The sequence below is a fragment of the Triticum urartu genome, chromosome 5A (assembly GCF_056163025.1).
Source record: "Triticum urartu cultivar PI428250 chromosome 5A, HENAU_Tu73, whole genome shotgun sequence".
Classification (NCBI taxonomy): domain Eukaryota; kingdom Viridiplantae; phylum Streptophyta; class Magnoliopsida; order Poales; family Poaceae; genus Triticum; species Triticum urartu.
In genome coordinates this window covers 529330095-529401197 of record NC_141877.1, presented here as the reverse complement: position 1 = coordinate 529401197, position 71103 = coordinate 529330095, and the positions used below count along the sequence as shown (strand labels likewise).

General features: G+C 47.4%; 4 protein-coding genes and 3 pseudogenes across 11 annotated transcripts; 6 read left to right on the top strand and 1 right to left on the bottom strand.

Moving 5' to 3' along the window:
• The first annotated feature begins 13199 nt into the window (after positions 1 to 13199).
• On the top strand, positions 13200 to 14918 carry LOC147972510 (uncharacterized). Its single transcript, XM_087521497.1, has 2 exons — positions 13200 to 14441; positions 14783 to 14918. Exons 1-2 carry the CDS (start codon positions 13334 to 13336, stop codon positions 14788 to 14790), a joined length of 1116 nt encoding a protein of 371 aa, XP_087377623.1. The 5' UTR covers positions 13200 to 13333; the 3' UTR covers positions 14791 to 14918.
• Positions 14807 to 16994, top strand: LOC125510273 (uncharacterized). The gene is made up of 2 exons (XM_048675412.2): positions 14807 to 15902; positions 16603 to 16994. Exons 1-2 carry the CDS (start codon positions 14807 to 14809, stop codon positions 16665 to 16667), a joined length of 1161 nt encoding a protein of 386 aa, XP_048531369.2. The 3' UTR covers positions 16668 to 16994.
• A 3108-nt stretch (positions 16995 to 20102) lies between these two features.
• Positions 20103 to 21662, top strand: LOC125510272 (uncharacterized; annotated as a pseudogene). Its single transcript, XR_015602572.1, has 2 exons — positions 20103 to 21268; positions 21378 to 21662. The product of XR_015602572.1 is annotated as an uncharacterized LOC125510272 (transcript).
• A 114-nt stretch (positions 21663 to 21776) lies between these two features.
• LOC125510270 (Tetratricopeptide repeat (TPR)-like superfamily protein) lies at positions 21777 to 26780 on the bottom strand. Of its 7 annotated transcripts, none has more exons than XM_048675407.2 (4): positions 26531 to 26780; positions 23635 to 26458; positions 22201 to 22454; positions 21777 to 22095 (listed from the first exon to the last, which is right to left on the bottom strand). In XM_048675407.2, exon 2 carries the CDS (start codon positions 26450 to 26452, stop codon positions 23987 to 23989), a length of 2466 nt encoding a protein of 821 aa, XP_048531364.1. In that variant the 5' UTR covers positions 26453 to 26458; positions 26531 to 26780; the 3' UTR covers positions 21777 to 22095; positions 22201 to 22454; positions 23635 to 23986. The 7 variants fall into 7 exon arrangements, with proteins under 7 accessions (XP_048531364.1, XP_048531362.1, XP_048531363.1 ...); XM_048675405.2 differs by having other exon boundaries at positions 21777 to 22168; positions 22351 to 22454; XM_048675406.2 differs by having other exon boundaries at positions 22351 to 22454.
• A 4969-nt stretch (positions 26781 to 31749) lies between these two features.
• LOC125510269 (uncharacterized) lies at positions 31750 to 34728 on the top strand. The gene is made up of 3 exons (XM_048675403.2): positions 31750 to 32062; positions 32581 to 33066; positions 33162 to 34728. The coding sequence occupies exons 1-3, from the start codon at positions 31870 to 31872 to the stop codon at positions 34433 to 34435; spliced, it is 1953 nt and encodes a 650-aa protein (XP_048531360.1). The 5' UTR covers positions 31750 to 31869; the 3' UTR covers positions 34436 to 34728.
• Positions 34729 to 41725: 6997 nt separating this feature from the next.
• LOC125511800 (small nucleolar RNA Z247) lies at positions 41726 to 41864 on the top strand (annotated as a pseudogene).
• A 9417-nt stretch (positions 41865 to 51281) lies between these two features.
• LOC147972509 (uncharacterized) lies at positions 51282 to 52463 on the top strand (annotated as a pseudogene).
• Positions 52464 to 71103: the final 18640 nt, after the last annotated feature.

Below are 71103 nucleotides of genomic sequence, written 5' to 3'. Positions count from 1 at the left end.
AGGATAATCCTCAAGTTACGGACCCAGTCCGTGTAATTGCTACCATCATCTTTCAACTTTGCTTTCTCAAGGAACGCATTAAAATTCAACGGAACAACAGCACGAGCCATCTATCTACAATCAACATAAACAAGCAAGATACTATCAGGTACTAAGTTCATGATAAATTTAAGTTCAATTAATCATATTACTTAAGAACTCCCACTTAGATAGACATCCCTCTAATCTTCTAAGTGATTACGTGATCCAAATCAACTAAACCATAACCGATCATCACGTGAGATGGAGTAGCTTTCAATGGTGAACATCGTTTATGTTGATCATATCTACTATATGATTCACGCTCGACCTTTCGGTCTCCGTGTTCCGAGGCCATATCTGCATATGCTAGGCTCGTCAAGTTTAACCTGAGTATTCTGCGTGTGCAAAACTGGCTTGCACCCGTTGTAGATGGACGTAGAGCTTATCACACCCGATCATCACGTGGTGTCTGGGCACGACGAACTTTGGCAACGGTGCATACTCAGGGAGAACACTTCTTGATAATTTAGTGAGAGATCATCTTATAATGCTACCGTCAATCAAAGCAAGATAAGATGCATTAAAGGATAAACATCACATGCAATCAATATAAGTGGTATGATATGGCCATCATCATCTTGTGCTTGTGATCTCCATCTCCGAAGCACCGTCATGATCACCATCGTCACCGGCGCGACACCTTGATCTCCATCGTAGCATCGTTGTCGTCTCGCCAATCTCATGCTTCCACGACTATCACTACCGTTTAGTAATAAAGTAAAGCATTACATCGCGATTGCATTGCATACAATAAAGCGACAACCATATGGCTCCTGCCAGTTGCCGATAACTCGGTTACAAAACATGATCATCTCATACAATAAAATTCAGCATCATGCCTTGACCATATCACATCACAACATGCCCTGCAAAAACAAGTTAGACGTCCTCTACTTTGTTGTTGCAAGTTTTACGTGGCTGCTACGGGCTTAAGTAAGAACCAATCTCACCTACGCATCAAAACCACAACGATAGTTTGTCAAATAGACTCCGTTTTAACCTTCGCAAGGACCGGGCGTAGCCACACTCGGTTCAACTAAAGTTGGAGAGACAGTCGCCCGCAAGCCATCTATGTGCGAAGCACGTCGAGGGAACCGGTCTTGCGTAAGCGTACGCGTAAGGTTGGTCCGGGTCGTCTCGTCCAACAATACCGCTGAACCAAAGTATGACATGCTGGTAGGCAGTATGACTTGTATCGTCCACAACTCACTTGTGTTCTACTCGTGCATATAACATCAACATAAATAACCTAGGCTCGGATGCCACTGTTGGGTTTCGTAGTAATTTCAAAAAATTTCCTACGCACACGCAAGATCATGTGATGCATAGCAACGAGGGGGAGAGTGTTGTCTACATACCCAACGCAGACCGACTGCGGAAGCGATGACACGACGTAGAGGAAGTAGTCGTACGTCTTCACGATCCAACCGATCAAGCACCGAAACTACGACACCTCCGAGTTCGAGCACACGTTCAGCTCGATGACGATCCCCGGACTCCGATCCAGCAAAGTGTCGGGGTAGAGTTTCGTCAGCACGACGGCGTGGTGACGATCTTGATGAACTACAGCAGCAGGGCTTCGCCTAAACTCCGCTACAGTATTATCAAGGTATATGGTGGCAGGGGGCACCGCACACGGCTAAGGAATAGATCACGTGGATCAACTTGTGTGTTCTAGGGTGCCTCTACCTCAGTATATAAAGGAGCCAAGAGGGGAGGGGGGCGCCGGCCAGGGAGAGAGGCGCAGGAGGAGTCCTACTCCTTCCGGGAGTAGGACTCCCCCCCCAATCCTATTCCAACTAGGATTCCCAGGGGGGGAGAGAGAGAGGGGGCCCGACCACCTTCTCCTAGTCCTAATAGGACTAGGGGAGGGGGAAGTGGCGCAGCCACCTTGGGCCGCCCCTTTCTCCTTTCCACTAAGGCCCATGAAGGCCTATATGGCTCCCGGGGGGTTCCGGTAACCTCCCGGTAATCCGGTAAAATCCCGATTTCACCCGGAACACTTCTGGTGTCCAAACATAGGCTTCCAATATATCAATCTTCACGTCTCGACCATTTCGAGACTCCTCATCATGTCCGTGATCATATCCGGGACTCCGAACAACCTTCGGTACATCAAAATGCATAAACTCATAATGTAACTGTCATCGTAACCTTAAGCGTGCGGACCCTACGGGTTCGAGAACAATGTAGACATGACCGAGACATGTCTCCGGTCAATAACCAATAGCGGGACCTGGATGCCCATATTGGCTCCTACATATTCTACGAAGATCTTTATCGGTCAGACTGCATAACAACATACGTTGTTCCCTTTGTCATCGGTATGTTACTTGCCCGAGATTCGATCGTCGGTATCCAATACCTAGTTCAATCTCGTTACCGGCAAGTCTCTTTACTCGTTCCGTAATACATCATCTCACAACTAACATATTTAGTTGTAATGCTTGCAAGGCTTATGTGATGTGTATTACCAAGAGGGCCCAGAGATACCTCTCCGACAATTGGAGTGACAAATCCTAATCTCGAAATACGCCAACCCAACATCTACTTTTGGAGACACCTGTAATGCTCCTTTATAATCACCCAGTTACGTTGTGACGTTTGGTAGCACCCAAAGTGTTCCTCCGGTAAACGGGAGTTGCATTATCTCATAGTCATAGGAACATGTATAAGTCATGAAGAAAGCAATAGCAACATACTAAACGATCGGGTGCTAAGCTAATGGAATGGGTCATGTCAATCAGATCATTCAACTAATGATGTGACCTCGTTAATCAAATAACAACTCATTGTTCATGGTCAGGAAACATAACCATCTTTGATTAACGAGCTAGTAGAGGCATACTAGTGACACTTTGTTTGTCTATGTATTCACACATGTATTATGTTTCCGGTTAATACAATTCTAGCATGAATAATAAACATTTATCATGATTATAAGGAAATAAATAATAACTTTATTATTTCCTCTAGGGCATATTTCCTTCAGTCTCCCACTTGCACTAGAGTCAATAATCTAGATTACACTGTAATGATTCTAACACCCATGGAACCTTGGTGCTGATCATGTTTTGCTCGTGGAAGAGGCTTAGTCAACGGGTCTGCAACATTCAGATCCGTATGTATCTTGCAAATCTCTATGTCTCCCACCTGGACTAGATCCCGGATGGAGTTGAAGCGTCTCTTGATGTGTTTGGTCCTTTTGTGAAATCTGGATTCCTTTGCCAAGGCAATTGCACCAGTATTCTCACAAAAGATTTTCATTGGACCCGATGCATTAGGTATGACACCTAGATCGGATATGAACTCCTTCATCCAGACTCCTTCGTTCGCTGCTTCCGAAGCAGCTATGTACTCCGCTTCACATGTAGATCCCGCTACGACGCTTTGTTTAGAGCTGCACCAACTGACAGCTCCACCTTTTAATGTAAACACGTATCCCGTTTGCGATTTAGAATCGTCCGGATCAGTGTCAAAGCTTGCATCAACGTAACCTTTTACGGTGAGCTCTTTGTCACCTCCATATACGAGAAACATATCCTTAGTCCTTTTCAGGTATTTCAGGATGTTCTTGACCGCTGTCCAGTGATCCACTCCTGGATTACTTTGGTACCTCCCTGCTAAACTTATAGCAAGGCACACATCAGGTCTGGTACACAGCATTGCATACATGATAGATCCTATGGCTGATGCATAGGGAACATCTTTCATATTCTCTCTATCTTCTGCAGTGGTCGGGCATTGAGTCTTACTCAACTTCACACCTTGTAACACAGGCAAGAACCCTTTCTTTGCTTGATCCATTTTGAACTTCTTCAAAATTTTGTCAAGGTATGTGCTTTGTGAAAGTCCAATTAAGCGTCTTGATCTATCTCTATAGATCTTAATGCCTAATATATAAGCAGCTTCACCGAGGTCTTTCATTGAAAAACTTTTATTCAAGTATCCCTTTATGCTATCCAGAAATTCTATATTATTTCCAATCAGCAATATGTCATCCACATATAATATCAGAAATGCTACAGAGCTCCCACTCACTTTCTTGTAAATACAGGCTTCTCCGAAAGTCTGTATAAAACCAAATGCTTTGATCACACTATCAAAACGTTTATTCCAACTCCGAGAGGCTTGCACCAGTCCATAAATGGATCGCTGGAGCTTGCACACTTTGTTAGCTCCCTTTGGATCGACAAAACCTTCCGGTTGCATCATATACAACTCTTCTTCCAGAAATCCATTCAGGAATGCAGTTTTGACATCTATCTGCCAAATTTCATAATCATAAAATGCGGCAATCGCTAACATGATTCGGACGGACTTAAGCATCGCTACGGGTGAGAAGGTCTCATCGTAGTCAATCCCTTGAACTTGTCGAAAACCTTTTGCGACAAGTCGAGCTTTGTAGACAGTAACATTACCATCAGCGTCAGTCTTCTTCTTAAAGATCCATTTATTTTCAATTGCTTGCCGATCATCGGGCAAGTCAACCAAAGTCCATACTTTGTTCTCATACATGGATCCCATCTCAGATTTCATGGCTTCAAGCCACTTTGCGGAATCTGGGCTCACCATTGCTTCTTCATAGTTCGTAGGTTCATCATGATCTAGTAGCATGACTTCTAGAACAGGATTACCGTACCACTCTGGTGCGGATCTTACTCTGGTTGATCTACAAGGTTCAGTAGTATCTTGATCTGAAGTTTCATGATCATTATCATTGGCTTCCTCACTAACTGGTGTAGGTGTCACTAAAACAGTTTTCTGTGATGAACTACTTTCCAGTAAGGGAGCAGGTACAGTTACCTCATCAAGTTCTACTTTCCTCCCACTCACTTCTTTCGAGAGAAACTCCTTCTCTAGAAAGGATCCATTCTTAGCAACGAATGTCTTGCCTTCGGATCTGTGATAGAAGGTGTACCCAACAGTTTCCTTTGGGTATCCTATGAAGACACATTTCTCCGATTTGGGTTCGAGCTTATCAGGTTGAAGCTTTTTCACATAAGCATCGCAGCCCCAAACTTTAAGAAACGACAACTTTGGTTTCTTGCCAAACCACAGTTCATAAGGCGTCGTCTCAACGGATTTTGATGGTGCCCTATTTAACGTGAATGCAGCCGTCTCTAGAGCATAACCCCAAAACGATAGCGATAAATCAGTAAGAGACATCATAGATCGCACCATATCTAGTAAAGTACGATTACGACGTTCGGACACACCATTACGCTGTGGTGTTCCGGGTGGCGTGAGTTGCGAAACTATTCCACAGTTTTTCAAATGTACACCAAACTCGTAACTCAAATATTCTCCTCCACGATCAGATCGTAGAAACTTTATTTTCTTGTTACGATGATTTTCAACTTCACTCTGAAATTCTTTGAACTTTTCAAATGTTTCAGACTTATGTTTCATTAAGTAGATATATCCATATCTGCTTAAATCATCTATGAAGGTGAGAAAATAACGATATCCGCCACGAGCCTCAATATTCATCGGACCACATACATCGGTATGTATGATTTCTAACAAATCTGTTGCTCTCTCCATAGTACCGGAGAACGGTGTTTTAGTCATCTTGCCCATGAGGCACGGTTCGCAAGTACCAAGTGATTCATAATCAAGTGGTTCCAAAAGTCCATCAGTATGGAGTTTCTTCATGCGCTTTATACCGATATGACCTAAACGACAGTGCCACAAATAAGTTGCACTTTCATTATCAACTCTGCATCTTTTGGCTTCAAAATATGTGTATTACTACTATCGAGATTCAATAAGAATAGACCACTCTTCAAGGGTGCATGACCATAAAAGATATTACTCATATAAATAGAACAACCATTATTCTCTGATTTAAATGAATAACCATCTCGCATTAAACAAGATCCAGATATAATGTTCATGCTCAACGCTGGCACCAAATAACAATTATTTAGGTCTAATATTAATCCCGAAGGTAGATGTAGAGGTAGCGTGCCGACCGCGATCACATCGACTTTGGAACCGTTTCCCACGCGCATCGTCACCTCGTGCTTTGCCAGTGCCCGCTTATTCCATAGTCCCTGTTTCGAGTTGCAAATATTAGCAACAGAACCAGTATCAAATACCCAGGTGCTACTGCGAGCTCTAGTAAGGTACACATCAATAACATGTATATCACATATACCTTTGTTCACCTTGCCATCCTTCTTATCCGCCAAATACTTGGGGCAGTTCCGCTTCCAGTGACCAGTCTGCTTGCAGTAGAAGCACTCAGTTTCAGGCTTAGGTCCAGACTTGGGTTTCTTCTCCTGAGCAGCAACTTGTTTGCCGTTCTTCTTGAAGTTCCCCTTCTTCTTCCCTTTGCCCTTTTTCTTGAAACTAGTGGTTTTATTAACCATCAACACTTGATGCTCCTTTTTGATTTCTACCTCCGCAGCTTTCAGCATTGCGAAGAGCTCGGGAATAGTCTTGTTCATCCCTTGCATATTATAGTTCATCACGAAGCTCTTGTAGCTTGGTGGCAGTGATTGGAGAATTCTGTCAATGACGCAATCATCCGGAAGATTAACTCCCAATTGAATCAAGTGATTATTATACCCAGACATTTTGAGTATATGCTCACTGACAGAACTGTTCTCCTCCATCTTGCAGCTGTAGAACTTATTGGAGACTTCATATCTCTCAATCCAGGCATTTGCTTAAAATATTAACTTCAACTCCTGGAACATCTCATATGCTCCATGACGTTCAAAACGTCGTTGAAGTCCCGATTCTAAGCCGTAAAGCATGGCACACTGAACTATCGAGTAGTCATCAGCTTTGCTCTGCCAGACGTTCATAACATCTGGTGTTGCTCCAGCAGCAGGCCTAGCACCCAGTGGTGCTTCCAGGACGTAATTCTTCTGTGCAGCAATGAGGATAATCCTCAAGTTACGGACCCAGTCCGTGTAATTGCTACCATCATCTTTCAACTTTGCTTTCTCAAGGAACGCATTAAAATTCAACGGAACAACAGCACGAGCCATCTATCTACAATCAACATAAACAAGCAAGATACTATCAGGTACTAAGTTCATGATAAATTTAAGTTCAATTAATCATATTACTTAAGAACTCCCACTTAGATAGACATCCCTCTAATCTTCTAAGTGATTACGTGATCCAAATCAACTAAACCATAACCGATCATCACGTGAGATGGAGTAGCTTTCAATGGTGAACATCGTTTATGTTGATCATATCTACTATATGATTCACGCTCGACCTTTCGGTCTCCGTGTTCCGAGGCCATATCTGCATATGCTAGGCTCGTCAAGTTTAACCTGAGTATTCTGCGTGTGCAAAACTGGCTTGCACCCGTTGTAGATGGACGTAGAGCTTATCACACCCGATCATCACGTGGTGTCTGGGCACGACGAACTTTGGCAACGGTGCATACTCAGGGAGAACACTTCTTGATAATTTAGTGAGAGATCATCTTATAATGCTACCGTCAATCAAAGCAAGATAAGATGCATTAAAGGATAAACATCACATGCAATCAATATAAGTGGTATGATATGGCCATCATCATCTTGTGCTTGTGATCTCCATCTCCGAAGCACCGTCATGATCACCATCGTCACCGGCGCGACACCTTGATCTCCATCGTAGCATCGTTGTCGTCTCGCCAATCTCATGCTTCCACGACTATCACTACCGTTTAGTAATAAAGTAAAGCATTACATCGCGATTGCATTGCATACAATAAAGCGACAACCATATGGCTCCTGCCAGTTGCCGATAACTCGGTTACAAAACATGATCATCTCATACAATAAAATTCAGCATCATGCCTTGACCATATCACATCACAACATGCCCTGCAAAAACAAGTTAGACGTCCTCTACTTTGTTGTTGCAAGTTTTACGTGGCTGCTACGGGCTTAAGTAAGAACCAATCTCACCTACGCATCAAAACCACAACGATAGTTTGTCAAATAGACTCCGTTTTAACCTTCGCAAGGACCGGGCGTAGCCACACTCGGTTCAACTAAAGTTGGAGAGACAGTCGCCCGCAAGCCATCTATGTGCGAAGCACGTCGAGGGAACCGGTCTTGCGTAAGCGTACGCGTAAGGTTGGTCCGGGTCGTCTCGTCCAACAATACCGCTGAACCAAAGTATGACATGCTGGTAGGCAGTATGACTTGTATCGTCCACAACTCACTTGTGTTCTACTCGTGCATATAACATCAACATAAATAACCTAGGCTCGGATGCCACTGTTGGGTTTCGTAGTAATTTCAAAAAATTTCCTACGCACACGCAAGATCATGTGATGCATAGCAACGAGGGGGAGAGTGTTGTCTACGTACCCAACGCAGACCGACTGCGGAAGCGATGACACGACGTAGAGGAAGTAGTCGTACGTCTTCACGATCCAACCGATCAAGCACCGAAACTACGACACCTCCGAGTTCGAGCACACGTTCAGCTCGATGACGATCCCCGGACTCCGATCCAGCAAAGTGTCGGGGTAGAGTTTCGTCAGCACGACGGCGTGGTGACGATCTTGATGAACTACAGCAGCAGGGCTTTGCCTAAACTCCGCTACAGTATTATCAAGGTATATGGTGGCAGGGGGCACCGCACACGGCTAAGGAATAGATCACGTGGATCAACTTGTGTGTTCTAGGGTGCCTCTACCTCAGTATATAAAGGAGCCAAGAGGGGAGGGGGGCGCCGGCCAGGGAGAGAGGCGCAGGAGGAGTCCTACTCCTTCCGGGAGTAGGACTCCCCCCCCAATCCTATTCCAACTAGGATTCCCAGGGGGGGAGAGAGAGAGGGGGCCCGGCCACCTTCTCCTAGTCCTAATAGGACTAGGGGAGGGGGAAGTGGCGCAGCCACCTTGGGCCGCCCCTTTCTCCTTTCCACTAAGGCCCATGAAGGCCTATATGGCTCCCGGGGGGTTCCGGTAACCTCCCGGTAATCCGGTAAAATCCCGATTTCACCCGGAACACTTCTGGTGTCCAAACATAGGCTTCCAATATATCAATCTTCACGTCTCGACCATTTCGAGACTCCTCATCATGTCCGTGATCATATCCGGGACTCCGAACAACCTTCGGTACATCAAAATGCATAAACTCATAATGTAACTGTCATCGTAACCTTAAGCGTGCGGACCCTACGGGTTCGAGAACAATGTAGACATGACCGAGACATGTCTCCGGTCAATAACCAATAGCGGGACCTGGATGCCCATATTGGCTCCTACATATTCTACGAAGATCTTTATCGGTCAGACTGCATAACAACATACGTTGTTCCCTTTGTCATCGGTATGTTACTTGCCCGAGATTCGATCGTCGGTATCCAATACCTAGTTCAATCTCGTTACCGGCAAGTCTCTTTACTCGTTCCGTAATACATCATCTCACAACTAACATATTTAGTTGTAATGCTTGCAAGGCTTATGTGATGTGTATTACCAAGAGGGCCCAGAGATACCTCTCCGACAATTGGAGTGACAAATCCTAATCTCGAAATACGCCAACCCAACATCTACTTTTGGAGACACCTGTAATGCTCCTTTATAATCACCCAGTTACGTTGTGACGTTTGGTAGCACCCAAAGTGTTCCTCCGGTAAACGGGAGTTGCATAATCTCATAGTCATAGGAACATGTATAAGTCATGAAGAAAGCAATAGCAACATACTAAACGATCGGGTGCTAAGCTAATGGAATGGGTCATGTCAATCAGATCATTCAACTAATGATGTGACCTCGTTAATCAAATAACAACTCATTGTTCATGGTCAGGAAACATAACCATCTTTGATTAACGAGCTAGTAGAGGCATACTAGTGACACTTTGTTTGTCTATGTATTCACACATGTATTATGTTTCCGGTTAATACAATTCTAGCATGAATAATAAACATTTATCATGATTATAAGGAAATAAATAATAACTTTATTATTGCCTCTAGGGCATATTTCCTTCAACATCTAGGCCCTGTCCATGAGCAGTTCATCCCAAGTGACCATGTATCCCCCTCTCTCACCCCTGTGACTATAAATAGTCGTCCCCATCTTCCTCTGTAGGGTTTAGCAAAGTATACTGAAGGATATTGAGAGAGTTTTGCTCCTTGTACCTCCTCCTAGAGGAACAAGACCTCCATCTTGGAGAGGATCTCTCTAGATCTCAAGACCTCAATCTAGGAGAAGGATCTCATCATAGGTCTTGAAGAGCTCCTAAGGGAGAAGGATGCATCAGATCATCAAGCCGTCATCTCCACATGTGGATTTGGGAAGAACTACCCTAGCTACGCTGTCTCTTAGTTGATTGTGGATCTTGTTACCTAGCGTGAATTTTTGTGGAAGGAGTGCATGTGTGATCAGATTTTGTTTGAGTGTTTCTTTTCCTTGTTTTCTTCTTATTCCTCTTGATCCATCTTCAAGTGTGAAAAGATTGGCCCACCTAGGGCTTTCCCTACATCAAATGCACATGATCAGGAAAACACAATCATCATTAATGCGTGAGCTAGTCTTAGGGGCATGACTAGGGATCATATTGGTGTTTATGTTTCCGTACATGCAATTGAGCCATGCTTCGAATTCATATTCAAGAATCAATGCAATTATAGAACAGAAATATAAACTTGATTGTGAACATGAAACTAGAATAATATATTTATTATTGTCTTCATGGCATATTTCTAATAAAAAATTCAACACTCATCAGCATTGCCTTCAGACCTATCCTAGAGCTCAAAAGCAAGTGGGAAGAAATCTCTAGGTCTGAGGCACCCAGCAAGTAGTTGGCGTTCATATCACATATGAAGACCATATCAAACCTTGCAAACAATTGAGCTCCATCCTCATTTAGCCGTGCACACATTGGGCATAGTGCATCGTCGATCTACATCCATACATCGGTGTTGAATCCCGAAACTAGCAGGAAGGCTGTTGTGTGAAATACACCGTAGAAACTGCTTGGCTGTCATGGTACATGGTGTATTCCATATGTTAAATTCGTTTTTTCCGATGTACAGGAAAATTCGGTTTCCTGTGTTACTCACCAAAAAAAAATCGGTCAGTTCGGTATTTTAGCTGGTTAATCGAAGAAGCCGAATTCATCCCGCCCCACATGTTCAGTACAAGCTCTCCCGGCCCAATTAGAGACGCCTGGATGGCAAGGCCCAACCGCCTGGCGTTCTTTCAATCTTTGTTCACCAGTAATGACATGTATCGCTCATTATGAGCATTAAAACTCCGATCGCCCACTAGCATAGGAACATGAGCCGACCATTAGGAATCGTAACGAAGCATGTGTCGAACCACTAGGAGAGGTGCAGATTAGTTTTAGAAATCTTTGAAGGTTTCCGAACCATTTTTTACTCATTTTCTGGTTTACCTTTTATTTATTTATTTTAGATTATTTCATTTTTCCTATGTTCCTTTCCTTTTTTATTTTATTCTCTTTTTTGATTTCAAACTTCATAAATTAATTTTTTTAAAAAAATATCAAAAAATATATTCAAAATTACAAAGTTTGTTTGCTTTTTAAAAATGTTCATAATTTAAATTTCTCTTCATGATTTTGAATTTTTTTTCACGAATTTAAAGTTTGTCCAGCGAATGAGATTTGAAAATGTCCTGGAAAATTTCATGAATTTGAAAATTGTTTGATTATTTCAAAAAAATGTTTAGTGAAGAATGTTTGTGAATCTGGAAATTGTTCAGAGACCGAGATTTTAAAAATGTCCAGTGGAAAATGTTCATGAATTTGAAAAAAAAGAGAGTGAGTGGTTTTCAACTCATGCAAAACTTCATGAAGAATTACACATTCACAAGATTTGAAAATTGTTTAGTGAAAAGTGTTCACAGCTTTTTCAAGTTCGTGTAAAACTTCATGAACTTGAAATTTGTACGATGAACAAGATTTGAAAATTGTCCAGTAAAAAAATGTTCATGAATCCGAAAAGTGTTCGGGTTCTCATTTTCTTTCAAAATTTACTTAAAGGTCATGAATTTGAAATTTGAACAATATTCAAAAATATTTGTGAATTTGAAAGAAATGCAAAATCCCTACATTTTTTTGTTTGAGCGGTACAAACGAGTTAAAGGAAGCTCGAATAGTTGATCGCTGGTGCTAGGGCCTCCCTTTTTCCCGTTAGAGATGACAACAAAGTATCATCATGCTAAATTCAGCCAAGAATCTTGCCAATTAAAGGCTATGATATGTAGTAGTGAATCTTAGCAAGAATCTTTATCAATTAAAGGTCGAAGATCTTCTGGCTAGGCTTTTCAAAATGCAAAGGAATTACCAGATACTTTATAGGAAAATCACCTACTACACACTAGTAAAATATATCCGCAAAAGCATGTAATTCAATAGTATCCATGTTAATAGGCACCAAAGCAGTCTTGTGATAATTAATCCCCGTTCCAGAAACTTGTTCAAAAGAAGCCAAAATCCACTTAAGGCTAAGAGATATTCAATGACCATTCTCCAAAAAAGGAGGGTGTGTCTCCATATTGGAGGCACATGAACCCCTCCACTAAATTAGGAGACAACCCCACTAATCAAACTTGCTTGAGAGCCTTTGACTAACATCCCAGAGAAGGCATCTACTATCAGGTTAAGCAAGAGAGGAGACAAAGGGTTACCCTGTCCTAAAGCTTAACCAGTAAGAAAAGAAGTCATTATCCTCCTTATTTAACAAGTTTAGCCGTGCACACATTGGGCACGATGCGTCGATCTCCATCCATACCTTGGCGCTAAACCCTGAAATGCATAGAGAGGCTGTGTGTGGAAATACGTCATAAAAACTTCTTTGTTGACGGTGTACATGGTGCGTCCCATTATCATCGTCATGGCATAACATTCGGTTTTTCATTTTCTAGATGGAATAGCATTCGGTTTTCCGGTGCACAGGAAGATTCGGTTTCCCGTGTTACTCTTTTTTTAGCAAAGTTTGCTGTGTTACTGGGACTGACCAAACAAAATTCAATCGGTTCGTTATTTTAACACATACATACAGGTGTTTTTTTTAGAACAGAAATCGTCATTTTAGCAGGTTAACCGAAGAAGCCGAATTCATCCCGGCCCAGATGTTGAGAGTACAAGGCATCCCGGCCCAATTAGAGCCGCCGCCTAGGTCACGCCCCCCACCCCGACTCAGCCGCCGCAACCGCATCTTTTTCCCCATCCTCACCCCGACTCCCGACGGCCGACGGGCCATCATCCCGATCTCCGTCCCTCCCTGCTCGGCACCCGCCACCCCCATGGCGATGAGGGCGCCGGTCGACGACGCCATGGGCGCGGTCTTCATGCGCCTGCCGGCGGACGACCCCAGGAGCCTCGCCCGCGCCGCCGCCGTCTGCAGGAGCTGGTGCGCCATCCTCTCCGACCCCGGCTTCGCCCACGGCTACCGCGCGCTCCACGGGGGGCCGCCCATGCTCGGCTTCCTCCACAACGAGTACCGCAACGGCAACCGCTTCGTCCCCACTTCGACCTTCCGCCGCCGGCCGTCCCAGGACCGCCCAGACTGCCAGGTCCTCGACTCCCGGCACGGCCTCGTCCTCCTCTACGCCCCTGCGTACGACCCCCCTTTTGAGGCCCGCGACCTCGTCACCGGCAACTGGTGGGACATCGACGACGACCCCAAGTGCCGCGACATCATGCACTGGCCGGGCGACGGCCCCGACGACTTCTTCAGCGGGACTGGGATACGCTGTAATGCCACGGCGCTCTGCGCCAAAGATCGATGTGGCCATCTCGACTGCCATGGCGGCGGTCCTTTCCTCGTGGCCTTGGTGGGCTCTGTGGAGGAAGGAGGCATTGCCCTCGCCACTGTCTACTCGTCGGAGACTTGTCAGTGGAGCGACAAGATCTCTGTTCGGAGCCCGGGTTTGCACACTGACGACGGAGGGCACACTGCTGTGGTGGGAGATAAGGTCTATGTCCCCAGTTATGAGTGTGACAGTCTCGTGGAGTTCAACATTCGTGAGCAACAACTATCTGTGATCAATGTGCCAGAGAACCTGGGCCAGGGATTCCTTTACCTCATCGGTGTGGAGGACGGCATGCTGCTGTTTGCATCCGTGCTCAAGCCTAGACTCTATCTATTGTCAATGGAGGCTGGTCCTAGAGGAGCTGCGGCATGGGCACGATGCAGGGTCGTCGAGCTCGAGCCATTGCTCCCTCCCCGTGCCCTCTTGGACATGTCGGAGTCGAACATCTGGGCGGTTGGTTTTGCGGAAGGGGTTAGCGTCATCTTCCTCAGAACACCTGCTGGGTGTTACGCAATTGACCTTAATTCAGGCCGAGCCAACAAGGTGGGTGAATTTAGCATTGAAAAGGTCATGCCCTACGCGAGGTTCTGCACTGGAGGTACTTTTTCCATTTTTATATACAAGACCACAAACTCAAATTACAGGTACCAATGTAAAAGTTAATTTCTACTTTGAAAGTCAGCTTTTCTTTTCGTTTAGTGAGATCATTAATACCCCACATGCATGCAAGAAAATTGAGTGGAGGAAGTAGCTGACTGTCATTATGACTGCATGCATGCAACTATTAAAGAGGTTGCTAGTACGAGAAAATCTCATTAATTTTGCCTCAATTAATGTTGATGGCCTTGTATAGATGCAAAACATATATTTCATAGTGGTCTTGTATATAAAAATGGAGGGAGTACATACAGACTAGTCAACAAGGTGCATGATGAACAGGGCATTGAAAAGGTCATCACCCCCATGGCGATGCCGCTGAGTCCGCCGCCGCTGGTTGACGACGCCATGCGCGCGGTCTTCATGCGCCTCCCGGCGGACGACCCCAGGAGCCTCATCCGCGCCGCCGCCGTCTGCAGGGGCTGGCGCGCCATCCTCTCCGACCCCGGCTTCGCCCGCGGCTACCGCGCTCTCCACGGGGCGCCGCCCATGCTGGGCTTCCTCCACAACGAATACCGCAGGGGCAACCGCTTTGTCTCCACCTCGACCTTCCGCCGGACGGCATCCCATGACCACCGGGACTGCCACGTTCTTGATTCCCGGCACGGCCTCGCCCTCCTCTACGCCCCTGGGTACCATGCCCCCTTCGATGTTTGCGACCTCGTCACCGATAACTGGCGGGAGATCGACGACGACCCCAAGTGCCACAACATCATGCACTGGCTGGGCGACGACCCCGACGACTATTACAATGGCAGCATACACTGTAATGCCACGGTGTTCTGCGCCATAGACCGATGTGACCACCTCGACTGCCATGGTGGCCCTTTCCTCGTGGCCCTGGTGGGCTCTGCGGATGAAGGAGACTCATCGGAGACTCGTCAGTGGAGCGACATGATCTCCGTTCAGACCCCGGGTCTTCAAATCGATACCGGGGGGCGCACTGCTGTGGTGGGAAATAATAAGGTATATGTCCCCAATTATGAGGGTGACAGCGTCGTGGAGTACAACATTCGTGAGCAACAACTGTCTGTGATCAAGGCGCCAGAGATCCTGGACCAGGGATACCTTGACCTCCTGGGTGTGGAGGATGGCATGTTGCTGTTTGCGTCAGTGCGCAAGCCTAGACTCTATCTATGGTCAATGGAGGCTGGTCCTGGAGGAGCTGCGGCATGGACACGACGCAGGGTCGTCGAGCTCGAGCCGTTGCTCCCTCCTCGTGCCCTCTTGGACATGTCGAGCTCGGATGTGTGGACGGTTGGTTTTGCTGAAGGAGTTAGGGTAATCTTCCTCAGAACTCCGGCTGGGTTGTACGCAGTTGAGCTTAATTCAGGCCGAGCCAACAAGATGGGTGAATTTAGCATTGAAAAGGTCATGCCCTACACGAGGTTCTGCATTGGAGGTACATACAGACTATCTCGTACTGTTTTTTCAAACACGTGCACCAAGATATGAATGCTAAACATGCCATTGACTAGAATTTCAGTGTTTTTGCTTGTGGCTTACATTGTTGAGTAGTTTAAGTTCAAGAGTGCCCAAATACGTTGATGAATATGTTGCTTTATTCCTCTCATTTTCTGCTTAGGTAGATAGATATTTGTATTCAGGTCTGCTCGCCTTCTCTGGTTTTCTGTCTCTAGATATGTAGTACTGCTACATTATTCTGATGTTGAGTCATGCCGCAAAGTCGGCTTATTGTAGGCAACCACTAGTAGTCTGTGATTTTTCCTGTCATGCCGTCTTTGATGTTGATACAAGCCAGAGGAAAGAAAGAGTAGTTGGTGCTGATTAAGTAGGCAGCTGACCTGAAAACTCAATGGTGAATGTGTAGTAGGGGCTATATCCTGTATGTTTTGTTTGGATGCTCTAGTATGTATGTTTTTTCGCTGGTTATGCTCAAGAGTTGGTTAACCTAGTCAAAGCTTTGCTAATCAGACACTGAGCAGTTTTCGTTGTTGTGTACCTCCAACGCGGATGCATTCCATCTATATATAGTTTGGTGGATATGGACAGCTAAAGATGAAATGATTTTGAGGGGGCAAAGTGCTCCTTTCCCTGTTTTGTTCGTCATGTTATCTGATCAATTCTTTGTTACGGTGCAGCATGGGGCCGGTTGCCGGCCTCCAATGAAGCCCCACACGCAGTTGCTGGTGGTACGATGATGTAACCAAATGGCGTCAAGAAAGATGGATCTCTCTACTTTTGCCTCCCAGAAAGACTTTGAAGATGAGCTGCTGCTGCTGGCTGCGTTGGATGGTTTGGTTAGGGTTATTTACAAGAACAAGAGCTCTTTGTATCTGCTACCTCTGTCTTTGTGTCTTCGTGTCAGGGGTCATCCTCCTTTTCGGAAAAAAAAAGAACTTCTGTCTTCGTGTTTTAGGAGTATGTCATGCTATGAAATTCAAATTTCAAATACAGCCCATGTCTTGACAAAGACAAGCTTGGTTTCAACCAGTGGTATTAATGTGGCTGGATTTACAGCTTATTATGATGAGTAAGGTGCTACTCAAAACTGGATTGCCTTGTTTTCACTTGAGTTATGGATCGTGCTTAGATTTCAAAACATTGTGAATGGCGCACACATGCTATTCATTTTAAAGAAGCTCGTCTTCTTACAAGCTATGTCATGGCAAGCATCTCAATATCAGGAGCAGATGCATTCAGTGAAGTTTGTTGAATCTTTGTTTTGCATATTTACACGCATGCGTGTGTACGATAAGGATACACTGGAATTCATGTATTTGTTCTCGGTTTGTATCATTTTTATCTTAGGGTAATTTCTATCAAGTACTACTAGTCCGACATCAAATTCTGAATAAATAAATTTACAGAGCTCCATCTTTCATCGAACTTATACGATACTTTGAAGATTAACAGTAGCAAGAAACTGCTAATAGTGCAAGAAAGCAGAGTAATAACCAGTGACAGCAACAACACATCAACATCACAGCATTGCATTGCACCATATGGGGTGCTTCTTTCAGACCCCAGACTTGGTTCCAGGTGCCTCAAACTCACCAGTATAGTGTGGATCCCTTAACCTTCACCGAAGGCGCACCGGAGTCGTCGTGTTTTCCTCAACATTGTATTCCTGTTCCATGTCCATCCCATACATGACCATTAAACACCATTATTGTAAGATCTCCATAAACCGCCTGTTGCAGCTGTTCACATGGCATAAAATGCCATACCTTGTTGTCCTAAGCCTAGAAGTAATCAAATGATTGAACCCTACTCTTCTTCAGAAAATAGATCATGGCCTACACCATCTAGCTTACTGAGGAACCCAGAATCCAAACCAATTTACTAGTGACAAAAAAAAACATGAGTGGTTGTACCTGATGAAGCACCTGAATGGCGAAAATCTTCCGGTACTTTGGCAGTGGCTCTCTTTCCTCAAGGTTGGGCAATCAGCATTTTCCCAACCTCCGCAGTTACTTTTTTCTAGCAAAAACAAAAGAAGCACAATTAGTCCATCCGTAGAAAGAGCATATCAACGCTGATTTTCGTATCAGATGATAACCCAATACACCCATTTATATTGGTCAAACATCATTCTAAACATAGGTGAGGGTATTATACAAGGTAAAATTGGAAAGCAAAGAAGATGTAAAGCCAAAGAGGAAGTGCACAAATTATGTGGATATGGTATCATCGCACACTCACATTCTTAATCGCCATTCATCTTAGAAACTAAACATATTTGTTGTTGGATGGTAGAATGACATTATAAATAGTGACAAATGGAGCACATTTTGCTGCCTCTGATTATGCTACTAAAACAAGACAATAATTGAACCAATTTTTAAGTAACAACATTTATCACAAAGGCAGAAGGGTATAATTGGCAAAGGAAACTTGCATCAAACTCAGTTCTAGACTTCTACTGCCCCATTTCACTAGGCAACTGCAGCCTCATTGAACTACATTACAGAGAAGTAAATTGCTAGGACCATGACGCTTAACTACAGAAGAGGAGCTACAGCCGTATCGATATCTTTATGTGCAGAAATACAGAAGAAGTTACAAAGAATGTTGCTGAAGAAGATTCTGAAGATAATGATAGCACCCTTTAGATTCAAGACCGGGCCAAACTGTGAACTGATGACATATTTTAGAACGGCAATTTAACCTCTGATGCGTGGTAACCAGAAGGCAAAGGTGGTGACATTTCAGATGAGGAAGATCACTTAGTAAAATGCTTAACTATTGTGATTAAAAATTTGAGCAGTCTCAACAAAGAATTGGTAATTGATCAAAGAAATTGGCTTTTATCAGCATATTCTCTGTACCCAACAACTACACAGAATCAAGTTGTATTGGTTCAGGAGTGGAGGGGCTTCTTCTGCCTATTAAAACAAGTTAAAAGGAACTACAGAGATGATTTGCAACAGAAGTAGGCCATTAACAAAGTTTCTAGTAATCTGTAAACAAGTACTACCAATATTTTTTTTGTGAGGGCGACTTTGTTTACGGTCAAGAGCACACTTTACCTCTCCCTCAAACCAATTCTATCTCAACAGAGTTCCAATTTGGTTCTGTTCCACAGATTGCTTTCCTCTTTTGATCTATAGGCTGAACAGCAGATCGTTGGTCCGATCGACCATTCTCGTAAATTAATGATGCATCTTTTCAAGAAAAACATCTGGGAGTTATATGATATCTCTGAGAGTTAAGATTTTATCTGGTACAGCAAATAAAAGTTCACACCATTGGAAAGGCGCCAAAAGTGTTGCATTTCTGCAGTGATCTAGCAGGATCCATGTTGAAACAATTAGGTTCTCATTTTGAGGATGACATGTGTGCTCTTCTTACGGTAGAGCAGAGAGATCATCATGTTGGCATATCAATAAAGATTTTGAATCTGTTAAAATCAGATCTGAACTTACTTCTCTAGAAACTGCCAATGTAAAAAGAATGTATCCTTGTATGAGAAGATTTCCCCATTTTTTTCTTTCTATTCTTCACTTTTTTATTTTAGAAATCTTGACAAATTTCGAAAAAGTTCAAAGTCTTCAGAATTTGTTTGAAATTACAAAATTTATTCACCTTTTCAGAAAAAAAATTGAATTTCAAATTTGTTCACTCTTTTAAAAAAATGTTTGGGAATTAAATTATCCTGTGAACGAGTTTTGAAAAATATTCGGTGAAAAAATTCAAGAATTTAAAACCCCTACAATATTTTGTCTGAGCGATACAGACGCGCTAGATTAGTCCATGGACTGGCTAGATTAGCAAAGTTCTTTGATTCTGGTGTTTGGATGAATGAAGCTCCTGTTTCGATCACCCATCTTCTTATAAACACGCAACACTTATTATAAATGAATAAAGAGGAGGTTTTTTAGTTTAAAAACGCACAGATTTTTTTGAGGTGTAAAAAAACACAGGTTAACCTTTTTTATTTTGAGTGCTTAACACAGTTTTTTTTAGGCAAGAGTGCTTAAGACAGGTTAACCTTTTTTTAGACAAGCTTAAGACAGGTTAACCGAAGAAGCCGAATTCATCCCGGCCCAGACGTTCTGTGCAAAGCCAGCCCGGCCCAATTAGAGACGCCTTGACGACTAGAACTAAGGTCACCCCGACTCGGCCGCCGCCACGACTCCACCCCCATCCCTGACCCCGCCGGCCGACGGGCAATCCTCGCGACCTCCACGCCCCCTGCTCGGCGCCCGCCATCCGCATGTCGATGGCGCCGAGTCCGCCGGCGCTGGTCGACGAAGCCATGCGCGAGGTCTTCACGCGCCTGCCGGCGGACGACCCCAGGAGCCTCGTCCGCGCCGCCGCCGTCTGCAGGAGCTGGCGCGGCATCCTCTCCGACCCCGGCTTCGCCCGCGGCTACCGCGCGTTCCACGGGGCGGCGCCCATGCTGGGCTCCCTCCACAACAAGTACCGCAACGGCAACCGCTTCGTCCCCACTTCGACCTTCCGGCGGCGGGCGTCCGAGGACCGCCCAGACTGCCAGGTCCTCGTCCTCCTCTACGCCCCCGCGTACCAAGTCCCCTTGGACGCCTGCGACCTCGTCGCCAACAAGTGGTGGGAGATCGAGGCCGTCCCCAGGTGCGGCGACACCATGCACTGGCACGACATCTACGAGGGCGTGCTACACTGCAATGCCACGGTGCTCTGCGCCAGAGACCGGTGCGACCACCTCGACTGCCATGGCGGCGGCCCTTTCCTCGTGGCCTTGGTGGGCTCCGCGGACGAAGGAGGCATCGCCCTCGCCACCGCCTACTCGTCGGAGACTCGTGAGTGGAGCGACAAGATCTCCGTTCGGAGCCCGGGCTTGCAGATCGACGACGGAGGGCACACCGCTGTGGTGGGAAACAAGGTCTACGTCCCCAGCTACGAGTGTGACAGTGTCGTGGAGTACAACATTCGTGAGCAAACACTATCTGTGATCAACGTGCCGGAGAGCCTGGACGAGGCACACCTTGACCTCATAGCTAGGCGCGGAGGACGGCATGCTGCTGTTCGCGTCCGTGCTCAAGCCCAGACTCTATCTATGGTCCATGGAGGCTGGTCCTAGGGGAGCTGCGGGATGGGCGCGACGCAGGGTCGTCGAGCTCGAGCCGTTGCTCCCTCCCCGTGCCCTCTTGGACATGTCGGACTCGGACGTGTGGGCGGTTGGTTTCGCGGAAGGGGTTAGCGTCATCTTCCTCGAAACACCGGCTGGGTTGTACACAATTGCGCTTAATTCAGGCCGAGCAAACAAGGTGGGTGAATGGAGCATTGAGAAGGTCATGCCCTACACCAGCTTCTGCACTCGAGGTACAAACTAGCCTCATACTGTTTTTTTCAAACACATTCGTCAAGTTATGGACTCTAAACACGCCATCGGTCATATCATCTGATCAAGCCTTTGTCTGTTACGGTGCAGCATTCCGTCGGGTGCTGGCCTCTGACGAAGCCTCACGCGCGCTTGTCGGTGGCGGTACGACGGCGTGACCAAGTGGCGTCGAGATGATGGATCTGTCTACTTTTTTCCTCCCAGGAAGACTTTGAAGATGAGCTCCGGTGGGTGTCTTCTGCTGCCGGCTGTGTTGGGCAGTTTGGTTATCTCTCTGGTGTTGCCTGAACTCAAGTTAGTTTGAGTGTGTGTGTGACCCAGCAGAGCAGGACATCTATGGTTCTACCTTGCAAGTTGACACAGACTTGGTTTCAATAGCATTATTATTAATGTAATTTTGTTTTGGGATTCAGCATTTCAATAATAAGGATACAATGCAATTCATATATGTATCCTCGGTTTCTATCATTTCTAGTAGCACCAAACACATAAACTGAAGTGCTCCTCGTCGACAATCAAATTCTGAATACATAAATTTACAGAGCCCCATCTTCCATTGTAAATGTACATGCAACTTTGAAGACTGGTAGTAGCAAGAAACTGATAATAATACATGAAAGCAGCGTAACCAGTGACAACAACACATCAACACCACAACATTGCATTGCACCAGAAGCCAGAAGGATGCTCTTCCAGATTACAGACTTGGTTCCAGGCTCTGGTGCCTCAAACTCACTAGCAGTGTGGATCCCTTATTCTTCATCAAAGGTGCAGCAGAGTTGTCGTGTTTCTTTGCGACATTGTATCCCTGTTCCATGTACATACCATAAATGGCAATTAAACACCATTATTGCAAGATCTCCGTAAACCGTCTGTCGCAGCTGCGCAGATAGTAGTATCAAATATACCATACCTTTTTGTACTAAGCCAGTAAGAAAAATCAAATGATGATCGGAGCCCCACTCTTGTTCCGGAAGGAAATCACAGCCAACACCAACTAGCTGGCTGAGGTACCCATAACCCAAACTAAGTAACTTGTGAGAACAAACATTAGTAGTTGTACCTGGTGAAGCTCCCGAATGGCCAAGATCTTCCAGTACTTCGGCAGTGGTCTTCGTTCCTTAATATTAGGCAAGCAGCATTTTCACAACCCACGCAGTTACTTTTCTAGCAAAATCAAAAGAAGCCCAATCAGTCCATCTGATAGAAAGAGCATATCAACACTGACTTTCGTACAAGATGATAACCCAATGCACTCACTTATAGTATTGGCTAAAAATCATTCTAAGAAAAAAGTGAGGATATTATAAAAGGGAAAATTGGAAAGCAAAGAAGATGTAATGCCAAAGAGGAAGTACACAAATATGTGGATACGATGTATTGTCTCACACTCACATTCTTAATCACCGTTCATCTTAGAAACTATTCATCTTTGTTATCGGATGGTAGAATCGCATCATAAATAGTGAGAAATGGAGTCTTTGCTGTCTCTCATAATGCTACTAAAACAAGAGAATAATTGAACCAATTTTTAAATGATGACATTTATCACAAAGGCAGAAGGGTGTAATTAGCAAAGGAAACTTGCATCAAATTCAGTTCTAGTGCGCTGTTTCACTAGGCAACTGTAACCTCATGACATACATTACAGAGAAGGAAACTACGAGACCATGAGGAGAGTTGTTTAACTACAAAAGAGAAGAAGTTACAGGCATGCCTGACGCATTTATGTGCAGAACTGCAGACGGAGTTAGAAATTATCATGTTTAAGCGTTGACGGATGAAACTAAGGGACTGAATTTAGCAGCTAGGATACTAGTTAAATTGGCTAAAAGTTTGTAGGCTTGTAGTCTGCAAAGAATGTTGCTGAAGAAGATCGTGATGGCACCCTTTCCATTCAAGACCGGGCCAAACTGCCAACTGGTGATATTATAGTATAGCAGCAAACGTCAGACAGCAAAATTTAACCTCTGATGCGTGTAAACAGAAGAGAAAGGTGGTGATATTTCAGATGAGGAAGAATGCTTAGTAAATGCTTAACTTCTTGCGATTAAAATAAGAGCAGTTTCAACAAAGCATTAATACTTGATCAAGAAAATTGGATTTTATCAGCATATTCTCTGTACTAACAACTACAGAATCCAGTTGTGTTGGTCCAGATAGGGCATATGGTCCAACGTCAGAAGTGGAGGTGCTTATTCTGGCTATTAAAACAAGTTAAAAGGAACTACAGAGAAAATTTGCAGCAAAAGTAAGTCATTAACAAAGTTTCTATTTATCTGTGAACAAGTACTACCAACGTATTTTTGTGAGGGCAACTTAGTTTATGGCCAAGAACACACTTTACCTCTCCCTCAAACCAATTCTATCTCAACTGAGTTTCGATTTGAGTCTGTTCCAGATTGCTCTGCTTTTCCGATTCATAGACTGAAGGGCAGATCGTCGGTCCAAGTGACCATTCTCGTAAATTCATGATGCATCTTTTGAAGAACATCTGGGAGTTATAACTTTGCACCATTGGAAAGGCACCGCGAGGTGTTGTATTTCTGCAGTGATCTAGCAGGATTCATGTCAAAACAATCAGATTCTCATTTTGAGGATGACATGTGTGCTCTTCTTACAGTACAGCAGATAGATCATCATGGTGCCATATCAATAAAGATTCTGAATCAGTTGAAAGAAATTCTGGACTTGCTACTCTAGAAACTGTCAATGTAAAAAGAATGTATCCTTGTACAAGAGTGACCCATAGTATGTCGAGAGGTAGTCCCATCTGATCTTACGACCAGAGCTAGTGCCCTGTACCACTGATTCAAGCAATCTTGAGTGTTACACCTTCTGAGAGACTCTAATCTTGCTATCTCAATATTTGAAACTCCTTCTTTCACTAGAATTGGTTTTAATGCCTTGAAAGTTACATCGTTTGGTGGTGTGCTCGATGCCAACATCTTCTGAAATATTTTCACAGCCTCCTCCATTTTCCCACCAGATACGTACATCTGAATCACAGAATTATAACTTAATGCTTGAGTTAGAAGCCCTAAAGCTTGCATTTCCTTGGAGATCCTGTGAGCTTCATCGTAGCGAGCAACTTTCTTGTACAAGCACACCATCATCGCATATGAAAATTCATTTGCGCTTCCCGTAATCTTCAAATTCTCAAAAAGCTCACGTGCTTCGTTCACCATACAATGGTCACTGTAGAGGCCAATCATGCAGTTGGATGCATAAAGGTTGGTGTCAGTATCTAATGATTTCAGAAGCTTGTATGTTTTTTGAGCCTCTGCCAGATACCCTGCTTTTGTGTAGAGTTTGATCAAAGAATTATAGATCGAAGCACTCTCACATAAACCAGCCTTTGTCACTAAACCAAAATATGCTGCAGCTTGCTGGACATTTCCAACTTCAGCATATGTATCAATTAAGATAGAGTAAACATATGCATCCGCGTGGACCCCCAAAGTGACCATTTCTCTAAATAGGCATTCAACCATGTGCAAATTCCCATTCTTAGTAAAGCTGCTAATCACCACAGAATATGGAACACAGTCAATCGGCATTTTAGCTGCTTGCATCTTTCTCAAGTAGTAGAGTGCTTTCTCTGGCAGTTTAGCAGTTGACAGGAGCTGAATGAGAGAACTGTAAGTCAAGTAATCAGGTAGCACGCCGTACCTCTCCATGCCAGCAGCTATCTCACAGGCCTCATCAAGCTTCTCTGCTAACCCATATGCTTTGATCATAACATTGCACACAGAAACGCTAAGCTTCTTCCTCTCCAGGCAACACACAAAGGCCTTTTCCGCGAGGTTTATGTACCCTTTCTTCCCAAATGCATCAATATTTGCAGAAAAGCACTCGGACTCCATCTGATTACAGAACCTCTCAAACCAACACCACGACTGCTCAAGCATCCCAGCATTTACATACATCCTGGTTAGAGCTGACTGCGTGTATTCATCGATCACCAGGCCACTCTCGTCCATTTCTTTAACAAGGGCTTCTGCTTTACTGACCATTCCCCTGGTACAGTACCCATACAATAGCGTGCGGCAGCTCACAACATCCGGCACCAAATTTTCGGCTTTCATCTTACAGAAGTAGTGCTCCGCGACATCAATTTCATTGCTTTCTCTGTACAGTGAGATGAGTGTATTGTAAGTCCTGGTGTCAGGAGGGCACTGAAACTCCTCCATCATCCTCACCAAAGAAGCCACCTGCTCCATCCTATGGTGTTTACCCCAGACATGAATCAGTGTGTTGAATGTAATAATGCTCGGCGCAACACCTTCCCTCAACATTTGGTTGAACATGTCTGACACTTTCTCAAGCTGCCCAGACTTTCCATAAGTATCAATCAAGGTGTTGTAAGTGTACAAGCTATAGCAGAGATGTCCATCCGACCCTGTATCTGATTCAGAAGACCATCTTTGAAAGAAAATCTCTGCCTTGTCATACTCTCCAGCCTTCTTATGCGCATGAAGGACAGTGCTCATGGTGACCTCGTCAGGCACCAAGCCGCGCTTGCACATGTCCCCGAGCCACAGCAACGCCGCCGTCTCCCTGCCCCCTTTGCAGTACACATCGATCAGCGTACCGTACGTCGCGTTATCCGGCGCCACGCCGCAGGAATGCATCTGGCGCCACAGGCCCGCGACGAGGTCCCATCTCCTCGCGCGCCCGACCGCGCAGAGCACGACATTGTAGTGGATGACATTGACCTCGTGCCCCCTCTGCCCGCGGAACCAGTCGAAGATCTCGACCGCCCGCCGCCAGTCCTTCTGCTCCTTGAGGATGATGGTCCTCTCCCGGCTGCTCAGCGTGTCCCTCCACGGCCACAGCGCCTCCCCGACGTCCCGGACGCGCTCCAGCGCGTACAGCATCGCCGGGATGGACCCGCCGTAGCCGGCCAACCTGCCCCTACCCTTTCCCATTTGCGCGGCAGCACTCTGCCCGGTGGTGCCGGCGACGGTGGGTGGAACCACCACCGCATTGGGGCAAGCCTCGGCGGTTCTCGCCGGAGCCGCTGAGACCGCGTTGCTCTGGAGCGCGAGGCCTTTGTCCCTGCGGCTGGCGCCGGGCACCGAGGCCGCGAGGCTCGACTGCGGATTCAGCGGCGGCGGCGGCGCGGGAGCACGGTGGAGGAACCGGTCGCACGGGCTCAGCATCGCGCCCTGCAAAACAGCCGGGCGTGAGTTCCGCCGGTATTTGGGTCCAGAAATGGGAACAAAGCGGCGAGCTCATACCTCGAAAATCAATGGCCGGGGACTGCGGGCCGGGCGGGGGAGGCAGCGGGAGCGCGACGAGGGAAAGGGGGAAACGGCGGCGGCGGCGGCGGCGCGGGTGTTTCAGGCGTCGGCGGTGGGCGATGGGCGGCGCCGAGGTGCGGCACGGCAGGCGGTGGCGGGCTAGAGGAGAGATTTTGGGGCGGCTTTGGGTTGGGTCAGCAGCAGGAGGAAGGAGATGAGTTTGGGGGGATGTGGATGTGGATGTCAAAATCACTATCTCTCACTCTACCTGACCGGAAGTTTGCTCTGATATTTCACCCTAAAATTTCGAAAGTTGCTTTCAAATTTTTGAAAACTCGTCACAATTTTTGTGAGAGGTGGTCTCGTTTCAGAATGTTTATCCTAATCTTTTGACAAATTACTCTGTTTTTTAGAAAAAAATATGACAAAGACTCTAAAAAAACATGACAAACTTTATTAAAAGAGTGTCATGGGTTGGGTTGTGAAAGCGGGAGAGTGAGTGGGGCGGTCTTACATCATCACTTGTCACAGATCTTTATTTATTTAAGAATATTAGGCTACCACTTTTCTTGACCATTTTATTAAAAAAAGGTTTTATCATTTGTCACTAGTTGTGTCCCACTACTCAGTATTTTCATTAAAAGTTATAATTGATAAAAAAAATCATCGTTTCATGAGATGTTTGCTCAAAAATGCCATTAGAAACCTAAAAAATTCCATCATTTTGTTAGGTGTTTGCTCAAAAATATCATTGGACAGTGTTACTATCAGGTCCAACCCATTGACTAGACCCGGTCATGGACAACCCGGCCCGCCGGCCCGAACCCGAAGCCCGACATTCGGGCCGGGCTCAGGCTCCATTTTCTGACCCGAAGCCCGACCCGAAAGCCCGAATAAAGCCTAAAATATGTATAAAAACATATTTTATTCAAAATATAGGTATAATAAATTAATATAATATTTTGAAAATGATTAATTTAATTAAAATATGTCACTGTTCATGTACTTCGGGCCGGGCCGGGCCAGGCTTGGGCTTGGGATTTTATCTTCGGACTTTGTCAAGCCCGGCGCGAACCCGACCCGGCCCGACGTTTGCCCGGGTTTACCATTGACCATGTTACATGACCAAAATATCCCTAGACTTAAATATCATCTCTTCCTATCTCACAATGATAAGTGTGTAACCCACTTGTTAGGAGTAAACAAGTGAATAATTTTAAAGAAAAATATGAACGTTGTCGGGGATCGAGTGGGACACACATTATCATAATGAGGTAGAAGGATAGTTGACATGTTGGTCCATGGGTTTTTGGTCATATAGCATGGTAAAGGGGCTTTGAGCTGACAGTAATAGTTCAAATTTACTTATGCAGGAGCCGTCCATCGCATGGAACACCGCACCCGTCCGCGGACCACCCTGAGGGGTGGGGGGAAGGGAGTCGGCCATCCAATCGTAGCCGCATACATTTTCAACTGAATTCCAACTAACCGGACAATTTCATCAAACTCGACGGAATTCATCAAAGTTCGGATGTAAAATAGCACAAAACATCTATAAATAACATGCAAATATGTCTAGTACAACAATAGTTCAAATTTAAGGAGATTTAACCGGATGTCCAACAAGTTTTTATGAATGGATCATGTTATCTCACACATACTGCCCCTAGAGCTTCATCCAACAATGTATGTGCATGTATGGTCTGTCCTCAGACCGGTAGTACATCACGGTAGCGCGTGCAGGCTACACGTGTAGAGCAACAATGAGTGAATGAATCAGTGAACAACAATGAGTGAGTGAATGAATCAATCGCGCCACAATACTTCATGACGGAGTTTTGGATGTGTACCATTGATACGCTAAGGACTTGACACCGTGTTCATGGATGATGTGCATGTCATAGGACGCGTTGTGCTTTCGCGCATGAAACGAACCTTGCACGCGCTGACAACGAAGTTCGTAGGTACGGTCAATCACGCATCGCATAACAACTCATCCTCCTTCATCGAGTACCCCGCCATCCTTCCTACTCTAAAGAACGACACGAAGTTCGAAAATAAGCTGCCATTTTTTTTGAAAGACCCGTCTGATCACTGGCTTCATTGATTTAGCAGAAAGCAGTGGAAACATGTAGATCAAGTGGATGAAATTAGAAAAGTACAGTTAGCTCTCCTCTCTTGCGGCTATTTTTCACTAATTGTGTCCCCGAAAGGAGGCTCTATGCATTTGGCTCCGGCCAATCTCCATTACTCGATATTGGTCCTGATCGCAGCGACGACATCTTCAACCCGAGGCGTTTTTGCCCGAAAAAACGCAGTGGTTTCTTTCCCTCCATAATTCCCAGGCGATCATGATGATCAGAGCTCTGACTCCGTGCCTGTTTGCAGTAGCAGTCTTGCTGATGAGGAGTTGGCAAGTTTGTGCCGAGCTGAGCCGAGACCTCACTTCTGGTGCGAGCGTAGAGCAACCCAACCATCTGGCGCATTTCCCCTAGACCTGTTGCAGCCCCAAATTAGATGAGTAGATGTCTCCAAGTTTCTGGTGCACAGGGGGCAGAAATAGCCATTGGGCCAGCCTCTTCTCTGCAATCTGTCATTGCACCAAAGGCGATCCCTGACTAGGAGCCACATGAACATTTTGAGCTTGTTGGGAGCCCAGACCTTCCAAATGGAGCTGTTGAAGTTTGTGTTGTGGGGCTACTGACATTGCATCTGGTAAGCGGATTTGGCAGTGTATGTACCGTCGCGAGTGAGCTTCCAAGTGATTTCATCTTCTTGGTCAGGAGCCATGGCAATGCGTGCTGCGTCAATCAGCCGCCACATCTGCAGAAACTGAGGTGTTATTGCGGCAGTATCTCCATGTTGCAAATCTAGTATCCACTGATCATTGGTGAGAGCCGTCCCAACCGACCTGTTTCTGCGACTCGCGTGGCTGAACATAGCAGGGAAGGTTATGGACAGTGGCTCATTGCCGATGCAGCAATCCTTCCAGAAGTTGGTCTTATTTCCATTGCCAACTTGAATCGATGTCGCTTTGCCGAACAGAGCCCTTTCTTGATCGTCAGGAGTTGGGATCACGACAACCCATGGCTTATCCGACCGCGCCCATGCGAGCCACTGCCATCTTAATCTTAGCGCACGGTTGAATTTGTGCAGATCCAGTAGGCCAAGGCCTCCGTGATCGAGAGGGGAGCAAACCTTGTCCCAGGCGACCTTGCACTTTCCACCAGAGAGCTCATCGTCTTGTGCCCATAGGAATCGTCGTCGTGATTTGTCCATCTCCTTCAGAATTTTCTTTGGCATCTTCAGTGTTGTCATCGCAAAAGTTGGGAGGGAAGAGAGGATGCATCTAACTAGAACTCTTCTTCCAGCTATGTTGAGAAGCTTGCCCTTCCATCCGGCCAACCTTGCTTTCACCCTATCAATCAGAAATTGAAAATGCACCATTCTGAGGCGAGTTGGCGAGATTGGGAGGCCCAGGTAAGTTATTGGAAAACTGGCAACTTGTCCACCAAATCCCTGTAGCATTTCCGGCACATTCACTTCTTCACAACGAATTGCAACAACTGATGATTTTCTTTGATTCAGTTTCAGTCCAGTGGCTTGTCCGGAACTGCCCAGCAGATCAACCAGCTTGCCCACCTCCTGAGCTGATGGGTTTGCAAAGATGACCGCGTCATCGGTGTATAAGCTAACCCGCAAGCTTGGACCGCGGCCCGGCAGAGGTGCCAAAACCCCAAGATCCGACGCAGCTGCAAGCAGATGGTGGAGCGGGTCAATTGCAAGGATGAAGAGCAGTGAGGAGAGGGGGTTGCCCTGTCTTAATCCTTGCATGTGCCAGAAGTGATCGCCCGGCTCCCCGTTTAGCAGCACCGAAGAAGAGGCCGACGAAAGCATAACGCGATCCAATCTTGCCATCTCGGAGGAAAACCCAGCTTTTGCATAAGCTCCAGTAGGTAAGCCCAGGAGATTGAATCGAAAACTTTTGCAATATCCAATTTGAACAGAAGGGCCCTTTTTTCTGCCGGTGTAGCGCCCTGACATAGCCGTGCACATATTGATAACTTTCATGCAAGCATTTTCCTTTTTGAAACGTCGTTTGTGCAGGGGAAATCAGGTCTTGCAGTCGAGACGCCAGCCTCATCGACAAAACTTTTGCAATCAGCTTAGCAATGGAATATATGAGGCTGATTGGTCGGAAGTGGCCCATCTCTGTTGCTCCATCCTTCTTTGGCAGCAAGGCGATGAAGGCAGTATTCAGATCTGCAAAGTTGTCACCCGCTAGGTTGTAGAATTTTTGAAAAACCGCCATGATATCATGTTTGATAATGTGCCAACATGATCTGAAAAATTTGCGGGTGTAGCCATCCGGCCCAGGTGCTTTTTCAGTCGGAGAATAATAAGCTGCCATTTGACCAAACACCTGCCGGCGTGTGGTGTTCGTCATGGACCGCCTTGGCGAGGGGGGGGGGGGTACCTACATGCACACAAATCCTAGGTGGATGGCCGTGGGTGGGGGGCCGCGACCGTCCGACAATGCCTGGGCGGCAGCCGTAGAGTAAAGCAGCGGTGTCAGACGAGGAGGTTGCAGATGCAAACCAAGGGTTGTAGGGGCGGAGTGGAAGTGAATGGGATCGTAAGAGAGGATTTGAGTGGGTAGGGGGTGTCGGAGTCCTACGTGGAGGCGGTCCATACTCCCGCAAAGCCCCCTAGTTTGCTTCTAATTTGCTGGGAAAAGGACGTCCGGATCTCTCCACAGACAGATATGATACCATGTTGGTTAGCAGAATGAGTCCAGAAACTCAGTTCGAACGGATGCAGGCGGTTTGAGGATCAGAGTTGGAGATGCCTTTAGTAGTTAAAATGGATGGAAGTGTCACAACAGAAGCAAAATGCAGGCTTAATGTCAGATAATAAAGAAAAAGTTTTGAACAGTACTTAGTACATCAAATAGGAAAACAAAATTGATGGCAGCCTTTAAGGAATTGTCTTGACGCGCAGAGAGGAGCTGCCACTGCCAGGTCGTGTGCACACCACACCACAGTCCACAGCCGCCGTCACAAACTCGCGCTTGGCTTCCCTGGAATGCTGCAGGAACGTGCGTACAGTACAGTAGAGGCAGCAGGCCGTTGAAAAAAGGGACGAAGGCAGGTTGCTTGCTTGGGCGACGCGCCGACGACTCGCTACATATGCATCCGTGGCGTGGCGCTCTCTCAACCACGGACGGACCCGTTGCTCCATTTTGACGGCCATTCGCTATATATATTATCCGGGTCGCAGGGCACGCCATAGCCTCGCTACTTCAGGCGACGCCTCTGATCCGATCGGAGCAGTCCATGGACCTCCGGCTCCGGCAGCACACCATCCAGCTCGGTGCGACTCATGGCGCAGCGGCGACGCAGCCGGGCGACGGTGGCGCGATGAGCTCCGAGCTGTACCTCGCCGTGTGCGGGGGGGAGAAGGAGGAGGCCATGGCGCTGCTTCGCCAGCTGCACCACGGCGGCTCTGCTGCGGATGATCGGGCTGCTGGTAATGTTCACCAAACTTGTACTAGCTGCTGGGCTATCTCCGATCATTCGTGCGTTCACATATTTAGAGTATACTTTTTCTGTTCGCCGATCAAAGTCAAACCAATTCTGAATCACACCCAGGTTTGGTAGTACTAGAAATTCTGAATCGAACCAATTCTGTTCGCCGCTCAAAGTCAACCGCAGGCAAAACTCAGGCACACGCACTCGTTAGGTTCACATTTGAACACCACCGCAAATCGCAAATCTTGTTTTTTTTCCTTTCGGTTCGACCAAATTGCTACGATTTCTAGATTTTATTTTCCCCGGGTTTCTACCAGAGTTTGAGAAAAATTGACTAAAGTTCAAGTTCTGTCTAAGTTTGTCTGAATTCATGTGTGGCCGATAATTTGCAAATAAAAATAAAAAATGCGTCATCGATACATTTTGGCCGATATCCGGATATCTTGGTGCCTAGTGATTTAACTGAGATTTCAGAATTCCATGTGGAATTTCATTCAAAACGGCGAATTGTTTCAGGCATACACCTGGTGAGCGCAAAGAGTAACAATGTTCTTCACTTAGCCGCGGAGCACGGGCGCGACGAGCTGATCCATCATCTCGTCGGCTTCGGGGGGAAGAGTTTGCTCTCTGCCCAGAACTCTGCTCTCGACACGCCTCTGCACTGCGCGGCGAGGGCGGGGCATTGCAAGGCCGTGTCTGCTCTCGTCCAGCTCGCGCTGGACTACGGAGACGAGAGCGCGCTGTGGTGCAAGAATGCGGCTGGGGACACGGCCCTTCATCTGGCAGCGAGGCTCGGCCATGGCGTGGCGGTTGAGGCCATGGTCTCGGCGGCGTCTGGGCTGGCCTCTGAGGTCAACCACGCGGGCGTTTCGCCGCTGTACCTGGCGGTGATGAGCAGGTCGGTGCGCGCCGTCAGAGCGATAACGACCAGGTGCAGGGACGCGTCGGCCGCCGGCCCGAGCTCGCAGAATGCGCTGCATGCCGCCGTCTTCCAGGGCTCAGGTCAGCTAGCTAGCGAGCTCCGTCATGCATGATCCGTGGACTCCGAAATTGGATGCATTTGTTGAAACTCGGCTGACATATCTGAACTTTGTTAGAAATGGTTAGCCTGCTGCTGGAGTGGAAGCCCTGCGGCCCATCCCTGGCTAGCCAAGCGGACGACACGGGCAGCACCCCGCTCCACTTCGCCTCGTCCGACGGCGACCGCTCCGTCGTAGGTGCCATCCTGAGCGCGACGCCGCCGTGCGCGGTGCGCGTGCGGGACTCTGGCGGCCTCTCTGCTCTGCACGTCGCGGCCGGGATGGGCCACGCCCACGTCGCCATGGCGCTGATGGACGCCTGCCCGGACGCTGCCGAGCTCCAGGACGACAGCGGCGGAACCTTCCTGCACGCCGCGGCCAGGGGAGGCCACTCGGAGGTCGTGCGGCTCGCCATCAAGAAGCCGATGCTGGGCGGCGGCGGCCTCCTGAACACGCAGGACGGGGACGGCAACACGCCTCTCCACCTGGCGGTGGCCGCGCGCGAGCCGGCCATCGCGGAGGCCCTGCTGTGGACGGGCCAGGTGCGAGCCGACGTGACGAACAACGACGGCCACACGCCGCTGGACCTCGCCGCGAGATCAACCGATTTCTACTCCATGGTGAGCCTGGTGGTGACACTGACGGCATTCGGAGCGCAGTTCCGCCCGCAGAGGCGGGACCACGTGCAGCGATGGGACAGCCGCAACATAACAAAGGCAATCGAGAAGACGTCCGACAGCCTCGCGGTGGTCGCCGTCCTCGTCGCCGGCGTGGCCTTCACCGCCGCCAACAACCTCCCCGGGTCGTACGAGCAGGAGGGGAACACAAATGGGATGGCGGTCCTCCGGAGGAAGACCATCTTCAAATGCTTCCTCATCCTGGACGGCGTCGCCCTGGTGACCTCCATCCTCGCGGTGGTCCTGCTCGTCTACGGCAAGGCCTCGCGCTCCGCCCGGTCGTGGAAAAGCTTCGCGGCGGCGCTGCATTGCATATGGGCGTCCCTGATCAGCATGCTCCTGGCGTTCTACGCGGCCATAGCAGCCGTGACGAGCACCACGGGGGTCTACGACATCAGGGTCTTCGTCGTGAATCTCGTCCTCGTCGTGCTCTTCATCGTGCTCTCCGCCTTCGTCAGCCCTCCGGTGTCGCACCTCATAATGTGCAAGTTCCTGTGGCAATGTGGCTTCAGAGGACGCCAAGGTGGTGTCGTCCGCAGGCGTATCAGCCAGCAGTATCCAGTCGTGGGTGCTTTCGTCTTCAACCTGCTTCTATTCAGGGCTGCGCATTACGTTATACTGTTTGCCGGCTTCATCATTGTCTCCACCCTGCGTGGCGGCTCCGACGTTCGTTAGAGCATGCTCACTAGTGTAGCCAGCTGCTTGCTATTTGTTCTTGTCATGTTATCTATATTTGATCTTATAGGTAGCATAACATGTATAGTAGTCAGTTGTAAATAGATATCACTGTTAGAATAGGTATGTGCAGACGACTAGGACTTGGACTAGGACTTGGATTCCATGGTGTATACGGACCTGTACGGCACCGCCTCAATCTGTAAACAATCGCTGCATCTCTGTAATATAAATATACGTCAAGGTGTACCCAACAGGGCACCACGCATCAACCAATCCATCTCTGTTTTTTACATGGTTTCAGAGCCTTCTCTTCTAAATCATATCTACTCCCTCCGTTTCGAATTACTTGTCTTGGATTTGTCTACATACGAATGTATCTACACTCATTTTAATGCTAGATACCTCCGTATCTAGACAAATCTAAGACAAGTAATTTGGAACGGAGGGAGTAGATGTCTATCGTTCCCTTCGGCCGTTCCTCCGGTGCTTCTTCCTCGATCAGCCAGCCCATGGCGACGTTTGGCGACACCGCCCGTGAGAAGCTCGGCCGCGACAACTTCCTTCTATGGAAGGCGACGGTTCTTGTTAGAATTAATGGGCAAGGCCCATAGCAATTTCTGAAATCTCAAAGCCCATGTGTAAAATGGCAAGTGGTGGTGCTAAGTTTAGTCCCACCTTGGAAGTTGAAGAAGAGTTGGACCTTTTTATATAGTGGGTTCTCTCTACCACTCTAAGTGATGTGTGAGAAGAGAAAGGGAAAACCACACGCGCGCGCTCGCTCGCCTCGTTTTTTGATTTCTTGTCCGGTAAGTATACGAATTAGAAACCGAGTCGGTTTGGGATTGTGGTCGCGACACAATACCGCCTCTGGTCCTAATATATATACAGCTACCGGCTGCGGCCAGATATACACCGAAAAACACCTAGGGTTTTGCCTCATCTCACAACTTGCGCCGCCATCGTAGTCTACTCCATCCCAAACGCCGGCGTGCATCGGCGCGTGGGAGAGCAGGTCTCCGGAACCGTTCATCTTTGCGATCCTGCACTGGGAGAGGACGAATTAGGTTTTTGGGAAGCGCTGTGCGCGACTGCTCAAATTCGTCATCACGGGTCGTCTTCCGTCCAAGTCGGGCGGTGCTACTCATCGTCGTATTCATCGCCGTCAGCAGCAGATCGTCGCCAACATCGTCATCAACACTGTCGCACCCATAATAGCTAACGATCAATACGTCCAACATCCTCGGTTCATGTCTGTTTCTACAGCTACTGTTATGTGTTTGCTGCTGTTATGCATGTCTTGCTGTTTTTCTAGTTTGCTAGATTTTTGCATGCTACTATCTCTTCTAGTCATGGATTATTTACTGGAATTAATCATGAACTTGCCTAATTTTCCAACAATCCAAAAACCTAATTATAGGCAATTTCCTGAGTTAACTATGGTTGGATTCACTGATGCACTGAGGCCGGATAAGTTTACCGGTGTGCACTTTAAGAGGTGGCAGGTGAAGACCACGCTCTGGCTTACTGCTCTGAAAGTTTTCCACGCTAGTGTTGGTGCTCCAGAGGGAATGACCGACGAAGATCGGAGAAAATTCCAGGAAGCCAATACTATGTTTGTGGGATGCATTCTGAGTGTTCTTGCTGACCGTCTGTGTGATGTGTACATGCACATAAACGACGGAAAAATTCTGTGGGATGCACTGAATGCAAAATTCGGTGCAACAGATGCAGGCAGTGAACTGTACATCATGGAGAGTTTTCATGACTACAAGATGGTGAATAACCGTTCTGTGGTTGAACAAGCTCATGAGATACAGTGCATTGTGAAGGAACTTGAACTCCTTAAATGTGTTCTACCCGACAAATTCGTGGCTGGGTGCATGATTGCAAAGTTGCCTCCTTCATGGAGGAATTTCGCCACAACTCTGAAGCATAAGAGACAGAAGATATCAGTTGAAAATCTGATTGCATCTCTTGATGTTGAAGAAAAAGCTCGGGCTAAAGATACCACTGAAAAAGGAGGTGAGGTTCAGCCTACTGCTAACATGGTGCAGAGGTACCCACAGAACAAGAACAAAGGGAAGAACAAACCTATTTTCAACAAGCCTACCAAGACTACTACCTTCAAGAAGAAGAAGTTCAACAAGGCTGAGCTAGAGTGCTACGCCTGTGGGAAGCCTGGACACTTTTCCATGGAATGCCCTGAACGTGCAGACCGCAGAGGGAAAACAAGCTCCAAGACTGTCAACATGGTGACCGCTAGCAATACTGATGGGTATGGTAATTTACCTATTGTGCTTTCAGTATTTCAATCATCTTCGTGGTGGATTGATTCGGGTGCTAACGTTCATGTGTGTGCTGACATCTCCCTGTTTACTTCTTATCAGGTCGCAAGGGATTCTTCCGTCCTAATGGGGAATGGGTCACATGCTTCTGTTCGTGGCATTGGCACGGTGGATCTGAAGTTTACTTCGGGAAAGATCGTGCAACTAAGGAACGTGCAACATGTCCCTACTATGAACAAGAATCTAGTTAGCAGCTCCCTTCTATGTCGAGATGGATTTAAGGTAGTTTTAGAGTCCAAAAAAGTAATCGTGTCAAGATTTGGACAATTTATAGGAAAAGGCTATGAGTGCGGAGGCTTGTTCCGCTTTTCTCTTTCAGATTTTTGCAATAAGTCAATAAACCAAATTTGTGCTAGTGTTAATGATGATGCAAGTATTTGGCACTCTCGTTTATGTCATATTAATTTTGGTTTAATGTCTCGGCTATCCAGCATGAGTTTAATTCCGAACTTCACAGTTGCCAAAGGTTCTAAGTGCCATAGTTGTGTGCAATCTAAGCAACCTCGAAAGCCTCATAAGGCTGCCGAGGAGAGAAACTTGGCACCTCTAGAACTCATACATTCTGATCTTTGTGAGATGAATGGTGTGTTGACAAAAGGTGGAAAGAGATATTTCATGACTTTGATTGATGATGCGACTAGATTTTGCTATGTTTATTTGTTGCAAACTAAAGATGAAGCATTAGACTACTTTAAAATCTATAAAGCTGAAGTAGAAAATCAACTAGAGAGAAAGATCAAGCGTCTTAGGTCCGATCGTGGTGGAGAGTATTTTCCAAAAGTTTTTGATGAATTTTGTGAGGAACATGGTATTATTCATGAGAGGACGCCTCCCTATTCACCTCAATCAAATGGAGTGGCCGAGAGGAAAAACCGCACATTGACTGACTTGGTGAATGCCATGTTAGACACTGCTGGTTTATCTAAGGCATGGTGGGCGAGGCTCTATTGACTTCATTTCATGTCCTGAATAGAGTTCCCAACAATAATAAAGAGAAAACCCCTTATGAGGAGTGGGTTGGGAGAAAACCATCACTTTCTTATTTGCGCACTTGGGGATGTTTGGCAAAGGTCAATATTCCTATTCCTAAGAAACGTAAACTTGGACCAAAGACAGTTGATTGTGTCTTTCTAGGGTATGCTCAACGGAGCATTGCTTATAGGTTTTTAGTGGTAAAATCTGAAGTACCTGATATGCATGTTGATACTATAATGGAATCTCGTGATGCAACATTTTTTGAGAACATATTTCCTATGAAAGATATGCATAGCATTGCTAGATTTTCTTCTGAGATAATTCCTGAATCTAGTACAACTGATGAATATTTCGAACAATCACATGAGGAAGTCCTTGAGAAGGATAACAATGAAGTTCCTAGAAGGAACAAGAGACAAAGGATTGCAAAATCCTTTGGTGATGATTTCATTGTATACCTTGTGGACGACACACCCAAGACGATTGCAGAAGCATATGCATCTCCGGATGTAGATGATTGGAAAGAAGCTGTTCATAATGAGATGGACTCAATTCTTTCTAATGGAACTTGGGGACTAACTGATAGACCATATGGTTGTAAACCTGTGGGTTGTAAGTGGGTGTTCAAAAAGAAGCTAAAGCCTGATGGTACTATTGATAAATACAAGGCGCGGCTAGTGGCCAAGGGCTACACTCAGAAAGAAGGCGAAGATTACTTTGACACCTATTCACCTGTTGCTAGAATGACCACCATTCGAGTGTTACTTTCCTTGGCTGCCTCTTATGGTCTTACCATTCATCAAATGGATGTAAAGACAGCTTTTCTCAATGGAGAGTTGGAAGAGGAGATCTATATGGATCAGCCTGACGGGTTTGTGGTAAAGGGTGAAGAGAGAAAGGTGTGCAAGTTGTTAAAATCTTTGTATGGTCTGAAATAGGCACCTAAGCAATGGCATGAGAAGTTTGAAAGAACTTTGACTTCTGCAGGATTTGTCATTAACGAGGCTGATAGGTGTGTTTACTATAGCCATGGTGGGGGCAATAGTGTCATATTATGTTTGTATGTGGACGACATACTGATCTTTGGTACAAACATTAATGCAATTAATGAGGTCAAGTCTTTTCTATCAAAAAGTTTTGACATGAAAGATCTGGGAGAAGCCGATGTAATTCTAAACATCAAACTTATTAAGGATGAGAGTGGGATTACATTAACGCAATCTCACTATGTTGAGAAGGTCTTGAACCGATTCAGTTTTATGGATAGCAAGCCTTCTCCAACACCTTATGATCCCAGCGTGACACTCAGAAAGAACAAGAAAGAAACGAGAGATCAATTAAGATACTCTCAAATTGTCGGTTCACTCATGTACTTAGCTAGCGCTACAAGACCCGATATCTCTTTTGCTGTGAGCAAACTGAGTAGGTTCATGTCCAACCCGGGTGATGATCATTGGCATGCACTAGAAAGGGTCTTGCGTTATCTGAGAGGTACTATGAGTTACGGAATTACTTATTCAGGGCATCCTGCTGTGCTAGAAGGATATAGTGATTCAAATTGGATCTCCGATGTTGATGTACTTTACGCAACAAGTGGGTATGTATTTACACATGGTGGTGGCGCAGTGTCATGGAGGTCTTGCAAGCAAACCATATTGACGAGGTCAACTATGGAAGCAGAATTAACTGCTTTGGACACAGCTACTGTTGAGGCAGAATGGCTGCGTGAGCTCTTGATGGACTTGCCGGTTGTTGAAAAACCTGTACCGGCTATTCTTATGAATTGTGATAACCAAACGGTTATCGCTAAAGTGAAAAATTCTAAAGATAATGCAAAGTCATCAAGACACGTGAAAAGACGTTTGAAGTCCGTCAGGAAGTTGAGAAACTCCGGAGTAATAACTGTTACGTATATACAAACAGACAAAAACCTAGCAGATCCCTTTACAAAGGGACTATCACGAAATGTGATAGATATTGCATCGAGGGAGATGGGTATGAGACCCATAGATGTTACACCATAGTAGTAACCCAACCTTTGTGATCGGAGATCCCGTGAATTAGGATCTGGGAAGAACAAGCTATTGGTTAACTGAGGAGAGTAATAACTTATGATCGTCTCCAAGTGAAGATGCAAAACTCTCAGAGCTGTAAGGCTCAGATCTGTAAGGCAGGTCGGCAACATGCCTTAATGTGGTTCTATTGGCTATAATTAGCAAAGATGTTGTCCTACAGAGCAGTCTTGAAAGAACACACCTATATGAGTTCTGACTGTAAACGTCGCAGTCTATGAGATTTGGGTGATCTCTAGTAAACTCACGAAGAGACCAGGGAGTATGACGTATAAGCTCCAAACCGCGGGGTAGCCTACTGACGGTCAGGTACTGGTTAAGACTTTGAGTGAAACCTGTTCACACAAAACTAGCAATTCAAGGCATAGTCCATTGTCAAGTTGTGAATGGATGTAGCTTAAAGTTCTAGGCAGAAGTTCAACTTAACAGTCTCTGCTGAAACACTGGTATATTAAACAAGTGGTGAGAGAAGGCAAATCTCTAAATGGGTATTTGAGATCTGGTGGGGGATTGTTAGAATTAATGGGCTAGGCCCATAGCAATTTCTGAAATCTCAAAGCCCATGTGTAAAATGGCAAGTGGTGGTGCTAAGTTTAGTCCCACCTTGGAAGTTGAAGAAGAGTTGGACCTCTTTATATAGTGGGTTCTCTCTACCACTCTAAGTGATGTGTGAGAAGAGAAAGGGAAAACCACACGCGCGCGCTCGCTCGCCTCGCCTGGCCTGGCCTGGCCGGGCCGGGCCGGGCCGGGCCGGGCCGTGGCGTGGCGAGGCGAGGCGAGGCGAGGCGAGGCGTACATGCGACATACGCGTGAATGGTCCGCCGAAATCCGGTCCGTCTCCTTGCAGGAGCGCAGCTTCCTTTTGCCGTTTTATTTTTATGTCTTGGCAGACAAGTTTTTTAATTTCTTGTCCGGTAAGTGTACGAATTAGAAACCGAGTCGGTTTGGGATTGTGGTCGCGACACAATACCGCCTCTGGTCCTAATATATATACAGCTACCGGCTACGGCCAGATATACACCGAAAAATACCTAGGGTTTTGCCTCATCTCACAACTTGCGCCGCCATCGTAGTCTACTCCATCCCAAACGCCGGCGTGCATCGGCGCGTGGGAGAGCAGGTCTCCGGAACCGTTCGTCTTTGCGATCCTGCACCGGGAGAGGACGAATTAGGTTTTTGGGAAGCGCTATGCGCGACTGCTCAAATTCCTCATCACGGGTCGTCTTCCGTCCAAGTCGGGCGGTGCTACTCATCGTCGTATTCATCGCCGTCAGCAGCAGATCGTCGCCAACATCGTCATCAACACTGTCGCACCCATAATAGCTAACGATCAGTACGTCCAACATCCTCGGTTCATGTCTGTTTCTACAGCTACTGTTACGTGTTTGCTGCTGTTATGCATGTCTTGCTGTTCTTCTAGTTTGCTAGATTTTTGCATGCTAGTATCTCTTCTAGTCATGAATTATTTACTGGAATTAATCATGAACTTGCCTAATTTTCCAACAGTTCTACCCCCAATTCGAGGAGCACAGCTTGATGGATACCTCGACGGCACAATTGAAGTCCCGGCCAAGACCATTGATGTCCAGAAGGCTCACAAATCAGGCACGGAGACGGTGCCAAACCCCGAGTACGCTCGCTGGGTAGCCCAAGACCAGCAAGTTCTTGGATCGCTGCTGACCTCTCTCTCCCGTGAAGTACTCACTCAAGTCGTCTCTATGAGGACTTCCGCTCAGGTCTGGACAGCTCTTGAGGAGATGTACTCCTCTGTCTCTCGGTCACGGATTATCCAACTCCGGACCCAGTTCGCTGGCACTCGAAAGAACGAGATGACTGCCACAACATACTTCACAAAGATGCGAGGCATTGCCGATGAACTCACAGCAGCAGGGAAGAAGATCGAAGACGACGATCTCATCTCTCAAATTCTTGCAGGATTAGACGTAGAATACAATCCTTTTGTCTCCTCCATTGCCGCAAGAACCGACGCCTATTCCCTGAGCGAAATTTATGCTCAGTTTCTTGCCTTTGAAGCACGCCTGGAGTCTCAGAATTCTGGGTCACAACAGTACAACTCTTCCGTGAACCTAGCTGCACGAGGAGGACGCGGCAAGGGAAATCGAGGCGGCAGAAGCAATGGTGGCGGGAATCGCGGTGGCTACGGCAACAACAACCGCGGCGGCTACAACAACTACAGTAACAGCAGCCATAACTATGGCAACAATAGCTACCCCAACAATAATCGTGGCGGAGGACGATCAGGAGGTGGAGCAAATTTTCCCCATGGTGAAAATCCTACCTGCCAGATCTGTGGCAAGGTTGGGCATCCAGCTCATAAGTGTTGGCATAGGTTTGACCCAGAGTATGTCACCGAAGAGAGATATGGTGGAGCAGCCACTACTTCGTATGGAGCTGACTCAAATTGGTACTTTGACACCGGAGCAACCGATCATATTATAGGGGAGCTCGACAGGCTGACGACACGCGAGCGCTACAATGGTCCTGAACAAGTTCATGCAGCTAATGGTGCAGGTATGGCTATTAGTCACATCGGTCATGCAGTCATCAATTCTTTTGATCATACTCGAAAATTTCATCTTAACGATGTACTTCATGTTCCCCAAGCCACTAAAAGCCTAGTTTCGGCAAGTCGTTTTGCTTCTGATAATAATACCATTGTGGAAATTCACCCTCATTCTTTTTTTGTAAAGGACCCAGCAACGAAGGCAATCCTTCTAAGCGGCCGATGTGAGCAGAGTCGTCTCCCTTCTCCAATAGTCAAGTTAGTCAAGTCTTTGGTGCTTCAAGACCGTCATTGACAAGGTGGCATGATCGCCTTGGTCATCCAGCCTCTCCAATAGTCAAACAAATTCTTAGGAATTTTAATTTGCCATGTTCCAATGAGTCCAGTAGTGAGTCTGTGTGTGATTCATGCCAAAAGGCTAAAAGTCACCAACTTTCGTATCCTAGGTCTTCGAGTATATCTAGTGCTCCTTTAGAGCTTGTTTTCTCTGATGTTTGGGGTCAAGCACCCGAGTCTGTTGGTCGAAATAAATACTATGTAAGTTTTATTGGTGATTATAGTAAATGTACTTGGATATATCTCTTGCGAAATAAATCTGATGTATTCCAATGCTTTCATGATTCTCAACGATTAGTTGAGCGCATTTTTAACACCAAAATCATAGCCATGCAAACGGATTGGGGTGGTGAGTATCACAAACTCAACTACTTTTTCCAACGTATTGGCATCACTCATCATGTTTCGTGTCCACATGCACACCAACAAAACGGTTCTGCTGAGAGAAAGCATCGTCATATTGTTGAAGTTAGGCTTGCATTGCTTGCTCATGCTTCCATGCCTCTTAAATTCTGGGATGAAGCGTTTCTTTCCGCTGTCTATCTTATTAATCGTGTTCCTAGTCGTGTCATCAATATGATTTCCCCGCTTGAACGACTCTTCAATGAAAAACCTGAGTATTCATCTCTTCGTGTTTTTGGTTATGCATGTTGACCTAATCTTCGACCATATAACACTCGCAAATTAGCTTTTCGTTCTATTCAGTGTGCATTCCTAGGCTACAGTAACAAACACAAGGGATACAAATGTCTTGACATTTCCTCCGGTCGTATATATATCTCGCGTGATGTTATTTTTGACGAGTCTGTGTTCCCTTTCTCGCAACTTCATCCCAATGCCGGAGCACGTCTTAGAGCCGAAATTCTACTTTTGCCTCCAAACCTTGAGAATTCTACGAGTATTGATCAAGGGGGTGATGATTTGCATGATCATGTAACTAATCCTACTAATGAACCTGATGCTTGTGTTGACAGTACTCAGGAACATGAACATCAGAGGCAAAATTTGGTGCAAAACACCTCTGGTGGCTCTGATTTTATGTGTGCAGCCGATGGCGCAGGGCACGAGGCGGACTGCAGCGGGCCGCGCCCATCTGCAGGTTCTACGGCGTCGGGACCCGCTCCTTCCGCGGGCCAGCATGGCGAGCCGATCTCCAGTTCCCAGCCGCCATGTGGTGCACGCGGGTCCTCTTCTTCAGGCGCCGAAGCGAGCACGCCCACCCGTGGGAAGCATGTGGCTCGTGCCCAATCAGAGACGCATGTGCCTCGGTCTTCTATGCATGGAACGAGTGCATCTCCCGCACAAGGCCAACAGACGCCCTCAACTGCTTCCTTTTCGGGATCATCAGCCAACGAACCGTCCTCAGGTGACAACAACGATGGATCTTCTGTGGCTTCCCCTGTTCAACAAATAGTGCAGCAGCCTGGATCTTCTCCTGTTCAGCAAACAGTGCAGCAATCTTCTGTTCCGGATCGTGCTTTGACCCGCTCACGCAATAATATTTTCAGACCCAAGATTATCACAGATGGACGAGTTCGATGGTGCAAATTGTGTACGACAGGTGAGCCAAATAATCTGACCGAAGCTCTTCATGATAAAAACTGGAAAGAAGCTATGGACGAGGAATATTCTGCGTTGATAGAAAATAATAATACATGGCATCTTGTGCCAGCTCAGAAGGGTACAAATATCATAGACTGCAAGTGGGTCTACAAAATAAAAAGGAAATCCAACGGAGAGATTGATAGATACAAAGCACGTCTTGTTGCCAAGGGATTCAAGCAGAGATATGGGATAGATTATGAAGATCCTTTTAGTCCGGTTGTCAAAGCGGCAACAATTTGGTTAGTTCTTGCTTTGGCTGTGTCCAACAATTGGTGTCTTCGTCAGCTAGATGTGAAGAACGCGTTCCTTCATGGTGTTCTAGAAGAGAATGTGTACATGAAGCAACCTCCAGGATATGAAGATCCAACCAAGAGGCAATATGTGTGTAAATTGGATAAAGCTCTATATGGTCTGAAACAAGCTCCTCGGGCGTGGTTTGCTAGACTCAGCTCGAAACTATTGGCTTTGGGATTTTCCTCTTCACGGGCGGACACATCATTGTTCTTCTTCAAGCGAGGTGGAGTTTCAATGTATCTTCTTATCTATGTGGATGACATCATAGTTGTGAGTTCATCCGATTCTGCAGTGGAAGCCTTGCTCAAAGATCTTCTATGTGACTTTGCTCTCAAAGATTTGGAAATCTCCATTATTTTCTTGGCATTGAAGTGAAAAGGAAAAATAACGGAATATTGTTGACACAAGAGAAATATGCGAATGATATCCTCAAACGAGTTGCAATGCAACATTGCAAACCGTTGGATACACCACTCTCAGTTTCAGAAAAGTTGTCAGCCGAAGATGGTGATCAGCTAGGTGATGAGGATGGAACTAGATACAGAAGTATAGTGGGAGCATTGCAGTACTTGACCTTGACAAGACCGGATATTGCTTTTGCTGTGAACAAGGTTTGCCAGTTTCTTCATTCACCCACTAGTACACACTGGACTGCAGTTAAGCGAATTCTACGATACATCAAAGGTACGATTGGAGTAGGACTAAACATTACAAAGTCGAAGTCTACTCTTGTGAGCGCCTTCTCAGATGCAGACTGGGCTGGTAATCCTGATGATCGTCGATCCACAGGAGGTTTTGCTGTATATTTTGGTGACAATCTTGTTTCTTGGAGTGCTCGAAAGCAGGCAACAGTCTCGAGGTCAAGCACAGAAGCAGAGTACAAATCCCTAGCCAATGCGACAGCCGAAATCATTTGGATCCAAACACTTCTCAAGGAGCTCGGAGTCAATCAACCTAGGGCCGCATGTCTATGGTGTGATAATCTTGGAGCAACATATCTCTCAGCTAATCCAATATTTCATGCTCGGACTAAACACATTGAGGTTGACTATCACTTTGTTAGAGAGAGAGTTGCAGACAAGCTTCTTGAGATTAGATTCATTCCTTCCGGTGATCAGGTAGCGGATGGCTTCACGAAAGCACTTGCTACTAGACAATTAGAAGTATTCAAACGCAATCTTAACTTAGATAAGCTATGATTAAGGGGGTGTGTTAGAATAGGTATGTGCAGACGACTAGGACTTGGACTAGGACTTGGATTCCATCGTGTATACGGACCTGTACGGCACCGCCTCAATCTGTAAACAATCGCTGCATCTCTGTAATATAAATATACGTCAAGGTGTACCCAACAGGGCACCACGCATCAACCAATTGATCTCTGTTTTTTACAATCACTTTATTAATAATAGAGAAAAATAGGTTTATGGTCCCTCAAGTTCTTCAAAAGTATAGACTTGGTTCCTTCAAATTTTTTGGTAGACATTTAATTCTTCAAGTATCAAAATCAGATAAGTTTGGTCAAAAGCCAGATTTTAAGCACGTTAAGCATGTTTTGACCATGTTGACCAAGTTCATCGGTCAAACCTGGTCAACATGGTCACCGGTCAAACAAATTAAAAATATACTGATTTTTTTTAATTTACTGTTCATCGGTAAAATCCGGTTAACATGGTCAAACCCGATCAAAATCTGGTTTGGATGAAACTTATACGGTTTTAAGACTTGAAGGACCAAATATCTACCAAAAAAATCTTAAGGGACCAAATCTATATTTTTGAGAAACTTAAAGGACCAAAACATACTTTTCTCTTATTAATATCCGGCACATCTTACTCTCTCATAAAGTTCCTTAAAGCCTGTTGTTCGCTTTTAAAAAGGAGGATTACACCCACCTCGTATCGATTGATGCACAATGTATGCAGGCTTTCTCATGAGAGGTAACAGTTGTAGAATGGCCTCCAGAGATGTTGTTAAGATGCTCACGCTCGTATGCGGCTCTACTAGCAGAAAGTCGTTTCGCTGGATACGATTCAAGGAAGACGGTAAAGAAAAGTTCTTTATGGCTCAATTTTTTTTTGATTTTTTTTGTATGTGCATACATATATGTGTAGTATTTATGTATGAAGTTTAATCAATATACATATTTAATGTGATGCATACAAAAAAGATAAATACATGAACCAAGGTGGGCTTGACTTTTGTTGTTCTTGGGCTAGTTTTTGTCTTTTTGTCTATAATACATCATAGTATTAGTTGTTGTGACTCTTTGGGCGTAAGGCGATCCACGAAAATATTTTTCAGCCTCCATTTTCAACTCATTTGTTTGTTAATAGTTTCCTGGCTGATCTTGATCAACTCCCCAAAAGCAAAAGGATGTTTGTTGTTTGCTGCTCGGGGGTCAGGACATCTCCAACGCTGACGTGTAAATTCTATCCAGCATCCGTTCACGAACAGGGGGGTCAATCCGTGAACACGAATGTGGGAGACTGTCATCCAACACTACCAGTGTACATTTCAAACACGGTTCAACTAAACCGGATGAAATTCATGCAAACACTGCGGATTTTGTTAAAGTTAGGATATAATTTACATAAACGGATGATGTTTCGACAGTTTAACTAAAAACCATAAAAAAACCAATCCCTATATCGGACAACCACCTCGTACGCGTGGTCGCTCTATCTTGCCGCACTGCCGTCGCCGTTGCCGCTGGAGGGACCCGTGTCGTCGTTGTCATCGATGTTGTCCCTCCAGCAGCGGAAGGACGTGGAGGGCCGCGGCAGCCTTGTGTGGTGGATGCCTGCTGCTCGCGGAGGAGCCGCTCCGCCTTCTGTTGCGCGGTGCGGATGGCCGCCTGTGCCACTATCGCCGGCGCCGGCGGAGCCCTAGCGGTAGCTTTGCCCCATCCGACGTTGGAGGACAGTCGCTAAGAGACCAGTCCCCGCTGATCTTGGCGAGCGGCCGTCTCCGTGGTGGTGACAGAGCGATCGAGCGCCCACGAAGCGGTGAGGTTCGGGTCATTCTGGACCCATTCCGGTGCCACGCCGTTCTTGGCGAACACGGAGCGATGACCGGCATTGCGTCGGTCGTACCGTGCATGCTGCCTTGCTGTGCGCTCCTCCTTGGATAAGAAGACCCTCGAGCCCGAGGCACCGTCGTAACCTCCTCCTCCAAGGTAGTGGAGGATGCGGCCACGCGCCTTCGTGATCGCAGGTGGCAGCACCTTTTTATCGAGCCGCTGCATGCTCTGGGCTGACATGACTGTAGCGTGGCAATTGGCGCGTGCGTTTGATGGAAAGTGCGGGTGGCATTTTTGAATGGGTCAAGGTAGTCAGAAGCGGATGTGGCAGCAGTCTAGACACTCGCACCCCCCACTTTGTCTCCGATTTGCGAGAAAAGGTGCGTTCGGACCGCCGAGCAGACCGCTATAGGACCATGTTGGATGGAAAATCATGTCTGGACCGCGCCGTCCGGGTGTATGTAGGCTGTTTGAGGGTCGGCGTTGTCAAGGTGTCTTCAAAATTAATGCATATGGTGCTGTTAGTAGGGACAATCAGCACACGCGCGCGCGGAGGGGGGGGAGGGTTGATGCAGTTTGTCGGTAAAAACCATATGGGACCATCTTCCATTACTGTCAATGGTGTCATGGATGTCCCTACACTTGAAGCGATGGGTACCGGGAGGCACATGTGCTTGCTCTTGACCTAGTGCCATCTCGAGTTCTTATATCTAATTGTAAATCGGTAATTTAAGATATTGAAGAGAATATGGGAGGAGCCCTTGCCGCGGTGATCAAAGAAGCTAATAGCACTACTGTTGGGTGCCTCATACCCGCCTCAAACGCCCAGGCGGGCGGCCAGATCACTGACCAGGTAAAAAACCTGACTCACCCAGACGCCCCAAACCGGTCTCAAACGTCGGGGTTGACCGGCGCCTGTCATATCCAGCACAAATCTAGGCAGGTATGGGGCCGCCCGGATGAAATCCAACAGTCTGATGGTCGACTCCTCCGGGGGGGTGTGAACATCGTGTGGCGCCACTCCGGCTTGCCACCCGAGGGCCAAAGTCTAGCTATTTAAGCCGGATATCGACCCTCGGTCCTAGCCACATCCGCTTCCTCTTCGCGCCGTCAACCCGAGCCAAATCCACTCTTCTCCCTTTGTGCCTCCCTCTCTTCTTGCCATTCAAGCTCACCATGGCCCAATAGAGGGTGACCACGTATGTGATGCTGACGCTGGAGCGACGCCTCCAGCTCTCGAGGAGATCCGGGCTTGGCGCATCACCCGGATTGCAGTCGGTCTACCTCTAGATTCGATGGAGCCAGAGGAGGATAAAGAGGAGGAGGAGGAAGAGAAGGGGGATCCGTAGCTGGAAGGGGAGGCGCAGCAGCAACCACCCATGAAGGGGGCAGATCAGTAAGAGGAGGATGCGGCGGAGCCACAGTTGTTCGAGGTTGCCCAAGCAGCGGAGATGACAGAGTAGAGCAACATCTTGGAGTCCATCCAGGATAAGGCCTATGTGGAGACCAACCGACGCTTCATCCGACAAGAACATGCGGAGATCTAAGAGCATTTTGCCAAACTAGAAGCGGAGGAGGAGGTGGAGGGCGACGCGGAGGCAGAGCCGGAGGAGCCGGAGTTACGGCTGTCGCCGATATACCCGGAGCCCGACACGGAGATCATGGACATCTCCGACGAGAATGATAGTGTGGTGTAGGTTTTAGTTGATCTACATAGTATGTAGGTTTTCCTTTTTACATGCTTTGTATGGATTTAAGGTTTGAAATATGAGGTATTCAGATGCAGACAAGAGACAAGGAAATTTGAGGGTTGCCCGTTCGCTGCCCGTAGACGCTTCTAGGCACGTCCACGGGCGTACGAGAGGGCCGGATCTGATGTCCGCGGTTGTAGATGCTCTAATGATACAAGAAGGGATTTTCAAGATTGTTGTATTATTCATGAGTCAAGATGTAGAAAATATGAAGCCGACAGTTTAGCCAAATTATCTTTATCTCTAGATTTCAATACACGTGTGGTTCGGTGTTTCACACGATATTGTAACCATTCCTCCAAACTTTGTTGAATAAATAAGACGAGGTTTCTAGAGAAAACATCATATTAGTTAATGAATTTTTACAGGTACATAGAGACCATCCATTATGTACTATTTTTGGGGATTTTTTCCCCAATGAAGCCCGGCAAGGTGTGAAAATGCTGCACTCATTCTGCTAGCTCTCACGGACTAGAATATCTAGTGTCAGACTAGAATATCTAGCTTGACCAAAATTCAGATAGTGGGCGCTAGAAGAAAAAAAAAATCCTATGCGACCTAGTCGTACCCAACTAAACAAGAGACCCTTTCCCCTGTGTTGACAGCTGGCAATACGAATCTCAAAGCAGCGGGCATCTCGTTCCCCACTTGGTTGTTTCCGTTTCTAAATCGTGATTCCATTTCGATCTACCCATAGCTTCCAAACTCCAGCGGTCTGGTTCCACCCCAACTAATTGACCCCGCCAGCCATGCTCCTGGTGTCGAGGAGGAACCAACGGACCCCGGCAAGGTGCGAAAATGCTGCACTTTGTTCTGCTAGCTCTAACGGACTAGAATATCTAGCAGGCAAAACCACACCAAAATTCAGTTAGTGGCCGCTAGATGCCAGTCACGTATAGTAGGAGTAGTTTGAAAGTCTAGTCTAGGGACATAGACATGTCCAGTTGGCGGCTCACCCTCTTGTGCAAGTGCAGCGCTCGACACGGGGATCATGGACATCTCCCACAAGAATGATATTGTGGCATAGGTTTTAGTTGATGTACGTAGTATGTGGGTTTTTTCCTTTTTCATGCTTTGTATGGATTTAATGTTTGAAATATGAGGTATTCGGTTGCAGACAAGGAAATTTGAGGGATGCTTGATCATTGTCCGCGGACGCTTTTAGGCACGTCCACGGGCGTATGACGGGTCGGATCTGATGCCCGTGGCCGAAGATGCTCTAATGATAAAAGAAGGGATTTTCAAGATTGTGTCTTATCCATGAGTCAAGATGTAGAAATTATGAAGCTGGCAGTTTGGCTAAATTTTGTTTATCTCTTGATTTTAGTATACATGTGTGGTTCGGTATTTCAAACGATATTGTAACCATTTCTTCAAACTGTGTTGTTGAAAAAATAAGATGAGGTTTCTAAAAAAACATCATTTTAGTTAATGAAATTTCACGGATACTTAGAGACCATCCGTTATGTACTCGTAGGAAGAAGTCCTGTTTTTTGGGATTTATTAATTTTCCCCCAACCGAGTCCGGCAAGGTGCGAAAATGCTGCACAAGTTCCCTAGCTCTCACGGACTAGAATATCTAGTGTCGGATTATAATATCTAGCTTTCTCAAAATAAGAATAGTCACGTAGTACTAGTCTCAGGACGTAGGCATCATCCTGCATGTGCAGGTGCAGCGCCACACGATGGTTGTTAGGGAAAAAGAATCTTATACAGGATATTATTTTTTTCCGTCCGTTAACGTTGCCGATTGTTGCTTGGCAATTGGCATGTGAATCGCCCAGGCAGCCCTTTTTCGTCCACGTCCTCGCCAGACCAAACAAGGGCGGCGCGTCGCCTCCTTTTGCACCCGCGTACGCCGGGGATCCCTATCCTCCTCTTCAAATACGCGCCGCCCGGGGCGAGGGGAATCAAGCAAAAGCACCCGCACCCGCACCACGCTAGCTAGCTGCCTCCTCGTCGTCCACCGCGTGTCTCCTCTCCTGCCTGCTTGCAGGTGCAGGAAGAAAGAACGACGCGCAGCCGTCGCACGTACACACGCCCGCGGAGATGCTGTCCACTGGTGCGAGGCAGCCGCGCTGCACGTTGTGCGGCGCGGGGGCGGACGTGCACTGCCACGCCGACGCCGCGTTCCTCTGCGCGCCGTGCGATGCCCAGGTGCACGGCGCCAACTCCCTGGCGTCCCGCCACCGCCGGACGCGCGTACCGCCCGAGCCCAGCCACGTCCGCGCTGAGGTTTCGGCAACGACGATGGGCCTGGACCCCTGGGCTGCGTGCCTAGGTGACGCCGCAGCCCGCCGCACGCCAGTCCCGCCCGAGCCCAACCACATCCGCGCCGAGGTTTCGGCTAGGGCGATGGGCCTGGACCCCTGGGCTGCGCGCCTAGGTGCCGTCGCAGCCTATGTCCCGCCCGAGCCCAACCACACCCGCACCGAGGTTTCGGCCAATGCGATGGGCCTAGACCCCTGGGTTGCGCGCCTACATGTCGCCACAGCCGGCCAAACGCGTGTCTCGCCGCCCAGCGACGCCCGCGGCCGCTGCAGGGCCGAGCTCTAACTTTTGGCCAGGTGGATAGGCCTGGATGAGGGGGCTACGCGCCTGCGTGCCGCCGGAGCCTTCCGCACGCTTTGGAGCGAGTTCGTCGCTGCAGCGCTGCGCATTCCGTTGCGCGTGGCGATGGCGGCCGCGCTGTGGAGGGAGGTGGCGGCTCATGGCGGCGTCCACGAGCCCGGCAAAGCGCTCCAACGCCTAGCAGCCTGGGCGCACGTGCCAGCGAGTTCCCTTGTGACGGTGGCGATCGGGCGCGCGCGCCAAGTAAGGATGGCCATAGTGGACGTTGGGGAGGACACGGTCGACTGCGCGATCGTGAGCCCACGCCAGACACCACAAGAGCTTAACTTATTCATTTAGCACATATCCTACCAACAAATATGACGGTGCGTTGCAATAGGAGAAAATTGATGTATTACTATGAGAAAAAGGCTAGTTTCTCCGTTCACCCAATCGCCCAACAGCATGGCACAAGCAACCACCCTTCGCAAAAAAGTAAGTAAAACAGATTCGCAAAAAAGTAAGTAAAACAGATTTTGCCTAAAGCCGGCTAAAAACTTGTTTTCTATAAATCCATTACTAATACTTGCTATCCAAACAACCACTAAGGGAACAGTTAAAAAATTATATTGTGATCTTATACATCATCTGTATTAAGCCTAAATCTAGGGTGGAAATGTTTCCATGAACTATCGTGTGACTATTGGAAATATGCCCTTGAAGCAATAATATTGTATTATTTATTTTCGTGTTTATAATTAAGATTTTATATTCTATGATATAATTGCTATGATATTGGAATGTGCAATTCAGTGGAAAACTTATATGCCCGTGTGGAATGATAAATGGTGAAACCCGATTCCTAGTGTCGTTTCTGCGACTAGCTCAAGTTGTTTTTTGTGATCATGTTTTCTGAATCTTGGGATATTGTAAGTGTAATGATAGTCCAAAACAATATTGATAATATGACATTAGAAGAATGATCATATTGAATTGACCAAAACTTGATTGTTATACGTTGAGATGATATGTCACAAGTCAACCAATATAACATAGAGAGTTAATGTATGCTTTAGTTCTTTAGACCGTGAGAGTATCATAGTCACTTCTTACCGTATGATTTTATTTTTGGGTTGCTCAAACACCCTCTATAACACGGTGATCATAACGATACAAATATATCAATAAGTTTGACAAATGACTCGATAGCTCAAGAGTGGGATTTGCTCCTCAAACCATGCATGGAGATATATTTTTAGAGCCCTCTCGGTGTGATATCATTCATTATAGTCTGGCCAGACACAGGTGACTAGGTCGCAGGGATGCCGAAACATGCCAATGAGAAAGAAGAACAAAACAGGAAGTGTTGAGACCGGTATAGTGAACACGAGGATGACTCCAGATGATACTGATTCATCTCACCCCAGGTTTTGTAAAGTATCGCGAAGCAAAAGAAATAGCATGCGATAACCAAAGGTTCACTCAACTGTCATTCTTATGTTCATAGGGATCAATATGGATATCCACGGTTTCGCTATTGATCATTGGACAAAAGGGGTTCATTCATGTCTATATTTTACCGAACCTATATGGTCGCAAGCTTAGGGGAATCACGATTTGTTGAGTGCTATTGGAGTAAGAAAGAAACCGAAAGCGTTTTGGAGTCACCAGAAGAGTTTCGGGGTTTATCGGGTAATACTAGGAATTGATATATAGGTGGAAATTGTTTTCGAGGACTTAAATATAAATTATAAAGGGGTCTAATATGATTAGGAGGCCCCTAGAATTTATTTATAGTCAATGGGAGAGATAATGGGCCCTAAGGCCCATTAGTGGAGACGCCCAAGGGGGAGGCTGAATTGGGAGGTGGAGTTCGACTCCATCAGCCCCTAGGCCAGCCCAAGTGAAGGGAAAAACCCTCCCCAAGTTGGCCAGCCCTCCCTCTCCATTCAACCTATATATACTAGAGGATTTTGGCCCTTGTAGACACAAGTTTTGGAGCCTCCTCTAATTCTCTAGTTCTAGTCCTAGTTGATCCAATTAGAGTTAGATCTAGTTCTCTCTAATCCTCATAATCAGAGGCCATGTGTGGCTCTAATCTTCTCCCTCTAATTTTCCAATAATGATTAGCTCTGGACAGCGAAGCGCTGCCGAATCGTGAAGCATGTACACTTGCAAACTATATAGAGGTCGTGCTTTCAGTCTTTTGATAGAGGGATCGTCGCGGGCGGTTCAAGGGATTACCGTGGACGGTCTGTGAGTGTTCAAGTACGATCTACACCGACTCTTCTTCCACTACAACTCAGAGTTGGTAACGATCTAAACCGCTAATGCATCTTCATAATGTTCCTCATTTGATCGTAGGACAAAATTTTCTGTTTTGTACTTTGTTTTCCAACAGTGGCATCATGAGCGATTCTATGAGTTGATGCAGGTTTCGGTTTAGATCACATGAGGATGTGAGGGTTTGATGATCTTGTTCTGCTTCCCTCAAGTGTTGCTTCGGTTCAGTTCATTGACGACATGATGTAGCTTTATAAAAAGTTCTGGCAATCGACTGGCTCTGTTTGTTGATCAGCTAACAGTTCTTTGGGCTTCGTCATAGTCACGAATAGTCAACTATCGTACACATGAGAGGGCAATGAAGATGTACGATTTTCATGGGGGTCATGCGTATTGATAAAGTTTAGTGTGGGACTAGAGATCTTAATTAAGTCTCTTCCCTCACGTACACCGGAAATTAATTTAGCAACAAGAATTATCACCTTGATGGTGTATATAGTTTGTGTTCTTAGAAAACCCTAGAAGCCTCATAATTAAAATTTGATAAACCGATTAGAGGACGCCTTACTTGGTTTTGTAGGATACATATGATGTGGTATAGCCTCCGTAATAATAATGAGTTTATGTATGAGATGGTTATGTGATGTAATTAATTAAGTGACTTGTATGTCACAGTACGGCATAAATTGCTGGAGCCACGGGATTGTCACTTTAATGTAATAGAATAGCTGTAGAGATGGCCTACAGGTTACAGGTGATGGTGACAAGTTTGCACGGAGGACCTTGGCACAAGGAGGTTGTACAAGACGCAGGGAGGAGGGGCTGCAATTTTTTTTGCTACGACAGCCTTTTTGGAATGGCCGCCATGGCAACGATGTGTGAAATTGGTGCCACGACAAAGTTTTTAAGAAAGTTGCGACGGCAACGATTTCTGGAATTACGGCCACGTCAGCATTTTCTTAAATGGCTGCCATGGCAACGATTTTTCTGCTTCCACGGTGATGTCTTGACTAAGGATTCAAGAAGTGTATGGATACTTCCCGGCGCCAAGGGCTATACCGTATCATGCTATTATGAATTTCCTGAGATTTATCCCCTTTTGATTGCACCCTTTTGATTGTGTAGTAGTCGTTTTTATTAGGGTGGTCTCTGACAAAAACTATCAAGTTGTTAGTGCGTCGGGTTGCCTTGTGACTCCCTCGTAAGTTGATTGGATCACTTCTTTTGCCGCAAGAAAGGTAATATTAGGAAAAATCATGTTAAAATTTTAGCCCTATCGGAGTTACGGATCTCTGGGAATATAAGAAATGGATTTCGGCCAGAAATAACGACGCGGAATCAGAGAGAGAGATCCAATCTCGAAGGGGCTCCTGCCCTCTGTGAGCCATGGCAGCCAAGGACCACAGGGGAAACCCTCCTCCCATCTAGGGTGGAGGCTAAGCAAGAAGAAGAAGGAGGAGGATCCATCCCCCTCTCTTCCGATGGCGCCGGAGTGCCGCCGGGGGAACCATCACGACAGTGATCTATACCAACAACTTTGCGTCTGTCATCACCAACTCTCTCCTCCTCTATGCAACGTGTAACTAATAACCCACACGTATATGGGATTGCAACATTTTTCGAGGGTAGAGTATTTAACCCAAATTTATAGATTCGACACAAGGGGATCCAAAGAATATTCAGAAGTATTAGCAACTGAGTTGTCAATTCAACCACACCTGAAATACTTAATATCTGTAGCAAAGTGATCAGTAGCAAAGTTGTATGGAAATTTGATAGTAGCAATAACAATAGCAATATTAACAGTAACGGGAACAGTAGCAGTTTTTTAGTGATCATAATAGTAGCAACAGCGAGCAACTGAGTTGTCAATTCAACCACACCTGAAATACTTAATATCTGCAGCAAAGTGATCAGTAGCAAAGTAGTATGGAAATTTGATAGTGGCGATAACAGTAGCAATATTAACAGTAACAGGAACAATAGCAGTTTTGTAGTGATCATAATAGTAGCAACATCGAAAGTAACTTAGTAAAGATCAATATATGAAAAGCGCATAGGCATTGGATCAGCGATGGATAATTGTGTTGGATAATATTCATCATGTAGCAGTTATAACCTAGAGCGACATAGAACTAGCTCCAATTCATCAATGTAATGTAGGCATGTATTCTGTATATAGTCATACGTGCTTATGGAAAAGAACTTGCATGACATCTTTTGTCCTACCCTTTCGTGGCAGCGGAGTCCATAAGAAAACTAAGGGATATTGAGGCCTACTTTTAATAGAGAACCGAAACAAAGCATTAGCACTTAGTGAATACATGAACTCCTCAAACTACGGGAACCACTGAAAAGAATCCCAATTATTGTCACCTTGGGGTATGCGGATCATAACTTGTAATAGGTGCATATAACTTGCAAGATACGATAAAGAACACACATATATTTATGAAAACATAATAGATTCAAATCTGAAATCATGGCACTCATGCTCTAGTGATAAGCATTAAGCATAGCAAAGTCATAGCAGCATCAATCTCAGAACATAGTGCCCCTCCGCCACCATGGAGGCCATGGACCAGAGGGGGAACTCTTCTCCCATCTAGGGGGAGGCCAAGGAAGAAGAAGAAAGAGCGGGGCTCTCTCCCTCTCTCTTTAATGCTATGGTTGGGTTCTACCTTAATGATCTTTGGTAGTTGCGGATGCTTGCTAGAGTTCCAATCATAAGTGCATATGATCCAAGTACGAAAAGTATGTTAGCTCATGCCTCTCCCTCATATAAAAATGCAACAATGATTACTGGTCTAGTTATCGATCGCCTAGGGACAAATAACTTTCTTGTGTGACAAAAGCTTTCTACTAAACAACTAACTTTTATTATCTTGCAATTTATTGTAGCTTTACTCTCGTAAAGTACTTCTAGTTTCATTCTTGTTCTAGGTAAAGCAAACGTTAAGTGTGAGTAGAGTTGTATCGGTGGTCGATAGAACTTGAGGGAATATTTGTTCTACCTTTAGCTCCTCGTTGGGTTTGACATTCTTATTTATCGAAAAAGGCTACAAACGATCCCCTATACATGAGGGTTATCACACCGTCGTAGCCATCCATTCCGTCGCCACCGCCGCTGGAGGGACCCATGCCGTCGCCGTCGTCGTCGTCGTTCTCGTCCCTCCAACAGTGGAAGGGCGTTGTAGTGACAACCTTGTCCGGCAACTACCTGCCGCTTGCGAAGGAGCCTCTTCACCTCTTGTTGCGTGATGCGAAGGGTTACCTTGGCCACTGTCGGTGTCAAAACCGGCGGATCTCGGGTAGGGGGTCCCGGACTGTGCATCTAGGCTGGATGGTAACAGGAGGCAAGGGACATGAAGTTTTACCCAGGTTCGGGCCCTCTCGATGGAGGTAAAACCCTATGTCCTGCTTTATTAATATTGATGATATGGGTAGTACAAGAGTAGATCTACCACGAGATCGAGGAGGCTAAACCCTAGAAGCTAGCCTATGGTATGATTGTTGATGTGTATGTTGTCCTACGGACTAAAACCCTCCGGTTTATATAGACACCGGAGAGGGTTAGGGTTACACAAAGTCGGTTACAATGGTAGGAGATCTTCATATCCGTATCGCCAAGCTTGCCTTCCACACCAAGGAAAGTCCCTTCCGGACACGGGACGGAGTCTTCAATCTTGTATCTTCATAGTCTAGGAGTCCGGCTGAAGGTATAGTCCGGCTATCCGAACACCCCCTAATCCAGGACTCCCTCAGTAGCCCCTGAACCAGGCTTCAATGACGACGAGTCCGGCGCGCAGATTGTCTTCGGCATTGCAAGGCGGGTTCCTCCTCCAAGTACTTCATAGAAGATTTTGAACACAAAGATAGTGTCCGGCTCTGCAAAATAAGTTTCCACATATTGCCATAGAGAGAATAATATTTACACCAATCTAATCTGCTGACGTATTCCGTAGCGTGTCACACTACGGCCAAGCCTTTATCCGAGTCGTTTCATTATCCCACCTCAGCGCGTCATGCGAGGCGGTTTCCTTGGCACGTCTTGTTAAAGCAGAGATCGTGTCCCCTTATCCCGGGATTCTCATCAATACGGGCGTGGGTAACCCAACCGCGCCATTGATTACGGTGCTTGGAGATAAGCGAGTTTTACCAGGCTGGTGGGGACATGTAGTTGCGTCCACCCATATAAGGGGATAAGGATCCACCTTTTCACCTACGCCTTCTTCCTCCTTCGCCTATCCATTCTTGCGCACTCGAGCTCCAGCGCCCAAGTCCGCATTCCCCACCTCAACCTTCTCCAGCCATGTCCGGAGCAGGAGGCAAGTGGATGGTCTCCTCCGTCATGGAGGGACACATCAAAAAGCTGAGGAAGGCCGGATACCTGTCTAACGACATCGCGTACCGGCTTCCCGAAAAGGGGCAGCTCATCCCCACCTCTAGGCCCCATGAGAGGGTGGTGTTCCTCCCCCATTTCCTCCGCGGACTGGGCTTCCCTCTCCACCCATTTGTCCGGGGGCTCATGTTCTACTACGGCCTGGATTTCCACGATCTGGCCCCGAACTTCGTCCTCAACATCTCGGCGTTTATCGTCGTGTGCGAGGCCTTCCTCCGTATCCGCCCCCATTTTGGCCTATGGCTCAAGACTTTCAATGTCAAGCCGAAGGTGGTGCGCGGCAACCATGCGGAGTGCAGAGGCGCCATGGTGGGCAAGATGGCCAACGTCCTATGGCTCGAGGGCTCCTTTGTGGAGACCCTGAAGGGGTGGCAATCGGGGTGGTTTTACATCACCAAGCCGTGCGACGCCGAATGGGTCGCACCCCCTGAGTTTCGATCCGGACCTCCTACGCGGCTCACCTCCTGGAAGGAGACGGGCCTGTAGTGGGGTAAGAAGGGAGAGCTGACCGGACTTCAAACATGCGTCCAAACCCTGGTGGACGAGAAGCTCAAACTTGTAAACGTAGTCCAGGTTATGCTCATCCGCTTGATCCTCCCGTGTCAGCAACGGGCTTTCAACCTATGGGAGTTCGACCCGGCGCGGCACCAAACTCTGAGCAGGCTCTTCGACACGATGTACGAAGATGCCTGGAAGGTGCTTTTTAAGGGCGTCGAGGCTCCCGCATCCGCTACCGAGGATCGCGGATTCAGTGCGCAGCGTCATGCTCTCGCAGTAAGCTGTTTTTTCCTTTTACAGGGTATCAGTTTTTCATAGTTTGACTCCATGCGGGATCTAAACTCCCTTACCTTTGATAGGATTGGCAGGTGACATCCGGACAGATCAACTGTCCGGCTCCTTTGCCCGAAGGCCCAGCGGACGCTCGCGTGGCGAAGCTGCTGGTTCCGGCACCCTATGTGGTGCCGTAGAAGAAGGCCGCGAAAAAGGCCGCGGGGACTCGAAAGAGTGCCCGGCGCCAGGAGGTGTTGGATCCATCATCCGACGGTTCCGAGGCGCATTCCTCCCGTGAAGACGAGGAGGAAGAAGAAGAGACCTCTCCCCCTCCAGCGGGGGGAGAGAAGAAAAGGAAGGCCGCCCTCTCTGGGGAGGCCGGAGGGTCCAAGAAGGGGAAAACCCTTCCTCCGGACTGCTCCACCGACGCCGACGACGGCGGAGAGGAGTGGCAGCCCAGGGCCAAGCCCCTGGAAAAATCGTAAGTATCCGGATACCGGAGTAATTCATAGTATTCGTTTATTGCACAGTTTTCCCTTACGTCGAATATGTTTATGCAGCCCACCCAAAGACCGGCTCGACGCGTCGTCGAGCGGCTCACTGGACTCGTCAGATGTGAACTCGCTTCCGACGGCTTCCTCCCCCCGCCCTACGGACGACACCGAAGTGTTGTCCCAACAGGTTCCAAGCCGGGAGGAGGTGGTCCTGGAGGCGCCGCAAGGCGACCTCCCGGACTCCAGGAGTAAAGGGGATGAAACCCCCCCAGGGATCCAAGTCCGGCTCTAGGCCGGACACCGCTCCGGAACCTTCAAAGGTTCCAGAGTCTGGCGGGGGACCTCCTTCCAAGAGGAGCAAGTCCACCGTGCCGGTGGCCCCCGTCCAACCGGAGGCGCCGAACAATATGTTGGAGGCGCTCCAAGGCGCCACCAACGACGAGGAGCACCGCACTATTATGAGTGCGGTGGTCCAGAAGGTTCAGTCCGCCAAGAGTGGACTGACTGAAGCTTGTACTAGCCTTTTTAACAGGCTTTGAGGTAAGTAAAGAATGTGTAAATAATATTACCGCATAGATAGTAGCCCCTGATGCTCTGTTTGGCGTTCGAGAAGAAAAGCCGAATAGAGGATCAAATAAAATTCGCAGGAGTCTAACAAAAATGAGTCAATATGCATATGCAGGCTTCTCTGCTTGCGTCTGCCGCACTGACTGCGGAAGTGGACACGCTAAAGCAGAACCTCGAGCGGTCCGAGCAAGAGCTCGGGCGTGCCAAGAAGCAGCTCGAGGACAATGAAGGTAAGAAATACCTTGTTTTTAAATATATATATATATATATATATATATAAAGGTGCAATTGCAAAGAATGACAGGATTATCGTGGCTATTGTAGGGGCCACGTCTGAAGTGGCGACCCTTAAGCAAGCGCTGGTCGAGGCCGAGAAGAGGGCGGCCTCGGAGCGCACCGAGTGGGATAAGTATGAGGCCGAGGTTGGCAAGGTGCGGCAAGAGCTCCAGGCTCTCATGGAAAAACATGAGAGTTTGGAGCTTGACTCAAAGACGCGAGCGTCCGAGCTCGCGGTGGCTATTGAAAATGCCAAGTCTGCCAAGGCCGAATCCCAGAAGATCCTCCAGGAGTTGGATGAGGTGAAGAAGATAGCGGCGGGTAAGGCATTCTTTATGAAAAGCAAACACATAAACGTGAGTTACTTGTTACTTGAATCCGGAGCTCTCCAGGAGCGTTCGCAGATCTTCCCCGGAGTGTGTCCGATGCCGCCGTATTCTATCGAGCCGAGGAGGGCAGCTCGACAGAGAAGGTGTTCTGGTCTCCGTATGCTGAGGCCGGACACCCCGTGCCCCTGAGCGACCAGCTGAAGCAACTGGTCGAGCTCCACAAGGCGGCCGAACAGGCCATGAAGGGCCTCATTGTTCGTCTGTGGCCTGGAGGGGCTCTGCCTGGGAGCTATTTCGGGCTGGTGCGGCGGCTGGTGGAGGCTTGTCCAAGGCTCGAAGTCATCAAGCGCTCGGTCTGCATTGAAGGTGCCCGTAGGGCCCTTGCCCGTGCTAAGGTGCACTGGGGCAAGCTGGATGCTGAGAAGCTTGTGAAGGACGGGCCACCGCCGAGGAAAGAGCATCGCAAGCCCGAAAATTACTATAAGGATGTTCTGAAGGGTAATTGCCTTGTGGCGGATGAATGTTCCAGGGATGTAATTTTTGTGTGAAACTTGCTCATTTTGTCCTGTGCGCTGAAAACTTGTTTATATGCGCTAAGCAATGCTGTTGGAACTTAAAATATTACCTTCTGTACGGCTGTTTATCAATTCTGAGACATGGCGAGTCGCCGGCTTCTGCCCCCGTGCCGCTAGTGCTGGGGTGTTCGGGGATAAACCTGAGCGCTCTTTTTTCCATGTTTGGGTCCTACGAGGGAGGCGCTCAGCCCAACGAAGAAGGCAATCGGACTATAATGCGTGAACACTCTCACTTAGCCATAGAATTCTATAATTTTAAATTTCGGCGAAGCCCCTGGTATTCGGAAGACCGAGTTCGGGGCGCTATCCACGCCTTGGTCGGACAGAGCCGGCTCCTCGCCCTAAGCGGCATAAGTCTTTAGGGACTCGAAAAACCTCTCGAATAGCGACCAGCTCTCGCTTCATCATGACAGTCAGTTTTAGCTTTCTCCACTGAGGTGCTCGACCCAGCTCAACTGGGGCACAATCGCAGTGGTTCTCCTAGTGCTACCTTAGCCGATATGGCGGAACGTAAGGCACCAAAACACAGGAGCCGGGCAAACCCAACTATTGACCCAAGACATGATTCGGAGCCGATGCATATAATGCTATAAGTTCGGGGTGCCGCACTTGTTAAAGTGTTCGGACTTCTCACACCATATTGAGGGGTACTAAAGCCCCTGGCGTATTTTGGCCGTACCAACGTGTACGGGGGCAACATGTAGTTAAGGAACATATATAAAGAAAAAAGGTAATGCAAAAATAGACGAAAGCTATGCATTGTTTATTAAAAAGGGCTGCGATCAAAGCAGAACGATACAAATAATGCGATAAGTGGAAGGTTGGACTAGTTAACATGTCCGTTCCAGGGGCAAGATGCGGAATAGTATGCGGAACAGGTATACTGCTCGTGATAGAGACCACCTGGGAGTTCCGTAATGCGGCGTGGCTTGTCTGCTTCCCTGGTTCTTGCATCGTTTGTGCGGCAATTGAACTGCCGAACAGGCCTTCCGGAGGATGGAGTCCTGAAAGTAAGAGAAAATTAAAAAATCGGCAGCCCCTGGTTCGGTTTAAGCCGTGTTTTGGGCGTGCCGTGATGGTGCCCCTCCCCCTGTACCCATGGTATCTCTAGAGCGTAGTTATGTACGCGAAGTACTGGCGTCGCCTTTTTGCGAGGGTTGGGGTTGGGTCCGCATTGCTACGCCTGCTCGGATCGTGCCAGGCGGTCTTGTTGTAGGTTACTCCGTGCGCGCTTGACGGTGTCTGGTCGTTTAGTGGCCGGACTGGAGAACTGCCTGGAGAGGCTGCTTTGTACTTCCGCTGCAAGGGCCGCCGTGTGCTCCTCCGTTCGGAGGGAGCGTTCGGTGTTTCCATTGACCGTAATTACTCCTCGAGGGCCTGGCATCTTGAGATTAAGGTATGTGTAGTGCGGTACCGCATTGAACTTAGCGAATGCGGTTCGCCCGAGCAGTGCGTGATAACCACTGCGAAACGGGACTGTTGGGGATATTACTACTGGGCGTAAACCGGCCTATCTGGGCCGGGTTAACTTCATCAGTAGTTAATTATGTTAAAGCCCAAGAAGGCAGATGAGAGCTCAAGACCCATAGTTGGTTCAAGGCCTGTAGCCGTAAACCGACGTTAGTATTTAACTTGTATTGTAAGTTAGGAATAAGTAGAGACCAAACCAGACACATCTATGAGCCAGTATTGGGACTCTGTGAACCGACGGGTGTCACCCGTGTATATAAGGGGACGACCCGACGGCGGTTCAAGGACAACAGACAACAACTCAAGACTTAGGCGAAGCTTATTTGCTCCCTAGTCATCGAAACCCCATCAATTCCATCACAACTAGACGTAGGCTTTTACCTTCATCGAAGGGGCCGAACTAGTATAAACTCTCTTGCGTTCCTGTGTCCGCTTTAACCCCTTCAAGCTAACCCGTCGCGATGGCTCCACGACTAAGTCCTTTCTCTAGGACATCTGCCGTGACAAAACCATGACAGTTGGCGCCCACCGTGGGGCTATCGCACGATGGTTTCAGGTTCTTGGAGGGCCGCTTTGAAGGACTCGAGGGCTACGCTGTAGGCCGAATGACTAAGAGTCGTCGCGGCAAGCTCTACATCGATGATGCAGGCTGGGGCCCCAAGGCCGGCTCAGTCAAGTATGGGTACCGGGTCCCCTTTGGTGGCATTCACGTTTTCATCGGCAAGATCGGTGAACCGGGCTCTGAGCCGGACATCTGCACCGACCTCGTCGAGACGGCTCAGCGTGCACGATCCGCCCGGGTTAAACCAGCCATGAAGCGTGCCTTTGTGGGAATCGTCCATGGAGGAAGTTATGAGGATGGATCGGAATCTCGTGGCAAGACCGTCGTTTGTTCCGACGACGAGTCATCAACCGAAGAAACCGAATCTGTATATCAGCTACAAGATGGCCGGATTGGGGGCTGTTCTGATGGCGATAGTATTCCGGACCCCTCTGATCTGCCCAACCGAGTTGGAATATTCATGGACGGCACACAGGCAGTGCTTCATTCTTCAACCGCTGCGCCAATGACCTTCGGTTCAGTAGCAGCGACGGCTGCCGGGGCAGGAGGCTCTGTATGCCCGCCGGCTCAAGTTCTATCAGATCTATTTGATGCATTGGCTGTGCTCATGGCAGAAGCTAATCCGGCGGATCAGGACACCCACAACGCGGAGATAGAAAAGGTGAAGGAACAGATCACCCAGGCCAAGGCGTACCTGGCAGCTGAGGATGCCAGGATGACCGCAGAGCGGGCCGCTCTAGACGCACAAGCCTATAGGCTCATGTTGGACCAGAACGCGTCGCATGAAGTCATGAAGAGGAAGTACCGATCCCGTTTGCCTTCGGTTTTCGAGGCCAGATACCTTTTCAACACCCCAGGAGCAGGAACCAGTAATCCGCTGGAGGTAAACCGGGCGGAGGCTCCCGCGACCGGTGCGCCGGTTCAGCCCCGTCGGATGGATCTGCCTCGCCAAAACACTGTTATACCTTAGGCTGTTTCGACACCTCCGGGTCACTACTCCAACCCGATGGACAATCTCGTTGCCGCTGCTGCACGGCTGGAGGCCATTCCAATTGAAGGTGACTCACCGCAGGCAGTAGAGACGCGACAGGTCAAGGAGCTTCCGAGGACAACTTTGGTCCAACAGGAAGCATACTCGTACAGCCACGACCGAATTCACTTGACCCCTCATCCAAGCCGGAGCTATAGCAGGCATATGGATGAACCGGCAGTGTCAAGTAATGAACGACGTGGAGCACCCCGCGGCAACAACCCGGTGGGTGGTGCTGATAACGCTCAGGAAGTGGTGGACCGGGCCCGAGCGCGCAGGGAGGCCGAGTTAGCCGCACAGTATCAGGCTCGGCAGCTTACGCCGGTTCGTCCTACTATCTCGATCGAACCTGGTGTTACTTCTAGTTCTTTGGGGGTGCCTTGCCTTGTCCCCGCTTTACGCAATGTGCGCCTGCCCAAGGATTTCAAAGGCCCACGCAAGGTACCAAATTACACGGCGGATCAACCTCCAGAGACATGGGTGGAGAGCTATGAGATGGCCATGGAGATGCTTGATGTGGATGACGCGGCGTGTGCGAAATACTTCACCATGATGCTTGAAGGAACGGCCCGTACTTGGTTAGAAATCTTGTCGGCTAATTCTATTAGTTCATGGGCCCAATTACGAGCCCGGTTTATCAACAATTTCAAGGATACGTGTAAACAGCCTATGTCGATAGTGGACTTAGCTGCCTGCGTCCAGGAGGAAGGAGAATCAACGACTCATTGGGTGCGCCGGGTATCACATGTGTTGCATTCATCAGACCGCATCAACGCTGACACTGTAGTCTTAACCCTAGAAGGCAACTGCCGGTTTGGACCCCTAAAGCTGAAGTTGGGACGGATGAAGCGCCATTGCACGGACATGGGAACCCTCATGGCTGCTTTGGTAAAGTATGCTGATTCTGATAGTACCAAGGATCCCGAATCTGATGATGACAAGGCAGGGAAGGGAAAGAGGAACAACAACTCCAAAGGTCAGCAGCATCACTTGGCAAGCAATGGTGGTGGAGGCAAGCGTAAAGCGGATGGTAACATGGACTTTGTGGCTAATACCAACGCGCAGGACAAGGGCCAGTGACGCAGGGGTAAACCGCCAAATCGCAATGGGGCACCCAACCCTAACCCGGACCGCCTAAATTATCTACTGAGCCAGTCCTGTCCAAGACATGGGACGAAGGAGGTGCCAGCAAACCACCTTTGGAAGATTGCTTCATTATGTAGGAGTTTAAGAATTCTAATTCTTTCCGGTATGATCACGGTTCCGGCGGTGGCTCAGGGTCCGGGCCGGGTTACGGTGGAGGAAATTCCGGTTCAGGATTTAATGGTAATCCGGGTGGACATAATAATCAAAATAATCAGAACAACCAGGGTGGTTACAACCAACAGCAGCAACAGTCAGGTTACTAGAGCAACCCAAAGCAGTTGAATAGTGGGCAGTACCATGTTTTCACCAATAGCTTGGACAAGCGAGACCGGAAGGTTCAGAGGCGGGCAGTCAACTCTGTTGAACCGGCCGTGCCCCGTTATCTATGCCAGTCTAAATAGCCAATCATATGGAGCAGAGAGGATCACCCTCCCCAGGTTGATAATCCGGGTCAGTTGGCTCTGGTGGTGGCACCTCAAGTGGGAGGCTACAAGTTCACTAAGGTGCTCATGGATGGAGGGAGCAACATTAATATCTTGTACTATGAGACCTTCCATCGTATGGGACTAACAGATAAAAATCTCAAACCGTCCAATACGGTGTTCCATGGTGTGGTGCCTGGCAAGTCAGCATATCCTGTTGGTAAGATAGCTCTGGAAGTGGCCTTTGGAGATGATCATGATTCCAGGTCGGAGATACTGACATTTGAAGTGGTGAAAATCCAAAGTCCATATCACGCCCTGTTTGGGCGACCGGCCTACGCCACGTTTATGGCACGACCCTGTTATGTGTATTTGCAGCTCAAGATGCCGGGTCACAAGGGGACAATAACGGTTCACGGAAGCCGTAAAATCGCTTTGGAGTGCGAGGAAGGAGATGCGGCCTACGCAGAGTCGGTTTGTGCCACCGAGGAGCTGAAGTATTATAAGGACAATGTTGATCCGGCGGACATGAATCCATTAAAGAAGCCAACTACGGAGCATGATCCGGCCCTGAAGTTCAAATCGACAGCTGAAACTAAGCTTGTTGACTTCGTGCCTGGCGATTCGTCCAAGCAGTTCAGCATCAGTGCCAACTTGGATCCGAAATAGGAAAGCGCGCTCATCGAGTTCATCCGTGAGTATCGGGAAATTTTTGCATGGAAGCCCTCTGACATGCCAGGTGTACCGAGACAACTCGCCGAGCACACCCTTAATGTGGATCCTAAATACAAGCCGGTGAAACAGTTCCTCCGTCGGTTTAATGAAGAAAGATGCAAGGCGATTGGAGAAGAGGTAGCCAGGCTCTTAGCAGCTGGCTTTATTGTTGAAGTTTTTCACCCTGAGTGGCTTGCTAATCCGGTGCTAGTCCTTAAGAAAAACGACACCTGGCGCATGTGTGTGGATTACACAGATCTTAATAAGGCTTGTCCAGCAGATCCTTTTGCCCTCCCCCGTATTGATCAAATTATTGATGCTACGGCGGGTTGCGAGCGTTTAAGTTTTTTGGATGCATATTCTGGCTATCATCAGATCAAAATAGCAGTTAAGGACCAGGAGAAGACGTCATTCATAACTCCCTTTGGAGCCTTCTGCTATGTGTCTATGCCCTTTGGGCTCAAGAGTGCCCAGGCAACTTATCAACGGTGTGTACAAAATTGTCTTCACAAGAAGATTGGCCGTAATGTACATGCTTACATGGATGATATTGTGGTCAAATCCAGGGAGAAGGAGACTCTGGTTGACGATTTGAAGGAAACCTTTGATAACCTGAGGACGTACAAGATGATGCTTAATCCGGCCAAGTGTGTCTTTGGTGTACTGGCAGGCAAGTTATTGGGTTTTTTGGTGTCCAACAGGGGAATTGAGGCCAATCCGGAGAAGATCACAGCCATCACCTCCCTGACTAAACCGAAGTGTATCAATGATGTTCAACGCCTGGCAGGCCGGATTGCCGCGTTGAGCCGGTTTATCAGCCGCCTTGGTGAGAAGGCAATCCCTTTGTATCAGATGTTGAAGAAGACGGATCAGTTCGTCTGGAGTTCCGCTGCTGATGAGGCATTTGAGGACTTAAAGCGGCAATTGGCCAATCCGCCTGTGCTCGCCGCTCCCATTGATAAGGAGCTGTTACTGCTGTATGTAGCTGCTAATGCTCGTGCGGTCAGCGTGGCTATTGTGGTGGAGCGAAAGGAGGCAGGTAAGGAGCATCCGGTTCAACGTCCGGTCTATTATATCAGCGAGGTGCTCATTGAGTCCAAGCAAAGGTATCCGCATTGGCAGAAGCTGGTATATGGAGTTTTTATGGCAAGCCGGAAGCTCAAGAAATACTTCCAAGGGCACCCCATTACGGTGGTCAGTTCTGCTCCCTTGGGGGATATCATCCAGAACCGGGAAGCGACTAGCCGGATTGCCAAGTGGGCTATAGAGCTTGGGCCGCACGGTTTGAAGTATGTGCCTCGGACGGCGGTTAAGTCTCAAGCACTTGTTGATTTCATCAATGATTGGACGGAACTGCAAGCGCCTGAAGAAAAGCCGGATCACGCATATTGGACCATCCATTTTGACGGATCCAGGCAATTGGAAGGCTCGGGGGCTGGAATTGTATTAACTTCCCCACGAGGTGATAAGTTTTGTTACGTTCTCCGCTTAATGTTCCCTTGTACTAACAATGCAGCTGAGTATGAAGCCTTGCTCCATGGTCTCCGGATGGCTAAGGAGATGAATCTAAGTCGAGTTAAGTGCTTCGGTGACTCGGACCTCGTGGCTCAGCAAGTATCTGGCACTTGGGACTCCAAGGACCCACTCATGGCAGCATATCATCGTGAGGTGGATATCGTTGCAGGTCACTTTAAAGGCTATCAGGTGGACCACGTGGACCGACGGAAGAATGAAGCAGCGGACGCTTTAAGCCGGCTGGGCTCTCAGCGCAAACCGGTCCCGCCTAATGTTTTTCTAGATGTGCTGCACAACCCGTCGGTCAAGATCCCTGGTGAAGCGGATTTGGCTATTCCTGATCCGGAGGCTCAATTGGTGGCAGCTCTTCATGTTATTCCGGATTGGATGCTTCCTTACCTGGCGTACAAGAACCGGGGTGAGTTACCAGAGGATGAGACTCTGGCCCGACAGATAATCCGGCGATCCAAATCCATGACTATTATCAACGGCGAGTTGCATCATTGCAGTGTGTCAGGGGCGTTTCAACGCTGTGTGTCTCCTGAAGAAGGACGTGAAATTTTGCGTGAAATCCACGAAGGAGATTGTGGTCACCATGCCGGTTCAAAATCTTTGGTGGCTAAAGCGTTTCGCCATGGCTTCTATTGGTTAACTGCTCATGCTGATGCGGAGGATCTGGTCAGAAGATGTGATGGTTGCCAAAAGTTTTCAAGACGTGCTCATGTGCCGGCTCAAGAATTGAGAATGATTCCAATTACTTGGCCGTTTGCGACTTGGGGGCTGGATATGGTTGGGCCTTTCAAAAGATCCAAAGATAAGAAGACTCACCTCCTGGTGGCGGTTGATAAGTTTACAAAGTGGGTGGAGGCAGAACCTGTTAGCAAGTGTGATGCGGCCACGGCGGTTCAGTTCATCAAAAAAGTGATTTTCCGGTTTGGCTTTCCGCACAGTATCATCACAGATAATGGTACCAATTTGTCCAAGTGCGCCATGAAGGAGTTCTGCGAACGGGAGCACATCTGGCTTGACGTTTCGTCAGTGGCACACCCACAGTCCAATGGTCAAGCAGAAAGGGCTAATCAAGAGATCTTGAAAGGCATCAAACCCCGGCTTATGGTTCCTTTGCAGAGAACACCGGGTTGTTGGGTAGAAGAGTTACCATCTGTGTTATGGAGCATCAATACCACACCCAACAGATCAACAGGATACACACCGTTCTTCATGGTCTATGGAGCGGAGGCGGTTCTCCCTAGTGATATCCGTCATGGCTCACCTCGTGTGGCGGCTTATGTTGAAGCGGACAATGAGACAACACGACAAGACGCTTTGGACATGTTGGATGAAGAACGTGACATAGCAGCCGCCCGCTCGGCGATTTACCAACAGGATCTTCGTCGTTATCATAGTCGCCGAGTCAGAACCAGAACCTTTCAGGAAGGAGATTTGGTGCTTCGGCTCATCCAAGATAACACTAATATGCATAAGCTATCCCCACCTTGGGAGGGACCTTTCGTGATCAGCAAGAATCTGCACAACGGGTCATACTATCTGATCGATATTCGAGAGCATAAAGACTCACGTACATCGGAGGAGGAGACCAACAGGCCGTGGAATATAGCTCATCTTCGGCCTTACTATACCTGAGCCATTGGCTCTACTTATGTACATATTACGACGATGTATATATTATGATTAAATATAATAAACCGGAACCTCAGCTAAAGCGGGGTATCTGTTCTTGTACATCATGTGTGGTTACACGGAGTTGTTCTAAAGCGGCCTCCGGTTTACCCCTTGAGTTAGCTTTTCAAAAGTATCATGTTATATCACTTGGGGGCTTGGTCGTGTCCGAACCAATGCAACACCTCTTGATAGGCGAGAGCCACCAGATCACTTGGGGACTTGGTCACGTCTGAACCAGTCACGCCTCTTGATCAGCCTAAGGCCACAGAATCACTTGGGGGATTGGTCGAACCCGAACCATTGCCACGCCTCTTGATCGGCATAAATACCACGGTTTCATTTGGGGACCTGGCTGACTTGAACCATGGCTACACCTATCGGGAGCTTGGTCATGTCCGACCATGGTAACGCCATCTGATCAGCTAAAATAAGCCTCTTTTTGCAAATGGTTTTATCATTGCCTTTGCTACACAATTTTCTTTGATAGATATTTTCTTTCTTTTTTGTTGTGTTTTTTAAATCGACAAAATTTTAAACCGGTTCACACTGTCAATTGATGGAACACGGTCCATTTTTAATCCGGAGACTATTTGCTCGGTTTGATTTTCTGTTAACATCCTATTACGGAGTAACATGGTGTTTTACAACCCGGCACGATTTACATGGTAAACCGGCATTATATATATACAGGAGCTGCTATCTCCTCCAAACAGTGTGGGTTTATAAACCTCCACTTTAAGATTGGCTAAACTAACTTCATGTCCAACGATGGCAGGTATTATGTATCTCAAAGATTTGATCATATGCTTAAATTTCAGATATTTTGATGCAAACATCATACTCCGCCTGACGGTACAACCGCGGTGGCACTTTAAGATTTTTTATGTTGCAGAAAATACTTTGGACAGTTCATCACCCAAAGGAAACACAAGTTGCAGTGGTTATGCACGAA

Bases quoted from the DNA above. Each gene is read 5' to 3' on its own strand.
- LOC125510270 (XM_048675404.2), bottom strand. From the start codon at position 26,452: ATGCTGAGCCCGTGCGACCGGTTCCTCCACCGTGCTCCCGCGCCGCCG.
- LOC125510273 (XM_048675412.2), top strand. From the start codon at position 14,807: ATGGCGATGCCGCTGAGTCCGCCGCCGCTGGTTGACGACGCCATGCGC. The intron at 15,903-16,602 runs GTACATACAGAC...GTTACGGTGCAG, and splicing joins CACGAGGTTCTGCATTGGAG to CATGGGGCCGGTTGCCGGCC.
- LOC125510269 (XM_048675403.2), top strand. From the start codon at position 31,870: ATGGACCTCCGGCTCCGGCAGCACACCATCCAGCTCGGTGCGACTCAT. The intron at 32,063-32,580 runs GTAATGTTCACC...GAATTGTTTCAG, and splicing joins TGCGGATGATCGGGCTGCTG to GCATACACCTGGTGAGCGCA. The intron at 33,067-33,161 runs GTCAGCTAGCTA...GAACTTTGTTAG, and splicing joins CGCCGTCTTCCAGGGCTCAG to AAATGGTTAGCCTGCTGCTG.
- LOC147972510 (XM_087521497.1), top strand. From the start codon at position 13,334: ATGGCGATGAGGGCGCCGGTCGACGACGCCATGGGCGCGGTCTTCATG.